Here is a 72,089-nt window from a genome sequence, read left to right on the forward strand (position 1 = left end):
TACACCTGACATGTCAGAATGCTTCCATGCAAAGATGTCCTGATTCTCACCGATGAACTTGATGAGCGCGCTTTCCTATTTCGGATCCATGTTGGCACTAATAATGAACTGCTTGGATGAATTGCCAGGAATGAAGTCAACCGGTTTAGTATCATCTACCGACTTAAAATTCAACTTTGGGCCCTGCTCTGTAGTTGGGTTCTTCAAGGGGGTCATATCTGCCGGGTCAACATTATCTTCATAGAGCTTCTGCTCCTCTGTTGCACAAGCTGACTCAGCATAGGCAGCATCGCCCTCCTCACACTCCAAAGCTATCTTTCTGTTTCCATTCACCGTGATGGTACCCTTAAATTTGGCATAAGCCGGCCGCCCAAACAAGGCGTGATAAGGGCTCTTGATATTGACTACTTCAAAAGTCAATTTTTCAGCCCTGTAATCATACTCATTACCAAAAACCACCTCCAAGGTTATCTTGCCACCTGGATATGCCGACTTACCGGGCACCATCCCATGAAAAATTGTAGAGGATTGCTTAAGATCTTTGTTAGTCAAATTCATACGGTGGAGAGTATCATAATAGAGGATATTGATGATGCTGCCTCCATCCATGAGCACTTTAGTGAACTTGTATTCTCCAGCCTGAGGTTCTACCACCAAAGCTAGCTGAGGGAGTCCTGGATTAGAGGGTGTCCGGATGGTCGGACTATGACCTTTGGCCGGACTCCCGGACTATGAAGATACAAGATTGAAGACTTCATCCCGTGTCCAGATAGGACCTTCCTTGGCGTGGAAGGCAAGCTTAGCGATTCAATATGAAGATCTCCTCCCATTGTAACCGACTCTGTGTAACCCTAGCCCTGTCCGGTGTCTATATAAACCGGAGAGTTTTAGTCCGTAGCACGAACAACAATCATACCATAGGCTAGCTTCTAGGGTTTAGCCTCTCTGATCTCGTGGTAGATCAACTCTTGTACTACCCATATCATCAATATTAATCAAGCAGGAGTAGGGTTTTACCTCCATCGAGAGGGCCCGAACTTGGGTAAAAACATCGTGTCCCTTGTCTCCTGTTACCATCCGCCTAGACGCACAGTTCGGGACCCCCTACCCGAGATCCGCCGGTTTTGACACCGACATTGGTGCTTTCATTGAGAGTTCCACTGTGTCGTCACCTTTAGGCCCGATGGCTTCTTCGATCATCAACCACGACGCGGTCCAGGGTGAGGCTTTTCTCCCCGAACAGATCTTCGTATTCGGCGGCTTCGCACTGCAGGCCAATTCGCTTGGCCATCTGGAGCAGATCGAAAGCTACGCCCCTGGCCATCAGGTCAGATTTGGAAGCTTAAACTACACGGCCGACATCCGCGGGGACTTGATCTTCGACGGATTCGAGCCACGGCCGAGCGCGCCGCACTGTCACGATGGGCATGATCTAGCTCTGCCGCCGGACAGCGCCCGGAGCGCCGCTCAGGTGTCCACTCCGACCCCTAGCTCGGAGCCGACCACGATAGTCGGGGACGGACGGTTGGACGCCGCCCGAGGAGCCTCTATTTCTACAGAGATCGAGGCGAATACCGGCCTAGTCCTCTGTGAGGCCTATGACTCCAAGGTGCCGGACTCCTTTCCGGACTCCGAATCTTCCGCACCCCTTCCGATCGAACCCAATTGGGCTCCGATCATGGAGTTCACCGCCGCGGACGTCTTTCAGTACTCACCCTTTGGCGACATCCTGAATTCACTAAAGTCTCTCTCTTTTTCAGGAGAGTCCTGGCCGGACTATGGTCAGCGAGGTTGGGATGCGGACGACGAAGAAATTCGAAACCCACCCACCACCCACTTTGTAGCCACTGTCGACGATCTAACCGACATGCTCGACTTCGACTCCGAAGACATCGACGGTATGGACGCCGATGAAGGAGACGACCAAGAACCAGCACCTATAGGGCACTGGAAAGCCACCTCGTCATATGACATATACATGGTGGACACCCCTAAAGCAGGGGATGGCGATGAAAAAATGGAGGATGACCCCTCCAAGAAACAACCCAAGCGTCGATGTCAGCGGCGCCGCTCTAAATCCCGCCAAAGCAAAAAACGGCGAGTCCGGCACTAGAGACAACAACACCCTGGACAGTGCCGAAGACAACCCCCTCCAGCAGGATCCAGCGCACGAGGACGGAGAAGCCAGCCCTCATGAGAGAGCGGCAGACAGGGAGGTCGAGGACGACAATTATATGCCTCCCTCCGAAGACGAGGCAAGCCTCGACGACGACGAATTTGTCGTGCCAGAGGATCCCGTCGAACAAGAGCGTTTCAAACGCAGGCTCATGGCCACGGCAAGCAGCCTCAGGAAAAAACAACATCAGCTTAGAGCTGAACAAGACTTGCTAGCCGACAGATGGACTGAAGTCCTGGCGGCCGAAGAGTATAAACTCGAACGCCCCTCCAAGAGCTACCCAAAGCGCAGGCTGCTACCCCAACTAGAGGAGGAAGCAACTAAACCTACATCACCAGCGTATGATGCGCCTGATCGGCCACCCCGTGTGTGGGGACCCCGACTCGCAAGTCGTGATCACCGAATGCACGTGTACAGTGATCCCAGAGATCAGTGCTCACTGAACACACAGAAGCTGAATAACAAGAGTCTTACATCCATACATACCGTCTTACACAAATAGTGACCAACATGGTCAAGTCTTACATCGATAAAGCCTTAAGGGCTGAACATCAAATGAAACATAGCAGCGGAAATCGTCGTCGATAAGTAGAACCCATGCCATCTGCCTTAACCCTACAGGCAATCTGACTGGGAACGTCCTAGTTCGCATGATCGTCTCCAAAGAACTCTTCTTCGAACTCCGGTTCTCCTATGCCTGGTCAATTAAATAACCAGTGGCAAGCCAATGAGTACTTTGAATGTACTCGCAAGCAACCCATGATTTGGTTCAAGGTACAGTAATGCATGACATAGGTAAAGTTTTGCATAAAGCTAGTTTTGAGTGCAGGACATGTTCAACATCCTATAAAGCATGCATCAAGAGAATTCAAGTAACCATAAGATCTGGTCACAGATATCAACATAAATAGAAAGGGGCACCAACCCATTTATCATAAACAGAGAGGGCACCAACCCATCTCAATCGTGTCAAGTCCTCTGACTTGATCCAAGACAACACCATCATCTCACACACACACCGGGTTTGAAAACAAGTGGACGTAGCCCAAGAGCGGTTACCCAACTGTCCTTGACCGTGGACACGGCTATTCGAATAGTTTTACACTCTGCAGAGGTTGCACACTTTACCCACTAGATCCGGGGAACTTCCATGTCATCCACGACCCGCGGTACCTCAAGTACCCGGGGTAAGCACCCGATCACTACCTTTCCCTAGACGACACTAACATGGAGTCCACTCGATTGGTAGTAACCCCCGTGCCGAACATTTCACATCATAAAGTTGTGGAGCCTCGCTCCCATTTTCATCATATACCACAAGCACGGGGTACCAACGGTGTGTCCGGTGCCCTGTGAAAACAGTCATGGCCGCCCTACCTGGCACGACCCCGTCCCAAGAGAGAGCACCAACTCTCCCCCGTCACTAGTAATGCGGGCTCCAAGCTAGTATCGGTCTAGGTACTCAATAATGCCCTTTCCCATATAAGGGTAGAGTGGTCGCGCATGTAAGGTTGGAATAACGGTCGCAACTCCGACCAATCCGTTTTGAAAACAACACACACCTTCCTTGGCACACCACTTCGTCATCAAGTGGTCACCCATCTCATCATCTCCCTCGGGCATAGGTGGCACCCGACGGGGTTTTCGAAAAGACTTTTGAAATCACATTGCCTCCTTCACCATGCACAAACCCACCCCATTTGCGTAGCATCTACATTTGCATCCTATCTACTCCCACCGGCATAACCCTCATAAGAAGGTAGGGCCAGGCACACTGCAAGTATCAACGAGGAAGTAATCGTGGTAACCAACCCACGTGGTTCACCATCTCATCATGATTCCGATGCATCGATAATAAAGAGCTAAAAATGACATGCATACAAAAGGGGTATCATAGTCATGGTCAAAGGGCTGCTTGCCTTGGTTGGCTTGATCTTCAAAGTCTTCAGGCTCTGCTCCTCCTTCTTCCTCAGCTACCTCGTCAAACACGGGATCTAACGTCGCAAGAAAACAACGGGAAAAATAAGACAATAATAAAAACAGAAAAGTCAAAGTGCTCACAAAAATGTCAACTTATTTTTGTAAAATACTAAGAGGAAAGCTAGGAAGGGGACAACTTTTGGTTTTGGTTTTGGAGCAGCAAAATAGGAGTTATGGATTTTCAAAGGCCTATTTAAATGCTAAAAACCACATTTAAATATTTACAGAGAATAAAAGGTGGTTGGATTTGAATGAAAGTTGCACCATTAAATAGGTTGCAATATTCTAGGAATTTAGAAATTGGAATCAATGCATTTGGATTAATATTCTGTCCTGTGGAATTTTTGGAAATAATACAGAAAAGGAAAAAGAGAAACGGCGTTGTGCCACTGGGCCAGAGAGGCCACAGCAGCAGCAGGCCCAGGGGGGGAAACCCAGCCCACGCGGCCGCCACATCGAAGGCGTAAAGGCTGAATACGCCTTCAGCCGACGGCGGATCGGTGCGCGCGTGCGCGCACGTTTTAAACCTGACGGGTGGATCCCACCCGTCAGGGCGTGTGGCTGACGGGCCGGCCCCACGGCGGCCGTCGTCTACCTCCGGCCAGAGGCGACGGCGAGCTCGCCGGCGGCGATACAGGGCACGGGAAGGGGCGCGGAGGCTACCGTTGGACTCAGGAGCGAGTCGCGGTTCTGGTGGTGGTGGAGACGGTCGCCGGGGTGGCCTGCTTCGCCGGCGACGAGGTCCCGCGGCAGAGGTGCTTCGGGCGCCGGTGGTTCCGGCCGCTTCCGGCTGCAAAACGAGGGGGAAAGAGAGGGGAAAGCATCAGTGAGGCGAGGGGAGTCCAGTTCGAGAGAGAAAAGGAGCGGAGGAGGCCTGTACCCGCAGATCGACGGCGACCCGAGGCGGCGGAGCTCGAGCTCGATCTCGAGCTCGGGCGGCTCTGGAGAGAAGTGGGTGGTTCCGGGGGTGGATTGGGTGTGTGGAGGGGCGACAGGAGGAAGAGGAGGGCTCGGGAGCGCCTTATATAGGCTGGCCGCGGTTCACCGTGGGCGTGGCCTACGGGCGCCCGCGGGATCGGCTCTGGAAGCCGTTGGAGAGAGGTTGGAGCTGTCCACGGCGCTCGTGGGGATGGAGTAGGGCGCCAGGGAGGAGGAGAGAGAGCGGGGGAGTGTTCTGGCGCCCGCGCGTGTGAGGCCGGCCATTGGCCGAGCCGGACGGCGTCGGGCACACGCTGCAGGAGGGGAGAGAGAGGGAGAGACAATGGGGACGGCACGGCGGCGTGTCGCAGACGTCAAGACACATCAACTGGCGCGATGGGAAGGCACGAGGCGGTCGGGAGGCGCGGTGTCAACGGTCGGCGCTCTGGCAGGCGCTCCAGAGCGCGACTTTGTCCGGCATCCGCGGGTTTTCCGCGTTGCGCGCGCGTCCTTTTCTGTCTGGAGGCTACAGTGGAAGGGGGCAAAACCTGGAAAGAGCCTGGGATGCTCTGGGGTGCAGAGGGGAGAGAGAGAGGCTGGGAGAGAGAAGGGAAGCTGTTGTCCAGAGAGGACAAACGTGATTCCCTCCTTCCTCCACATTGCTTCCTCGGGTAGAAAAGTGTCTAAGTGACAGAGGGGAGTGAGGAGGGGTTGTGGCAAAAAGATGAACTCAAGGAGATTAGTGAAAGTGGCAAAAATAGGCTTTTTAGTATTTTGCCAGAAGGTGTTTGATGGAGTTTTGGGTAAGCTAATGACTCCCACTGGCCAAGATACTCCAAGGGGTGAAATGTCACATATATTTAGGGCCTTCCACCCATTTTGAGCTTATTTGGACAAAGTTGCCAATGCAACTTTTGCAAACCCTAGAAATGGGCAGAAATGGATTTGTGTAGATCCAGTGGAGTAAATCATTTCTCCTTGATGTGCCACTTGGTGTGGTAGCCTTATTTGGTCACATGATCAGGCTCACCAAAGTTGGGGGCCTGGAGAAAAAGTTGGTAGTGCAAAGTAGTTCAAACTTGATTCTGGTCAGAGAGGGTTTTGAGGCACTTTGACCAAGACTTCCTATTCTCCAACCTGTGCCATTTGGTCCAGATGCATCATTAGACCAATGAAGCATGTCCACCAAGTTTGAGCACATTTGGACATACTTGGCAATGTAAAGTTGATCAAACTTCAGAATGGACAGAGATAGTTTTGAGGGGTTTTGATGGTGTTATCTTGTTCTCCAAGTCATGAGACTTGGCAAGATCATCTAATATGTCATATGTGACATGATGGAATTTTCCTGGAATTTCTGGAGAATATTTCCTTTGTAAATATTTCAAAAGCTTGAAATATCCAGAAAGGGTTTTAGAGGGATTTGACCAATATTTTGAGCATGACCAGGTGTTGAAACTCTTATATATGGACAATATATGTCCTATGAGTTTCCCTAAATTTTGCCAAATATTTTTGAAACAGTAAAGTAATTTTTTCCTATTAAAGACCATTTCTGGCCTTAAGAAAAAGCCTTTAAATAAAATAGAACAGTAACTTTTAAAATTATATTTTTGTGGTTCCTGGGCATCCTATATCTAATAGGAGTCTAATATATTTTTGGAAAGATTTTTACTGCCCTTAATCAAGTACTTGTAGTGCAAACCTCAATTCAGGGGTTTTTGGAAAACTAATTCTAGAAAATACTTTCTGGCCAAATTATTTTTGTAAGAAAACTCCATATAGCACTATTCACATGGCATGGTCATTGGTCAGGAGCTTGGGGGTAAGGAGGTGGAATATAGAGGGCAGAGTAGTTGACTTCAAGAAGCACTTGAAAGAAACACAGAGAGAAAACCAACTCCAAATAAAAGCCAAAAAAAAATGCAAAAAGTTTTTGTTGGTCCAAATTTTCATGCTTTAATAATGAAAATGAAATGTTACAAAATGCACGGTGTGACAGACCTACCCCCCTTACAAGAATCTCGTCCCCGAGATTCCTAAACTAGGCTTAAAAGAGATACGGAAATTCGGATCTAAGGTAGTCTTCACGCTCCCAAGTTGCTTCTGCTTCAGTGTGGTTGCTTCATTGGACCTTGAAGTACTTGATGGTGCGGCTTCGAGTGCGTCGTTCAGCCTCATCCAGAATGCAGATGGGCCGCTCACGATAAGTCAAATCAGGTTGAAGATCAATGGCTTGATGATTGACGTCCTTGTAGAGGTCGGGCTTGTCTGGAACTTGGAGACACTTCCGGAGTTGTGACACGTGGAACACGTTGTGCACATCAGAAAGTTCAGGTGGAAGTTCCAACTGGTAAGCCACCTCCCCTCGTCGCTCAGTGATCTTGAAGGGCCCAATGTATCTCGGAGCGAGCTTTCCCCTGACATGAAAGCGCTGGGCTCCTTTGAGAGGGGTGACCCGGAGATAGACATGGTCTCCAACTCGGAAGTTTATGTCTCTGCGACGTGAGTCCGCATAGCTCTTCTGCCTTGACTTGGCAGACTTCAGACGCTCTCTGACAAGCTGGACTTGCTCTTCTGCTTCACGAAGGATATCAGGCCCAAAGACGAGTCCTTCTCCGGTCTCCGACCAGTTGAGAGGTGTACGGCACTTCCGCCCGTATAACACTTCAAATGGTGCCATCTGAAGGCTGGCCTGATAACTGTTGTTGTAAGAGAACTCGGCGAAAGGGAGGCAATCTTCCCACTTAGCTCCATAAGCTAAGACACAGGCTCGAAGCATGTCTTCGAGTATTTGATTCACTCGCTCGGTCTGACCTCCGGTCTGTGGGTGGAAAGCAGTGCTGAAGGACAACTTGGTCCCCATAGCCTCCTGGAATTTCTTCCAAAACCTTGAGGTGAACTGGGTTCCTCGATCTGACACAATCTCCTTGGGAACACCATGAAGGCTCACGATTCGGTTGATGTAGAGACTGGCTAACTGGTTCCCCTTGTAGGTCGTCTTGACAGGAATGAAGTGGGCCACCTTGGTCAAATGGTCAACGATGACCCATATTGAGTCATGTCCCTTGCTTGACCTGGGTAAACCGGTGATGAAGTCCATCCCGACTCTGTCCCACTTCCATTCAGGCACCTTAAGGGGTTGCAACAATCCAGCGGGTCGCTGATGCTCAGCTTTGACTCTCTGGCATACGTCGCATTTTGCAACATAGGTGGCAATCTCCCTTTTCATCCCGTGCCACCAAAATCTTTCCTTCAGGTCTTGATACATCTTAGTGCCTCCAGGGTGGATGGAATATGGGCTGTCATGAGCTTCTTGCAAGATCAGGTTCTTGAGCTCAACCTTGTTGGGCACGCAGATGCGATTCCCAAACCACACAATTCCTTCCTCATCTTCTGAGAATCCTGAGGCTTTGCCTGCCTTGATCTTCCTCTTGATGCCTTCAATACTCTCATGCCCCTTCTGAGCTTTCTTGATATCATCCATCAAGGTAGGCTTAACTTCGAGGCTGGCCAAGAATCCTGGTGCAACCAGTTCCAACCCGAAGCTTTCAAGTTCTTCATACAAGGCGGGTAGCTTGTGCTTTAGCATAGCATTCAAGGAGCAAGCCTTCCTGCTCAACGCGTCTGCTACCACATTAGCCTTTCCAGGGTGGTATTGAACACTGAGGTCATAATCCTTTATCAACTCTAGCCATCTTCTCTGCCTCATGTTCAATTCCCTCTGAGTGAAAATATACTTCAGACATTTGTGATCCGTGTATACCTCACATCGCTTCCCCAAGAGGTAATGTCGCCAAGTCTTCAGGGCATGAACCACTGCTGCTAGCTCAAGGTCATGAGTAGCGTAGTTCTCTTCGTGAGGTCGTAGCTGCCTTGAAAGGTAGGCCACGACTCTGCCTTCTTGCATCAGAACACCCCCCAGTCCGATTCTTGACGCATCACAATATATCACAAACTCCTTGTGTATATCTGGTGTGGCCAGAACTGGAGCGGTGGTTAGCCTCTTCTTCAGCTCCTGGAAGCTTTCTTCGCACTTCGGCGTCCATTCGAACTTCTTGTCCTTCTTCAAGAGCTGAGTCATGGGTCGGGCAATGCTTGAGAATCCTTCAACGAACTTGCGGTAATATCCCGCGAGTCCGAGGAAGCTTCTGACTTTCTTCACATTGCTCGGGGATTGCCATCCAGTCACGGCTTCTATCTTGGCAGGGTCGACTGACAATCCCTCTTCTGTTAGAACATGTCCCAGAAATCCAACTTCACGCAGCCAGAATTCACACTTGCTGAACTTGGCATACAGTTGGTGCTCTCGAAGCTTGTCTAGGACCATCCTCAAGTGTTGCTCGTGCTCTTCTTCCGACTTCGAGAAGACAAGAATGTCATCAATGAAGACGACGACGAACTTGTCCAAATATTCCATGAAGACCTTATTCATGAGATACATGAAGTAAGCTGGGGCATTGGTCAACCCAAAGGACATGACCGTGCATTCATACAGGCCATATCTGGTTACGAATGCCGTCTTCGGAATATCTTGGGGTCTGATCTTCAGTTGGTAGTACCCAGATCTGAGGTCGATCTTGGAGAACACCTTGGCCCCATTGAGTTGATCAAACAGATCTTCAATCTTGGGAAGTGGTTACTTGTTCTTGATTGTAACCTCGTTGAGGGAGCGGTAGTCAATGCATAAGCGGATGGTACCGTCCTTCTTTGCCACAAACAGAACAGGTGATCCCCAAGGGGAGGCACTAGGGCGGATAAATCCCTTCCTCAACTGCTCTTCCAACTGCTTCTTCAATTCTGCTAACTCCTCCGATCCCATCCTATAAGGCTTCTTATAGATGGGTCCTGCTCCGGGTATGAGCTCGATGATGAACTCAATGTCTCGGTCAGGAGGCATTCCTGGTAGCTCATCAGGAAAAACATCGGGATACTCGCATACTACCGGCACTTGTTCCAATCCAACTTCAGTCAGACAGTTGGCTTGGTTGGCTTGAGCAGAAGAGGGGTTGGAGGCAAATTTGACTTTGACTCCTCGGTCATTGGTCATAGTGACCGTCCGGTTGGCGCAATCAATCAAGCCTTGGTGCTTGCTGAGCCAATCCATTCCCAAGATCACATCCAAGCCTTGTGATTTTAGGATGATAAGGTCTGCTAGGAAGTCTACCCCGTTAATGGTAATCCCGACTCCTTTACATCCTATCTTGGCTCTTATCTTTGCTCCAGGGGTTTGTACCACCATAGGGTTATTCAGGGGTGTAGGGGTCATGCCACTTTTTAATGCAAAACTTTGGGTGACAAAAGAATGCGTGGCTCCAGAATCAAACAAAACAGTTGCGGGTGCTGAATTGACAAGGAACGTACCCAGCACGACGTCCGGGTCTTCCTGGGCTTCTTCCGCGGTGACATGATTCACACGACCCCTGCCATTGTTGGGCAAGTTGCGGGGAGCTTGGTTCCTTGGTGGCATTCCACGGCCTTGTCCCGGGTTCTGCGCATTGGGGCGCGGGGCGTCAGGTTTCTTGTTGGGGCAATTCTTGGAGTAATGCCCTGGCTGTCCACATCCGAAACAAGTGACTTGATTGGGGACGACGCCCTTGCCAGCATTGTTATTGGGGTTGTTGTAAGCTGGCCTGGGGTTGGCATACTGCTGAGGTGGATAGTTGGTGCGAGGTGCAGGAGCTCTTGGCTGCTGATAGGTTGGCTTGACCGGGGCTGGCTGCCACGGGCGAGGCTTCTAGTTGCTGGAGCTACCCTTGCTGATCATCTTGCGCTTACGAGTGTCATCCAAGGCACGTGGCTTGTCCTCAAGCATGAGTGCCTTGTTCACCAGATCAGGAAAGGTTGGGCAGTCACACACAACAAGCGAGTACTGCAGAGTCTGGTTAAGGCCTTCCATGAAGCGCTCCCTTTTGGCAGCATCAGTGCTGACATCCTCAGGGGTATACCTTGAGAGAACACTGAACTTCTGCATGTACTCCTTGACAGTGCTACTACCTTGCTTCAGGGCTCGGAACTCACGCTTCTTGATGGCCATGATTCCAGAAGGGATGTGGGCCTTGCGGAATTCCGTCTTGAAGGTGTCCCAAGTGATGTCTTGCTCAACATGCATAGCCTTGAATCCATCCCACCAAGCTCTGGCAGTCCCCCCGAGACAGTGGGCAGCATACGCCACTTTATCACGGTCCTCAGTGCATCCGACTAGTGCCAGCAGATCCTCAATGGTGCGGACCCAGTCGTCTGCATCCAGGGGTTCAGCAGTCTCGATGAAAGTGGGTGGTGCATGCTTCTTGAATTCCACCAGTGTGGAACGTCCATGGCCGTGCCCCGCCGGCTGGCGGTTGACAGCCTGAGCAATCATCTAGAGGGCTGCAGTGTTGGCTTGGCGCTCCTCTCGAAAGGCTTGGAGAAGCTGAGCCATATCCATGCTTGGAGGAGGTGGTGGTGGTGGAGTCTGTCCTTGGGCTTGGTCCTGGCTGGCTCCGGCCTCAGCAGAACCTCCGGCTTCTTGCGGCTGGGTAGAGGTACCAGTACGTGTTACAACAGGCATCCTGTTGGAGCGGTCAAGGTCTCATGATTGGGAACAACAATGAGGGAAAGCAGTATAGATGGAATGCCTAGTAAGGGGGTGGTGTGACACAATTTAAGTTAAACAAAGGCCAGAAGGGCCAAACTCATGCATTAAAACCAAATGAGGAATGTAGTCGTTTACAAGTTCCCGAAGGGAAAGTACGACTTCATGAAAGCAAGCTGAACGCAAACGCAACATAACATGGTTTCACAAGAACCATTACAAGGACTCGACTTTGCAAAAGGGGTACACGACCTATCCTACCATAGGCTACGAGCTAGCCTATCCTAGTCCTGAACGGAGTCTAAGTGGTGGAATGCTCGGTCGGGTATTCTGGCTCCTCTGGATCTTCCTCCTCATCTTCATCTGTCTTGGTCTCCTCATCGCTCGAGGAAGCGGGGGAGTGAAGGAGCAGAACACGGCGCTGCTTTGCTGGTGGCGTCTTGAAGAGGTTGCGGTACTCCTTTGCCGTCATACGGCGTGGCTGAGGTGGTCCCTCGGCATGTGCGACCTGTGGGGGTCGTCCGCCTCGATACGCTACTGCGGGCTGTCCAGGGGGCGCTCCATCCTTCTTGATCCTGTCTGCCTTCATCTGAACTATGCGGAGGAGCTCCTTGGTCTCGCGGAGTTCCTTCCGAAGCTCCGTCGACTCCGAGGCCAGGTGTTGTGCCAGACTGTCGGCACACAAGCTGAAGTAGGTCTGGAAGCGGAGAGAAAGTCCCTCGCCCAAGGGTGGTGCTGGTGCGCTGCTCTCGTCATCACCTTCCTTACGATAAGGCAGGTAACGAGTGGCTGGCTCTCTCGCCATCTCTGGCAGGAGATCCCGGAGGCGAGTCAGCGCCTTGAGGGCAGCAGTCTCCACGGCGAGAAGCAGTGTCGCCATCTGGGGTCCCTCAAAGAACCAGCTCGTCGGGGCGTCATTCGCCCTCACGACTACCTCCACGTGATACTCCCTCTTGGTGCTGTCGACCCAGTGCTCGTGGTAGGAGAAGGTGGGGACTCGAGTGAACTGGCACTTCCTGAGGCTATCCTCAAGAAGCACAGGAAACCCAGTGGTCAGGAAGTCCTCGGGTACGGCGGCCATCTACAAAAAGTGGAAGGGAAAGGGTCAATAAAGGAATGTGACCTATGTTTGGGATACTAACATAAACATAGGTATATGGGTAACCTGGTGGATAGTCTCGCTCTAACTAACGTCCATGCTAACTAAGGCTTCCTACAGTCAGGATGGCTCTGATACCAGCTCTGTGGGGACCCCGACTCGCAAGTCGTGATCACCGAATGCACGTGTACAGTGATCCCAGAGATCAGTGCTCACTGAACACACAGAAGCTGAATAACAAGAGTCTTACATCCATACATACCGTCTTACACAAATAGTGACCAACATGGTCAAGTCTTACATCGATAAAGCCTTAAGGGCTGAACATCAAATGAAACATAGCAGCGGAAATCGTCGTCGATAAGTAGAACCCATGCCATCTGCCTTAACCCTACAGGCAATCTGACTGGGAACGTCCTAGTTCGCATGATCGTCTCCAAAGAACTCTTCTTCGAACTCCGGTTCTCCTATGCCTGGTCAATTAAATAACCAGTGGCAAGCCAATGAGTACTTTGAATGTACTCGCAAGCAACCCATGATTTGGTTCAAGGTACAGTAATGCATGACATAGGTAAAGTTTTGCATAAAGCTAGTTTTGAGTGCAGGACATGTTCAACATCCTATAAAGCATGCATCAAGAGAATTCAAGTAACCATAAGATCTGGTCACAGATATCAACATAAATAGAAAGGGGCACCAACCCATTTATCATAAACAGAGAGGGCACCAACCCATCTCAATCGTGTCAAGTCCTCTGACTTGATCCAAGACAACACCATCATCTCACACACACACCGGGTTTGAAAACAAGTGGACGTAGCCCAAGAGCGGTTACCCAACTGTCCTTGACCGTGGACACGGCTATTCGAATAGTTTTACACTCTGCAGAGGTTGCACACTTTACCCACTAGATCCGGGGAACTTCCGTGTCATCCACGACCCGCGGTACCTCAAGTACCCGGGGTAAGCACCCGATCACTACCTTTCCCTAGACGACACTAACATGGAGTCCACTCGATTGGTAGTAACCCCCGTGCCGAACATTTCACATCATAAAGTTGTGGAGCCTCGCTCCCATTTTCATCACATACCACAAGCACGGGGTACCAACGGGGTGTCCGGTGCCCTGTGAAAACAGTCATGGCCGCCCTACCTGGCACGACCCCGTCCCAAGAGAGAGCACCAACTCTCCCCCGTCACTAGTAATGCGGGCTCCAAGCTAGTATCGGTCTAGGTACTCAATAATGCCCTTTCCCATATAAGGGTAGAGTGGTCGCGCATGTAAGGTTGGAATAACGGTCGCAACTCCGACCAATCCGTTTTGAAAACAACACACACCTTCCTTGGCACACCACTTCGTCATCAAGTGGTCACCCATCTCATCATCTCCCTCGGGCATAGGTGGCACCCGACGGGGTTTTCGAAAAGACTTTTGAAATCACATTGCCTCCTTCACCATGCACAAACCCACCCCATTTGCGTAGCATCTACATTTGCATCCTATCTACTCCCACCGGCATAACCCTCATAAGAAGGTAGGGCCAGGCACACTGCAAGTATCAACGAGGAAGTAATCGTGGTAACCAACCCACGTGGTTCACCATCTCATCATGATTCCGATGCATCGATAATAAAGAGCTAAAAATGACATGCATACAAAAGGGGTATCATAGTCATGGTCAAAGGGCTGCTTGCCTTGGTTGGCTTGATCTTCAAAGTCTTCAGGCTCTGCTCCTCCTTCTTCCTCAGCTACCTCGTCAAACACGGGATCTAACGTCGCAAGAAAACAACGGGAAAAATAAGACAATAATAAAAACAGAAAAGTCAAAGTGCTCACAAAAATGTCAACTTATTTTTGTAAAATACTAAGAGGAAAGCTAGGAAGGGGACAACTTTTGGTTTTGGTTTTGGAGCAGCAAAATAGGAGTTATGGATTTTCAAAGGCCTATTTAAATGCTAAAAACCACATTTAAATATTTACAGAGAATAAAAGGTGGTTGGATTTGAATGAAAGTTGCACCATTAAATAGGTTGCAATATTCTAGGAATTTAGAAATTGGAATCAATGCATTTGGATTAATATTCTGTCCTGTGGAATTTTTGGAAATAATACAGAAAAGGAAAAAGAGAAACGGCGCTGTGCCACTGGGCCAGAGAGGCCACAGCAGCAGCAGGCCCAGGGGGGGAAACCCAGCCCACGCGGCCGCCACATCGAAGGCGTAAAGGCTGAATACGCCTTCAGCCGACGGCGGATCGGTGCGCGCGTGCGCGCACGTTTTAAACCTGACAGGTGGATCCCACCCGTCAGGGCGTGTGGCTGACGGGCCGGCCCCACGGCGGCCGTCGTCTACCTCCGGCCAGAGGCGACGGCGAGCTCGCCGGCGGCGATACAGGGCACGGGAAGGGGCGCGGAGGCTACCGTTGGACTCAGGAGCGAGTCGCGGTTCTGGTGGTGGTGGAGACGGTCGCCGGGGTGGCCTGTTCGCCGGCGACGAGGTCCCGCGGCGGAGGTGCTTCGGGCGCCGGTGGTTCCGGCCGTTTCCGGCTGCAAAACGAGGGGGAAAGAGAGGGGAAAGCATCAGTGAGGCGAGGGGAGTCCAGTTCGAGAGAGAAAAGGAGCGGAGGAGGCCTGTACCCGCAGATCGACGGCGACCCGAGGCGGCGGAGCTCGAGCTCGATCTCGAGCTCGGGCGGCTCTGGAGAGAAGTGGGTGGTTCCGGGGGTGGATTGGGTGTGTGGAGGGGCGACAGGGAGGAAGAGGAGGGCTCGGGAGCGCCTTATATAGGCTGGCCGCGGTTCACCGTGGGCGTGGCCTACGGGCGCCCGCGGGATCGGCTCTGGAAGCCGTTGGAGAGAGGTTGGAGCTGTCCACGGCACTCGTGGGGATGGAGTAGGGCGCCAGGGAGGAGGAGAGAGAGTGGGGGAGTGTTCTGGCGCCCGCGCGTGTGAGGCCGGCCATTGGCCGAGCCGGACGGCGTCGGGCACGCGCTGCAGGAGGGGAGAGAGAGGGAGAGACAATGGGGACGGCACGGCGGCGTGTCGCAGACGTCAAGACACATCAACTGGCGCGATGGGAAGGCACGAGGCGGTCGGGAGGCGCGGTGTCAACGGTCGGCGCTCTGGCAGGCGCTCCAGAGCGCGACTTTGGCCGGCATCCGCGGGTTTTCCGCGTCGCGCGCGCGTCCTTTTCTGTCTGGAGGCTACAGTGGAAGGGGGCAAAACCTGAAAAGAGCCTGGGATGCTCTGGGGTGCAGAGGGGAGAGAGAGAGGCTGGGAGAGAGAAGGGAAGCTGTTGTCCAGAGAGGACAAACGTGATTCCCTCCTTCCTCCACATTGCTTCCTCGGGTAGAAAAGTGTCTAAGTGACAGAGGGGAGTGAGGAGGGGTTGTGGCAAAAAGATGAACTCAAGGAGATTAGTGAAAGTGGCAAAAATAGGCTTTTTAGTATTTTGCCAGAAGGTGTTTGATGGAGTTTTGGGTAAGCTAATGACTCCCACTGGCCAAGATACTCCAAGGGGTGAAATGTCACATATATTTAGGGCCTTCCACCCATTTTGAGCTTATTTGGACAAAGTTGCCAATGCAACTTTTGCAAACCCTAGAAATGGGCAGAAATGGATTTGTGTAGATCCAGTGGAGTAAATCATTTCTCCTTGATGTGCCACTTGGTGTGGTAGCCTTATTTGGTCACATGATCAGGCTCACCAAAGTTGGGGGCCTGGAGAAAAAGTTGGTAGTGCAAAGTAGTTCAAACTTGATTCTGGTCAGAGAGGGTTTTGAGGCACTTTGACCAAGACTTCCTATTCTCCAACCTGTGCCATTTGGTCCAGATGCATCATTAGACCAATGAAGCATGTCCACCAAGTTTGAGCACATTTGGACATACTTGGCAATGTAAAGTTGATCAAACTTCAGAATGGACAGAGATAGTTTTGAGGGGTTTTGATGGTGTTATCTTGTTCTCCAAGTCATGAGACTTGGCAAGATCATCTAATATGTCATATGTGACATGATGGAATTTTCCTGGAATTTCTGGAGAATATTTCCTTTGTAAATATTTCAAAAGCTTGAAATATCCAGAAAGGGTTTTAGAGGGATTTGACCAATATTTTGAGCATGACCAGGTGTTGAAACTCTTATATATGGACAATATATGTCCTATGAGTTTCCCTAAATTTTGCCAAATATTTTTGAAACAGTAAAGTAATTTTTTCCTATTAAAGACCATTTCTGGCCTTAAGAAAAAGCCTTTAAATAAAATAGAACAGTAACTTTTAAAATTATATTTTTGTGGTTCCTGGGCATCCTATATCTAATAGGAGTCTAATATATTTTTGGAAAGATTTTTACTGCCCTTAATCAAGTACTTGTAGTGCAAACCTCAATTCAGGGGTTTTTGGAAAACTAATTTTAGAAAATACTTTCTGGCCAAATTATTTTTGTAAGAAAACTCCATATAGCACTATTCACATGGCATGGTCATTGGTCAGGAGCTTGGGGGTAAGGAGGTGGAATATAGAGGGCAGAGTAGTTGACTTCAAGAAGCACTTGAAAGAAACACAGAGAGAAAACCAACTCCAAATAAAAGCCAAAAAAAAATGCAAAAAGTTTTTGTTGGTCCAAATTTTCATGCTTTAATAATGAAAATGAAATGTTACAAAATGCACGGTGTGACACCGTGGCTGCGATAGAGAGGCCTTTCAGCCCTCAACTCAAGCCGCACCCCGGCGTCGCTCCAAAAATACCAGAGCACGGGGAAACGCAACAGACTGCGAGACATATTGGAGGATAAGGCAAGGCAAACAAGATCGATCTACGGATCGCGTGGGCGCCCCACGTCACGTGACGATAACCGTCACGCCGGATACGATAAATATGGCCAGGCCGAACACAACAAACAAAGCTCATCGGAGCTACGTCGCGATATGGCCCAGCACAGGGGTGCCGCACACCCACTATGCTTCACAGACGAAGTAATGGATCATCAAATCCCCGAGGGTTTTAAACCCATAAACATCGAATCATTCGATGGCACAACAGATCCCACGGTATGGATCGAGGATTATCTCCTTCATATCCACATGGCCCGTGGTGATGATCTACACGCCATCGAATACCTCCCGCTCAAGCTTAAAGGACCAGCCCGGCATTGGCTTAACAGCCTGCCAGCAGAGTCAATTAGTTGCTGGGAGGACCTGGAATCCGCATTCCTCGACAACTTCCAGGGCACTTATGTGCGACCACCATACGCCGATGACCTAAGCCACATAATCCAGCAACCAGAGGAATCGGCCAGACAATTCTGGACACGGTTCCTAACCAAGAAAAATCAAATAGTCGACTGTCCGGACGCAGAGGCCCTTGCAGCCTTCAGGCACAACATCCGAGACGAATGGCTTGCCCGGCACCTAGGACAGGAAAAGCCGAAATCTATGGCAGCCCTCACGACACTCATGACCCGCTTTTGCGCGGGAGAATACAGCTGGCTAGCTCGTAGCAATAACATAACCAAGAGCCCGGGCAATTCGGATATCAAGGACAACAATGGCAGGTCACGTCGCAACAAGCACAAGCGCCGCATTAATGGCGACAATAATGAGGATACGGCAGTTAATGCCGGATTCAGAGGCTCTAAACCCGGTCAGCGGAAGAAGCCATTGAAAAGAAACCCTCCGGGCCCATCCAGTTTAGACCGGATACTCGATCGCTCGTGCCAGATACACGGCACCGCCGAACAACCAGCCAACCACACCAACAGGGATTGTTGGGTGTTCAAGCAGGCAGGCAAGTTAAGTGCCGAAACCAGAGACAAGGGGTTGCATAGCGATGACGAGGAGGAGCCCCGGCCACCGAACAACAAAGGACAGAAGGGCTTCCTCCCGCAAGTGCGGACGGTGAACATGATATACGCAACCCATATCCCCAAAAGGGAGCGGAAGCGTGCTCTCAAGGACGTCTATGCGTTGGAGCCAGTCGCCCCAAAGTTCAACCCATGGTCCTCCTGCCCGATCACTTTTGATCGAAGGGACCACCCCACTAGCATTTGTCATGGCGGATTCGCCGCATTGGTCCTAGACCCAATCATTGACGGATTTCACCTCACTAGAGTCCTCATGGACGGCAGCAGCAGTCTGAACCTGCTTTATCAGGATACAGTGCGAAAAATGGGTATAGATCCCTCAAGGATTAAACCCACAAATACAACCTTTAAACGCATCATACCAGGTGTAGAAGCCAGCTGTACAGGCTCTGTTACACTCGAAGTGGTCTTCGGATCCCCGGATAATTTCAGAAGTGAAGAGTTAATCTTCGACATAGTCCCATTCCGCAGTGGCCGTCACGCCCTGCTCGGACGAACCACATTCACAAAATTCAATGCGGTGCCACACTACGCATACCTCAAGCTCAAGATGCCAGGCCCTCGCGGAGTCACTACGGTCAATGGAAACACCGAACACTCTCTCCGAACGGAGGAGCACACGGTGGCCCTGGCGGCGGAAGTACAAAGTAGCCTCTCAAGGCAATTCTCGAATCCGAGTGTTAAACGTCCGGACAACGTCAAGCGCGCCCGAAGTAACCTACAACAAAACCGGCTGGCACGTTCCCAACAAGCATAATAGTGCGACCCCAACCCCAGCCCTCGCCAAATGGCGACAGCGGTACAACGTGTACATAATTACGCTCTAGAAATACCATGGGCATAGGGGGAGGGGCACAATCACGGCGCGCCCAGAATGCGGTTCAACTGCACTAGGGGCTCCCTATTATGCTATTTCCTTTTTTATTATATATATACTTTCAGGACCCAACTATTCGGAAGGCCTGTCCGGTAGTACACTCGCCGCACACACGATGCAACAGCCAGGGAGACAACAAGCCACGTCAAATGTCCAGGTGGTCTCTATAACGAGCTAAATACCTATTTTACTTAAAGTCTCGCAGCTTGGCCCTGGAGGGAGACATGTCAAATAATCCCATCTCTTGCTTTTCGCACTATTTGTATTGTTCTGCTTTCACAGCAACCCTTTTTAATAAACAATAGATAGCTCATTGTATTCATTTATTTTTATACAAATATGTTCAGTCATGACATTCTGCAACCGTACACTTTGGTACGGCTAATACACCAGGGGCTTAAGTACCCCATAACACGGTGTGAGAAGACCGAACACTCTTATGAGTGGGGCACCCCGAACTTATAGCATTATATGCATCGGCTCCGAATTATGTCTTGGGTCGATAGTTGGGTTTGCCCGGCTCCCATGTTTTGGTACCTTACGTTCCGCAATGTCGTCTAAGGTAGCGCTGGGAGAACTACTGCGATTGTGCCCCAGTTGAGCTGGGTTAACACCTCAGTAGAGACAGCTAAAACTGACCGTCATGATAGTGCGAGAGACCGGTCGCTCTTCGAGAGGTTTTTTCGAATCCCTAAAGACTTATGCCGCTTAGAGCGAGGAGCCGGATTTATCCGGCCTAGGCGTGGATAGCGCCCCAAACTCGGTCTTCCGAATACTAGGGGCTTCGCTGAAATTTAAAATTATAGAATTCTATGGCTAAGTGAGAGTGATAAAGCATTATAAGTCCGATGGCCTGGTTCATTGTGCTGAGCGCCTCCCTAGATGGACCCAAGAATGGGAACAAGAGCGCTCAGGTTTATCCCGAACACCCCAGCACTCGTGGCATGGGGGTAGAAGCCGACGACTTGCATCTCTCAGATTTCATAAACGGCCGCACAGAAGGTAATATTTTAAATTAAAAAAGCGTTGCTTAGCGCATATGAACAAGTTTTCAGCGCACAGGACAAACACGAGCGAATTTACTCAAAAATTACATCCCCGGTACATTCATTCGCTACAAGACGGACACCCTTCAAGATGCCCTCATAATACATCTCGGGCTTGCGACGCTCCTTCCCCTCTGCTGGCCCATCCTTCACCAGCTTCTCAGCATCTAGCTTGCCCCAGTGCACCTTAGCATGGGTAAAATCCCTACGGGCTCCCTCGATAGACATGGAGCGCTTGATGACTTCAAGCCGTGGACAGGCATCCACCAGCCGCCGCACCAGCCCAAAGTAGCTCAAAGGCAAGACCTCACCAAGCCACAACATGCCTATCAGGCCCTTCATGGCCTATTCGGCTGCCTTATGAAGCTCGACCAGATGCTTCAGCTGGTCGCTCAAGGGCACCGGGTGTCCGGCCTCAGCATACTGGGACCAGAACAATTTCTCCATCGATCTTCCTTCCTTGGCCCGATAGAATGCGGCGGCATCGGATACACTGCGGGGCAGATCTACGAATGCTCCTGGAGAGCTCCGGATTTGGGTAAGTAACAGGTAATTTACTTTCACATGCTTGCTTTGCATAAAGAATGCCTTACCCGCCGCAATCCTTTTCATCGCCTCAATCTCCTGGAGGGCTTTTTGGGCTTCGGCCTTGGCAGATTTGGCGCTTTCAAGTGCCGAGGCAAGCTCAGACTCTCGAGTCTTCGAGTCAAGCTCTAACCTCTCATGTTTTTTCACAAGAGCATCAAGCTCTCGCCGCACCTCCGCCGCCTGCGCCTCTTGCTTCTCTCGCTCTGAGCGCTCCATGGCCACATTATCTGCGGCCTTGGAAAGCGCTTCCTTCAGGGTTACCACCTGAGTTGTGGCCTCTACAACATTCACGTTGGTCCTGTCATTTTTTGCAACCAGGTATTTCTATATACATTTACATACGGTATTACATACCCTCCTTGTCCTCCAGCTGCTTCTTGGCATGGCCGAGCTCGTTCTCGGACTGCTCGAGGTTCTGCTTCAATGTGTCGACCTCCGCAGTCAGTGCGGCAGAGGTCGGCAGCGCAACCTGCATTCCCATATCAACATATATATGTTAGACTCCTGCGTATATCTTTTTGGATCCTCAGCCCGGCTTTTCTTTCGAACACCGAACTGAGCATCAGGGGCTACTGTCTATGCGGTAACATTTTTATATGTTTTACATACCTCGAAGCCTGTTAGCAGGCTGGTACAGGCTTCTGTCAGCCCGCTCTTGGCGGACTGAACCTTTCGAATCACCGCACTCATAACAGTGCGGTGCTTCTCGTCGATGGAGGCGCCGTTAAGCACCTCCAGCAAATTGTCCGGCGTCTCCAGTTGGACGAAGGCCGCCGGCGTCGTAGGCACGCCTTTCTTATGAAGGCGCCGCCTACCGGACTCTGGAACCGTTGTTGGTTCCGGAGCGGTGTCCGGCCCGGGGCCGAACTTAGATCCCTCTGGGGCTTTACCCCCTTTGGGCCCGGAGTCCGGGAGGTTGCCTTGCGGCGCCTCCAGGACCACCTCCTCCTGGTTTAGTCCCTTTTGGGACTCCACCTCGGCGTCGTCCGTAGGGAGAGGGGAGGAGGCCGTCAGAAGTGAAGTGCTATTCACATCCGACGAATCCAGGGAGCCGCTCGATGAATCGCCGAGCTGAGCCTTGGGCGGACTGCATGATTGAATTCAGTGTCAGAAGGTACCATACATTAGAGGAGCGCCATAAGTTATTCTGGTATCCGGATACTTACGATTTTGCTAGGGGCTTGACCTTGGATGGCCATTCCTCCCCGCCGTCTTCGGCATCGGAGGCGTAGTCCGGCAGAAGGGTCCTCCCCTTCTTGGACCCTCCGGCCTCCCCAGTTGGGGCGGCCTTCCTTTTCTTTCCTCCCCCCGCTGGAGGGGAGAGGCTTCTTCTTCTTCCTCCTCCTCGTCCTCAGAGGCGGAGGGTTCTTCGGGGTTGTCGGGCGATGAATCCGACACCACCAGGCGCCGGGAACTCTTTTGGGTCCCCGTGGCCTTCTTCTTGGCCTTCTTCTCTGGCACCACGTGAGGTGCCGGAACCAGCAGCTTCGTCAAGCGTGCGTCTGCTGGGCCTTCGGGCAAAGGGGCCGGATAGTCAAACTATCTGGATGTCCTCGGCCAGTCCTGTCAAAGGAGCAGGAGTTTAGATCCTACATGGAATCAAACTATGAAAATCAAGTGTCCCGAGAAGGACTAAAAGCAAGCTTACTTTGGTGGCTTGGCGCTTGGCGCAGAATCCGCAATCCTCGGTGACGGGTGGGGAGACCTCGGAGCTCTTGAATAGCACCTTCCAAGCGTCCTCGTGCTTTGTGTCGAAAAGCCGGGACAGAGTCTGGTGCTGGGCCGGGTCGAACTCCCACAAGGTGAAGGCCTGTCGTTGACACGGGAGGATCCGGCGGAAGATCATGACCTGGACTACGTTGACAAGCTTAACCTTCTTGTTCACCAGGTCTCGGACGCAGGTTTGGAGTCTGGTCACCTCTTCCGGACTACCCCACAACAGGCCCGTCTCCTTCCAAGATGTGAGACGAGTGGGGATGCTGGATCGGAATTCGGGGCCGCTGCCCACTCAGGGTCACGCGGCTCGGTGATATAGAACCACCCCGACTGCCATCCTTTGATGGTCTCTACGAAGGCGCCTTCGAGCCATGTAACGTTGGCTATCTTGCCCACCATGGCGCCTCCGCACTCCGCTTGACGGCCGCCCACGACCTTCGGCTTGACGCTGAAGATCTTCAGCCATAGGCCAAAGTGAGGCTGGATGCAGAGGAAGGCCTCACATACGACGATGAACGCCGAGATGTTGAGGATGAAGTTCGGGGCCAGATCGTGGAAGTCCAGGCCGTAGTAGAACATGAGCCCCCGGACGAACGGGTGAAGAGGAAAGCCCAGTCCGCGGAGGAAATGGGGGAGAAACACGACCCTCTCATGGGGCCTAGGGGTGGGGACGAGTTGCCCCTCCTCGGGAAGCCGGTGCGCGATGTCGTCAGACAAGTATCCGGCCTTCCTCAACTTTTTGATTTGCCCCACCATGACGGAGGAGGCCATCCATCTACCTCCCGCTCCAGACATGATTGGAGAAAGGTCGAGGTGGGAAGTGCGGACTTGGGCGCTGGAGCTCGAGTGCGCAGGGATGGATAAGCAAAGGAGGAAGAAGGCGTAAATGGAAAGGGTGGACCCTTATCCCCTTATATGGGCGGCCGAGACTATAAGCCCCCACCAGCCTAATAAAACTTGCTTATCTCCCAAGTGCCGCGGTTAATGGCGCGGTTGGGTTACCCACGCCCGTATTGATGAGAATCCCGGAATAAGGGGACATGATCTCTACTTTGACAAGACGTGCCAAGGAAACCGCCTCGCTAAACGCACTGAGGTGGAACAGTAAAATGATTCGAATAAAGGCTTGGCCGGGGCGTGATGTCACGCTGCGGAATATGTCAGCAGATTAGATTTGTTCAGATATTATTCTCTCTACGGTGGTATGTGGAACTTATTTTGCAGAGCCGGACATTATCCTTGTGTTCAACATCTTCTATGAAATATTCGGTGGAGGAACCCGCCTTGCAATGCTGAAGACAATTTGCGTGCCGGACTCGTCGTCATTGAAGCCTGGTTCAGGGGCTACTGAGGGAGTCCTGGATTAGGGGGTGTCCGGATGGCCGGACTATGACCTTTGGCCGGACTCCCGGACTATGAAGATACAAGATTGGAGACTTCGTCCCGTGTCCGGATAGGACCTTCCTTGGCGTGGAAGGCAAGCTTGGCGATTTGATATGAAGATCTCCTCCCATTGTAACCGACTCTATGTAACCATAGCCCTCTCCGGTGTCTATATAAACCGGAGAGTTTTAGTCCGTAGCACGAACAACAATCATACCATAGGCTAGCTTCTAGGGTTTAGCCTCCCTAATCTCGTGGTAGATCAACTCTTGTACTACCCATATCATCAATATTAATCAAGCAGGAGTAGGGTTTTACCTCCATCGAGAGGGCCCGAACCTGGGTAAAAACATCGTGTCCCTTGTCTCCTGTTACCATCCGCCTAGACGCACAGTTCGGGACCCCCTACCCGAGATCCGCCGGTTTTGACACCGACACCAGCTGACCCAGATTATCAACCTGGGGCGGGTGATCTTCGGGGCTCCATACAGTGGGCTGCTCTGACCATTGTAAGTATCGGGGAACCGCCGGTTCAACCACGTTCACCGCCTGCTTGTGAATCTTCTGATCTCATTTGCACAAACTCATGGTAAACACATGATATTGACCACTATTCGGCTATTTCGGATTACTCTGATAACCAGACTGCTGCTGCTACTGCTGATTACCCTGATTAGATTGCTGGTTAAAACCGCCTTAATTGCCTTGACCCTGGAATCCAGAGTTTGAGCCGCCATGTCCAAAGCCGGGTCCATGAGAGTCGGATCCTTCCTGTCCCGCCATGTGGGCCATGGTTACCCTGATAAAAACCAGAATTTCTATACTCCCTCATGATGAAGCAATCTTTCCAGAGATGAGTGGTCGGCTTATCTTGAGTACCGTGCTTTGGGCAAGGCTGATTCATCATTTCCTCAAGGTTAAATTTTGGCCCACCAAACCAGGGTGTGACGACTTTCCCTTATGCTTACCACTATTACTCTAAGTATTGGTGTTAGCCACAAAATGTGACCCGCCGTTAGCTTTCTTGCGCTTACCATTATTACCTTGACCCGCCACATTGTGCTGTTGTCCCTTTGCGTGGCCATTCTTCTTCCCCTTGCCAGTCTTTTCCTCATCAAACTCGGGGTCCTTAGTGCTATCAGAATCAACATATTTGACAAGATCCGCCATGAGCTCCCCCATATCATTGCAATGGTGCTTAAGCTGCCGTAGCTTCTGTTTGAGGGGAAGGAAACGACATTTTTTCTCCAAAATTAGGACAGCTGAGCCGACATTGATGCTGTCTGATGAGTGGATAATGGCCGAGATCCAGCGTACCCAATGGGCAGTTGAATCACCCTCACTCTGGACACAAGTGTATAAGTCAAGAATCGACATGGGTTGTTTGCACGTATCCTTGAAAATCTGAATAAAACGCGCCTTCAATTCATCCCATGATCTGACAGAGTTAGGGGGCAATCCCTTCAACCATGTACGAGCCGGCCCATCCAGCATCATGGTGAAATACTTAGCGCACGTAGCATCATTGACATCCAACATCTCCATGGCCATCTCATAGCTCTCAATCCAAGCCTCTGGGGTTGATCCACTGTGTAATTGGGTACTTTTCGAGGGCCCTTGAAATCCTTGGGTAACCGCTCATTGCATAGAGCCAGTACTAAGCATGGCACACCCACCGTCTTGGAAGTCACCCCAGCTTGTATGGATGTCAAAGGGTGTAACTGAGGCTGCTGAGCCGCGAACTGAGCCGCCAGCTCCACCTCACGGCGAGCCCGTGCTTGATCTACCAACATCTGAGCATGGTTATCAGCCCGTGACGGGTCATGCCCATGGGGCTGGTTACGATGCCGCTCACTGCTCAAAACCACTGGTGACTCCATGTGCCGGCTATAGCTTTGACTCGGACACAGAGTTGAGTGGATTCGATCGCGACTATAAGAGTAAGTCGGCTGCTGTGCCACCGTCAGTTGAAGAAGTTCCACTGCTTTCCGAGCCTCGACCGCCTCAGGACTCTCGCCTGTCACCGGGAGAGCCGCTAATCGTGATGCCGCGGCAATCATGTTGTCCAATGGGTTAGAGAAGTGACCCGGAGGTGTGGGGACTCATTGAGGCAGGGTCAAATTGACACGAGCCAGATCCGCCACATGGGGTTGAGCCGCCACTCCAGTTCTAGGTGCTTCGGGGCCTCAGGTCACGCTGAGCGGGTTACTTGGTCCTGCCCCAGGGGTATTGAAGAGATTTCTTGCATCGAACTCGTGAGGCAGACGACTCTGGTATCTCTTGTTAAAAACAGTGTTTTATGCATTCTGATCCAAGCTTAAAAAAATTTCCTGCTTGAATCCACTGCGATTCTAGCTCCAAGGCAGCTCGCTCTGTTGCCATCCTGGTATTTTCAGCGTTAAGATCCTCCTTAGCTTGAGCTATCTCATCATCCAACTTCGCAACGTCCATGTTATGTTGTGCTTGGTTCGCCGGGGTTACCTCCGCCATCAGCAAAGTTGCCAAGGACTCCAAAAGTTCAGATAAAACTTGAGCCGATGGGTGCACAGGGCCTCCTGCCCCGGCTGTCGCTGCGACTGCTGAACTGGAAAGCATTGCTGTCGTAGTTGAGGAATTCTGCATCAGTTGTGTGCCGTCCATGAAGATCGCAACCCAGTTCGGCGGCTCAATTGGGGTACGAAATACTGTCGCCATCGGAACAGCCCCCAAGCCTACCATCCTGCAACTGATACATGGAATTAGTCTCGCCGGTTGAGGACTCATCACCAGAGTAGATGGCCGTTTCTCCACCGGACATAGATCCTCCCTCAAGATCCACCCCTTTAGTAAAGCCCACAAAAGCATGCTTCAGGGCGGCTTGAACCTTGGCGGGTCACGTGCGCTGAGCCGTCTCGATGATGTCAGTGCAGGTGTTCGGCCGAGGCTCCGACTCACCGATCTTGCCGATGAAGACATGGATTCCGCCCAAGGGGACCTGGTACCCGTATTCGATTGAATCGGCCTTGGGGCCCTAGCTTGCGTGATCATTGTAGATCTTTCCGCGGTGACTCTTGGTCATCCGGCCCATGGCGTATCCCTTGATCCCTGAGAAGCTGCCCTTCAAGAACTCTAAACCACCGTGCTCTGGCCCCATGGTGGGCGCTAACTATCGTGGATTTAACATGGCAGATGCCCTAGCAAAAGGACGTAGGTGTGGAGCCATCGCATCTAGGTTAGCTTAAAGGGGTAAACGGGACAAAGGACACAGATAGTTTTACCCAGGTTCGGCCCCTCTCAACGAGGTAAAAGCCTACTCCTGCTTTCGATTGTATTGCTTGTGTTTCGGTTACCAGGGAGCGAATCCGCTTGACCTAGTGCACGATCAATTGCTTCTTGAGTTAACCCGTCGCCCGGTCACCCCTTTATATACAGGTTGATGCACGGTAGCTTATGGAGTCCCGACCGGCTCACACAAGCATGACCGGCTCGGTTTCTAACTAAACTTGCTTTACAATACAAGTTAAACATATGGCGGTTCATTTTTCTGGGCCTTGAGTCGCCCCCGGGCCTTGGGCCTTCAACCAGCTTGATTCACGAACCTCCAGCTTCATGCTTAAGTCGCCAATGACATGACCCGGCCCCTCCTGGGCGGGTCAAACCTAGGAGTTATATCCCCAACAGCCGTTATGATGTTCGAGTTGTCCTAGGTTTCTAAATAATTTGATGCATTTGCAAATCTTTCCTCCATGTTCCTGATGTCCTTTTGGGTCAGATTAAGCACACTAATCGGTGTGTTGAGGTACTCAATTGGCTCGACATATATGTGAAGTTATTATTACGACACTAGGTATCTTAGAGAACCACCTAGCAACCCAAACTTGTGTTGTGTTCTTAGTGTGATGATTCTGGCCACCATTCTCGAAATCATCTCGTGATGTTATTTAGTTAGCACGTATTCCATTTTTGGGTTCTTGAACCCAAGATTTACTCTACTTACTTCATGTTGATAGTGTATGCTCATTCCTTTAGAATATTAGTAACCTTTGTGATAGTCTTCGAGGTCCGTGGTATATCGTTCTTCCCATACCATGAGCCAATATGGCAGAAGTTCTTTTGAACCAAAAGATCACAACCAGAGTGGTCTTGATGCGTTCGCTATTCTGCATTGTGAATCTGCCAGTCCTTCCTCTTCTACATGGGTTATTCGGAAGAAATAGGTTGAACTTGTTCGACATGCTAATCCATGCATTCACAACTCAGAAAATTATGTGTTCCTTTGAGTTGTTTCCTTTGTAGCTGTACTTTGACCCTCATCTATCAGTTGATAGTCAGGAGTAGTTGTGTATTCATGTTCATCGATGCCCTTTTACTCTTGTGGTCCGTCAAGCCATTATATTCTGGAATGACTAGGAGAAACAAACTCCAGCACCTCATCCATTTCTTGGATTGGGTCAAATAAGTTGTATTCCGCAGATGAAAATGCAAATCCAGCTTCTAATCTATTCTACCCTAGAGTATTATCGTCTTTGTGTCAAGAAAGTCATGGGAATTGCACAACCTCTTATGAATTCTTGATGCAGTGATACTTCTCGCCATCATCATTCATTCCTCGGTCTCCATCTTGTTTTAACAGGAATACCGACAAGTGAACACGTGATGTGTGAAATCAATACTCCTAGCACCTTGTTGCACAGTAGTTAATGGACAATAATATCATTCTACCCTGTTGGTTATCGAATTACCATTCTAAGATCGATCGTGCTACCTAGTCCATTTTTCCTGGTGCACATGTCAATCAATGAGTTAGGATGGTGTCAATCCCTCGCCCCTTTGATCACATCATCTTGCCTCAAAAGCAAGATTGTTCTCGAGCTTAGAAACATATCAGTGGTTCGTGATTTTTCAGATATCATCTAATAAGTATTACCAGGTTGTCCCCTGACCGTTATGTTGAGTTAGTGATCAAGTTGGTTTTCTTATAAACCACCCCTTCTCCAAGAATCCGTGTTGGATATCCCTGAGCTAGTTGGTTAAGCTAAATAACAACTTGGAGAGTTGGAAGATAACAGCTTTGCCTAACTTAGTTCATTCCAAAGGGATATCTTTTGTGTATATGTGTTGAAAAAAGATGATATCTTCATCGATTGATCCTCGTGATCAGCTGTTGGATCTATTGTCTTATCCAATTTTTGATTTCAGCATGAGCTATCGTCATATCAAAATGAGAACCAACAATTTTTGTAATGTTGTTCTACACGTGGTCTTTTCCTCAAGCATACATCATTATATCCTTTGGTCTAAAAAATGCTATCTCCTTGTTCACATAATTATGGAATTCCATTTATATGGAAATCCTAACGACTTGTTGTTGAGCCCATCAACATCATTTTATCTCCTCCATGATTCATGTTGAACATCAAGCTAGTGTTGGAAACTTTTGTAAGCATTATCCTTCATGTCCCATTCATGAAGTATATGTTTGGTGTAAGAAGTGACTTCCTATAAATCATGTGCATTTGATGCAAGTTGCCGCCGTGAATTCGAGGAAGTTTGTTTTGCTTCCTCTAGAGTCATCCCAAGTCAGTCATGCATGTGTGAAGTATTCTATGGTTTGTTCAAGGAGAAGTTCTTTCTTAAGAGCTATACTTACGCAAGGATTTCGTTATCCTCGATGATGGTTCCCAACCCGAACTCGGCAGTGTTTTGTCGTAGGACTTGTATGTGGTCATGCCTATCTTGGATAGTGTGTTCACGCGTGCCTTGCGAACTAGCTCATGTTTTATAGCTTGCTACCGTAGTTCATTTCCCGAGAATCTCGCAGCGTCATCTCTTCGATTTGTGTTGCAACCTTTCTCTTTAACCTGTTACCAATCAAATCTGAATCTCAGGCAGGCTTGATGGTTGGAACTGCTCCCAAGAATTATAATATTGGTCTCTCTTTAACCCTGTAAAGTGGATGCTAAGGCCAACACACCTAGCCAGAAGACCCACTACTACAATATCTTGTATCGGAAACATTAGCCACTTCCCAATGAGGATTTCCCATGACTTATTATGGAAGTTATTCTTTATGGATTTTGAGTTTTAGAAGTCCGGCCTTCACTTGATGGCCATATTGATGCTTTTAAGCATGACCGTGGTAGCTAGAACATCAAGGAGAACATTAGTACCAGAGTGCTAAATATCTCTAGGTCGATCATCCATATTTTGTTTCCTTGGTGTTGCTAAGGTGAAATCTGAGAAGGTGTTACCTTCCTTTGCATCTGCATCCTCCATCGCTATTCGTCATGGTAGTACGAAGTGTCACCAAGATCTTTGGCACATATGTTGGCAAAACCTGATGAATATGGAAATGCTCAAGTTCTTGAAAGCACGCTCAGTCACTAGGTTATATCCTCAGTGTCAATTGGAATGTGCCTTCCGTTTGCTAAATTGATCTATAACCTTAGTTTCCATTTCATTCTGAGTATGCCATTCCTTCGAACTCCTTCAAACGACCGTTTATGAATTATCTTAGCCCGATGTGAAGAGTTTCAATGATCCATGTACTAAAGTAATTATTTTTGCCACTTAAGGGAATAACTCTACGAGTCACCTCCCCATGGTGCCCATTATGGAATTATGTCAATCTATCTCCTCGCTAGTTTGACATTTATTCACCATCTTCTTAAGCGTGGATTTTTTGTCTACCAAATTGAACCTTTGTCATATGTTTCTTCCCATCCCTCTCGATGTGTGTTTTGTGTCTCAACTCAAGAGAAGTTTTTATGTCTCATTCCATGAGTTGATCCTGAGTTGATTGATATTCGAGAAGATCGTTTCCTGTAGAGTTTATTTCTTTTGTTATCATGTTGGATGAAAATCTCGAAAGCAAAGACGTCAAGATCAATATGATGCAATGAATCAACATCTTCTAGAAGGGCAATTGGATCATGAAGAATGTGTTAGTTTGGTGTCCCCTCTGTCCTCTTACCCTACGTCTTGAATCTCAAGATGAGATTCTTGTTTAGTGGGGGTGTATCGTCACATCCCTAGCTTTACCTTGCACTAGGCTAGCACTTGTTTGTCGCATCACATTTAAATTATTTTGAAACTTGAAATGGGGATGATACACCCTAGCACCAAATCAAATTCAACTAGGATCAAAATAAAAATATTTTCAATGAGCCCAAAATGGCCTTAAAATGTTCTTGATTTTTGGGAAATGCTAGAAACATCAACCAGAGGTGATGCACATTCTTCCTAGCCATATTGGAATTTGAATTAACACTTATTGTATTTGAATTGGGGCTTTAAAATGCTATAAATATTTTGACAGCTCCAATAATTCTAAAAATTATAGAGGGTCTCTGGAATAATCCATATTGCACCCTCTATTTTTTTCCAGGATTTATATAAGTGTTTTAGTAATTAAAACTAAACCAATACAAACTTGCAAAATAGAAAGGAAGAGAGAAACCTTACCTGTTCAGCCCAACACTATAGCAGGCCCAACCCACCAAGGGCTTCCTCGTCTTCTTCCTCTGGCCAGTAGGCAGAGCGAGGTCGTGAAGACAGGGCATGCATCGGCCTCCACCTCCTGCCTGCCTACCTACCTCCTCCCAAACTCACCTGGACAATGCCACGCAGCCCCCAGTCACCCCGAGCCGCTTGAGGGAGTCCTAGATAAGGGGGTATCCGGACAGCCGGACTATATACTTTGGCCGGACTGTTGGACTATGAAGATACAAGATTGAAGACTTCATCCCGTGTCCGGACGGGACTCTCCTTTGCGTGGAAGGCAAGCTTGGCGATTTGGATGATAGATCTCCTTCTCTGTAACTGACTCTGTGTAACCCTAGCCCCCTCCGGTGTCTATATAAACCGGAGGGTTTAGTCCGTAGGACAAGAACAATAATCATAACCATAGTCTAGCTGCTAGGGTTTAGCCTCTACGATCTCGTGGTAGATCAACTCTTGTAATACTCATATCATCAAGATCAATCAAGCAGGAAGTAGGGTATTACCTCCATCGAGAGGGCCCGAACCTGGGTAAACATCGTGTCCCCAGTCTCCTGTTACCATTAGCCTTAGACGCACAGTTCGGGACCCCCTACCCGAGATCCGCCGGTTTTGACACCGACATTGGTGCTTTCATTGAGAGTTCCACTATGTCGTCGCGATAAGGCTTGATGGCTCGTCTTGTTGTCAAGGACAACATCACCTCTGGGGGATCCCTAGCCCTAGGCCAAACTCTCCGGCTGGGCGGCTTCATCATAACCGCCCGATCGGCTGTCGCGCCGACGATGACTTCTCAAGTCATCAAAAATAGCCTCCACGTTGATTCGGAACTCGCCGAACAGATGGACCCAATGGAGCTCTCCTCCCTTAATGAGCTCTTGGATCGCATCACCACCCTGGGCGTCGCTACGGACTACGACCGGATCGGGCTTAAACCCGACCAAAGGGAGATTTACTCTCCGCCGGTCACCCATGAGATAGCGGTAGTGGAAGAGCATCATACGAATTCTCTCTCTATTTTGAGGACGAACTATGTCCGGATTTCCGAGCTCTCTGAGCCGGACACCCGCTCGCGGGAGTACATGACCCAAACCCTGAATTCAGAATCGGGCGACGGGCCGAAGAAATTGGGCAACATCCCGGAGCCCGAGCCGTTAAGCTCGGAAGCTTCTTTGCCCCTGGGTCTCAGATTGGGTCAGGATTCAGATTCAAAACCACCCACCCACCCAGACTTATTCAATCTTTCGCATATCAGACAAGAGCCCCAAGAGACAGTACATCATTACTGGGCCAGATTCCTCCTTGTGATAAACAGGGTCAAGGACTGTCGCGAGGAAGACGCAATCTCCCTCTTTTCCAAAAATTGCACGGACAAAGGGATCCTCAACGCTATAAGTCGCCGTGACATAGTACACTTCGCTGACTTAGCGGCAATAGTGCAAAAATACTGCGCGATGGAAACTGCCTAGAAAACCCAAACAAACTTCTGGGATAATCCAACTCTCATTAAACCCTTCGTCCGAACTAAAAGGGCAACTCTTGTAAGTTACCCGATTCAATTACCAAAAAACCAAAGCCCGATGCAAGGCGTGGAACCGTATTGGAGGAATGGCTCAATGGGCCATGCAAAATTCATAGCACACCAGATACCACGCCAACACATAGCCTTAGAGCATGTTGGATACTACGGCATGTAGCAAAGAGCGGCGAGGATCTCCTCATAAACCATACAACAGAGCAACATCCTGCTGGAAATAACAATACGGTATTGACAGTCTTCGAGACTTTTGCCTCAAATAATAGGCGCAAGCAATCTCAACGCAGTCTCGCCGAAGTTTGCCACGTGGCAACAATAAATCCATGGAACGACACAACCATAACTTTCAATGCCAGTGATGAACCTCAATTCCGAACAATCCGGGCACCAGCCGCCTTGGTCCTTAGTCCAACCGTGGACGGTTTCCGGCTCACTAAAGTGCTCATGGATGGCAGAAGCGGATTAAACCTCATCTACGAGGAAACCCTCAACAAGATGGAAATTGACAAAAGCCGCATCAAGCGAAGCAGCACGACCTTCAGGGGAATCATCCCTAGTCGGGAGGCATGGTGTGCGGGAAAAATTACACTGGATGTGGTATTCGGCACGCCGGAGAATTACAGGTCCGAAGAAATCACGTTCCAAGTGGCCCCGTTTAGCAGCGGATACCATGCCCTCTTAGGGCGGGACACATTCACGAGCTTTCAAGCTATACCCCATTACGGGTACATGAAGCTCAAAATGCCCGGACCCAATGGAATCATCACTCTAGCTACTGACCCAGACATCGCACTCCGAGCCGAAAATAAAACTACCGCACTAGCTCTGGAGGCATTATCCAAATCCCTCGCGGCCGAAGAACTAACAACACTGCGCGCCACAATGGACAGAAACAACATGATACTTGACAAGCGACCCAAGTCCACCTCTTTCAAGCCTGCAGACGAGATAGTCAAATTCCAGGTCCACAAGACAGACCCCACAAAGACAGCTGCCATTGGGACACAGTTGAACCCCACAATGGACGCTGCACTGCGAGATTTCCTATGTGAGAATTGGGACATTTTCGCGTGGCATCCTTCAGACATGCCAGACATCCCACACAGGCTGGCCGAGCACAGCCTCAATATACTGAAAGGATACAAGCCAGTCAAGCAGACCCTTAGGCGTTTCTCAGAGCCTAAGCGGCAAGCCATGGGAGAAGAGCTAGCCAAGCTACTCGAGGCCGGATTCATCAGAGATATAAAACATCTGTATTGGCTAGCAAACCTAGTAATGATACCAAAGAAGGACAAATCCTGGCGCCTATGTGTCGATTTCAAGGACCTCAATAAGGCTTGCCCTAAGTATCCCTTCCCCCTCCCTTGCATTGACCAAATCATTGGCGCCACCGCAGGATACGACTCACTGTGTTTCCTCGACGCATACTCCGGATACCATTAGATAAAGATGGCGGAATCCGACCAAGCCGCAACGGCCTTCATAACACCATATGGCCCCTTCTGTTTCAACACTATGCCTTTCGGGCTCAAAAACATCGGCGCAACTTATCAACACATGATTGAGACATGCCTGGAGAAGCAAATCGGCAAAACAGTGGAGGCATACGTCGACGACGTGGTCATCAAAACAAGACACATTGAAACTCTAATAGATGACTTGAGACTAATGTTCAACAACCTCCGAACATAAGACATCAAGCTCAACCCGGAAAAATGTGTCTTCGGCGTACCCTCGAGGAAATTGCTCGGCTTCATTGTTTCCAATAGAGGAATCGAAGCAAATCCGGCAAAAATCCGAGCTTTGTCACAATTGGCTATCCCAACAGACCTCAAGCAGATCCAGAAACTAACTGGATGCGTGGCTGCCTTAAGCCGCTTTATCTCCCGATTAGGAGAAAAGTCACTACCTCTTTATCGCCTTCTTCGGCGCACCGAACACTTCGAGTGGACGGATGCGGCCACGACCAGACTGGAAGAAATAAAGTCCCTATTGGCTAGTAATCCAGTCCTGACCGTGCCAAATACTGGCGAACCAATGCTATTATACATAGCTGCGACACACCAGGTTGTAAGTGAAGTGCTCGTCGTCGAACGAGAAGCAGACGGACACAAGTTCCCGCTCCAAAAGCCAGTATATTATGTGTCCACTGTCCTCACCCCATGCAAATCCCGATACCCACACTATCAAAAGATAGCATACGCGGTCTTCATGGCATCCCGGAAGCTACGACACTACTTTCAAGAGTGTTCGATTAAGGTGGCCTCCGAAGTACCACTCATTGACATAATAAATAACCGCGACGCTACGGGCCGGATTGCCAAATGGGCTATTGAGCTCCTTCCGTTCGACATTACATACAAACCACGGCGAGCCATCAAGTCGCAAGTACTGGCTAACTTTGTCACTGAATGGACAGAAGTCGAACTCCCTAAAGAGTACGACACCTACTCAATTTGGATCATGCACTTCGACGGCTCTAAAATGCTGGCCGGACTGGGAGCAGGTGTTGTCCTTACATACCCCACCGAAGACACGGTCCAATACGTGCTCCAAATATTATACACAGATTCCAACAATGCGGCCGAATATGAGGCTCTGTTGCATGGTCTTCGGATGTGAGTCTCCATGGGCATCCAACGCCTAGAAGTGCGCCGGGACTCGAACCTCGCAATATCACAAGTAAATAGAGACTTCGATGCCAAGGATCTGAAAATGGCAGCCTACCGTAATGCCGTCCTCAAAATATCAGCTCGGTTCGAGGGGCTCGAATTCCACCATGTGGTCCGAGAAAACAATCAAGCGGCGGATATCCTTGCCCGCATCGGCGCTAAATGCGACCCCGTCCCACCTAATATCTTTTTGGAAAGGCTGTTCAAGCCATCCGTGGTATGGGAAGGGGAGTCCGGCAATACCAGCCCGGCTCCAAACACAACTCCAGATTTCGAATCATCCGATGTAATCGGAGGCTCTGCCCCCGAAACAACACCCTCGGCCCACGAAATCATGGTTGTCATCGCCCCGTGGACAGAGCCCTTCTTTGCCTACCTAAATAGGCAAGAGCTCCCTGAGGACCAAAATGAGGCACGTTGTATTGTGCGATGTTCTAAGGCCTACAAAGTCCATGAAGGAGAGATCTACAAGAAAAGCACTACCGGAGTGCTCCAAAGATGCATCTCCGAAGAGGAAGGGCGGCAACTCTTAGCCGAAATCCATTCCGGACTCAGCGGGCACCACGCTGCAGCTCGAGCACTTGTAAGCAAGGCCTTTCGTACAGGTTTTTACTGGCAGACAGCCCGGGCATATGCACAGGACCTTGTCCAATATTGCATTGGTTGCCAACTCTTCGCCAATCAGAGCCATATGCCCCCTACCGCTCTCCAAACAATCCCCATAACTTGTCCCTTCGCGGTCTGGGGGCTGGACATGGTCGGACCTCTTAAAGGGGGAAGCCATAAGAAAAAATACTTATTGGTCATGGTGGACAAGTTCACCAAATGGATAGAGGCCAAACCAGTTAAAACGGACGAATCTGGACCAGTGATAGACTTCATATCAGGGGTTGTACACCGTTATGGTGTCCCCCACAGCATCATCACTGACAATGGCTCAAATTTCACAGCCGATGAGGTGAAAACTTGGTGCGGCAACATGAGCATCAAGCTCGATTACGCCTCTGTCTATCACCCCCAAACAAACGGTCAAGTCAAACGTGCAAATGGTCTCATCATGAGAGGCATCAAACCCAGACTAGTGCGATCCTTGAAGGAATCAGACACGCATTGGGTCGAGGAGCTCAACTCCGTACTCTGGGGGCTGCGGACCATGCCAAATTGTACCACCGGATACACACCATTTTTTATGGTGTACGGCGCAGAAGTAGTGCTACCCTGCGACATAATCCATGACTCACCTCGCATGCGCATGTACAAAGAGAAGGAAGCAGAACTAGATCGGTAGGACAACTTAGATGCTCTGGAGGAGGAGCGTGACGTCGCAAAAGCCCATTCCGCATTCTATCAGCAACAGGCTCGAAGGTATCAAAGCAGAGAAGTACGGGCCAAAACGTATAACGTTGGCAAACTAGTTCTACACCTCCCGGAGAAGAAGAAGGAAAAGCTCAAACCCAAGTGGGAGGGTCCCTTCATCATTGATAAAGTTCTCACCAAAGGAGCATACCGTCTGTGCAATGCTTCTGATAACAGACTCGAGCTGAACCCATCGAACGTGGCCAGACTCCGAAGATTCTACGCCTAGTGCCGAACTCAGTGTTTGTCTCCTTACCTCCGCTTCTTCAATTATGTTCTCTTTCTTCCTTTCTCACCCTGTTTTCCTTATCACATACAGCCTTAAAAATTGTAGGGATGCTTTGATCGCTCTGGCCGCACTATGCGTGCACACTATACCTGGGGGCTTCCTATATGGAAGTTAAATATAACTACTTTAATGGCTTCCTGCTAGCCACATATGCGTTTTCTTTCCATATGTGCCTTTTCTTCACCATTATATGGACCGATATGACTTAAGTTTTGGCCGTGCTGGGTTGCCTGGCTCTTGTGTTTACGCCCTACGTTCCCGTTAATTCGGCTAGGGCATAAGGGGAGCACCTCTGTGATTGTTACTGCCGGTTCAGCAGGATGTGTACCTCAAACTGGGTGAAGTCGAAAGCTAGCGTTCTTAAGTGAATATTCGGCCGGCGAACAAAAGATGTTTTCGTTTATTACAACGTGAATCCCCAAATGTTTTGTTTCGTGCGCTTCTGTTCGTAGTTCAGACATGCACATCGATGCATGCACAGCCAGGGAAAGGAGCCCCTAACGGAACTATTCTCTTTGGAAGATGTTTCTTACTATCCATATAATATAACATAACTAGTTGGGTACTTGTCTGTTCAAGCACTTATGACCCCTACGCCTAGTTTCCATGCATACCCCGGGTTTTCATAACTGTGCGGGTATTCAGATACACTTCAGACTGTCGGGTCGGGGGGCTGAAGCGAAAAGGTCCGCCACGACAAATGATTTTCACTCCGGCTAGGGACTACATAGGTCCATTTAATTACATAGTCACTTGGACTAGCTATATTCTTCCTCTATACCATCCAATAGGCTGTCTAGCCTACAATCCCATTGGGAATACTTTGTGGCTAACGCTACTTGGTCATATACCAGACTTACGGGTATCTCTTGCCCATCTGACCCCACCGGTCCGACTTCGGCCATATGGTTCGGGTCAGCCTTGGTGTATCGCATCTTCACCATGGCCCAAGCTTCCCTCGCACCTTGTCGGCAAGCTGATATCTTCCATAATAGGAAGCGCTGCCGTGCTCCTTTGAGCATCTCCACAAGCTCGCTCATGCCTCCTGGCAAGGAGGAAGACGGCCAGAAGTCCTGGGCAATACCCTAGATCACCTGCCGAGCTCGCTCGTGCAGTTGTGAAAGATCTTGCAGCAAATCACCTACGGATCCGCGCATCTCCTCTCCACGACGGCCCGTCAGCATACCTACATACATAACTCTGTTAATTCACTTCCTCGCCGAACTGTTCCGCAGCTCATTTAAAGCACTTACTATAAACGCCGCGTCGAAGCCTCATGTTCTCCTTTACGGAGTCAGCAAGCTGAGCCCAAACATCTGCTAGTTCGACACTCAGTCGGATATTGGCATCTTGGAGATTATTTTCTCTTGAATAACCTGTGTCAGCACGCGCTCACCCGCCTTCAGCTGACTTCGCAGATGTGGCTCACTATCTTTCGCGACCTTCGGATTCTCCCCGGGATTGCCTGCAGAATCTTTTGTTAGATTCGTCAACTACACCGAATATATAACTGGTGTGCGTCCTTATAAATTCCTTTATCAAGGTCAGTATTACCAGAAGAGGCCTTTTGGGATTCCTCCGCTCCGGCAACTGCGGCCTTTAGCTAGGTCTTGCATTCCTCCAGCTCCCGAGATAAATGGGTATTCTTCTCTACAAGAACCTATACATACAATGATCCTCAAATCAGCTGTGCCAACTGTTTCAAGTCTCAGGGGCTACTACTACACATACTTATCAAATTTTTTTACTCGTATATCCTTCGCATACTGGTCCATCGCTCTTGCAAGTCCATCTTGAGTGGCGCGAATATATGCGTCTCTGGAGATGAAGGCATTGAAAGCCTCCTCAGAGAAAATACCATTGCGGAGTACGGCCCGTCTGCACCGGTGATTCATGGCGCTCTCCACTTTGGAGTTTGTAGCGGAAAGCCTGTCCGCATCCTCTATGGGAGGGCAATTCGGCATTGCCCCCACACCAGCCTCCACCCGTGAGTCCGGTTCAGGAATCCGGCTGCTTGAGGCGTGGTCGGCAGGGTCTCCGGATATAGTCCGGCGGCTGCTTTTTCTGCCAGGACATAATGAAAACTGTCACATTTCGGAAAAAATGATCACGGAGCAAGTTTAATTTTTACCCCTGCCCCAGCGTCTCAATCCTAACCGCCTTCCTCTTAAGCTTGCCCGGCCCAGGTGCCCTTTGCTGATAAGCCCCCGCGGGCTCGGCACGGCATCCTGATGGCCGTTTCTGTAAAAATACAACATGTGCGCGTAAGGCATGACATAATTCGGAAGTTAGGGCTCCGACTTTACTTACATTCGACACTGGGAGCAGCCCGGGATAATCGGCAAGGATGGCCACCAAGGCGCCGTCACGGCTTGCTTGATAGAATGTCTCGTCAACAAGCTCCATGGATATATCTGGATCTTCTTCAAGTCCGGGGTCGAGAGCCTGGCCAGGATCCTCTGGCTGCGGAGGTGGGCTGTTGAACTCTTCCACGACCCTTCTTAGTTCCTGCTTTGAAAATAGCAGGATGAATGATTGGTGAAAGGACACAAGAATGAATAGAGTCGAGTGAAGAGTGACAACTTACCTAGCTTGGGGGGTTGTACATGGAAAATCCATCCCGCGGCTTAATGCGGAGGAACTCCTCTTCTTCCCCTTTGTATAAATCAAACAATATTCTCGCCAGAGCGGTGGCGGAGTCCGGACCTTTACGACCGCAGCGGGTGGCGTCGTCTTCTCCGTTGAAGTGCCACATGGGTTTCCCCCGATATTGAAGTGGCCACACCCCCCGCATTATGCATATTGACATGACTTCTATTATTGTCAGTCCTGATTGGGCCAGTATTTCCATCCTGCCTATCACATAGAGGACTTCTCTGTCGTCTTCCTCCTGGGGGCTCCGAGGGCACCGACTTTGGTGTTTCTTTAGCGGGGCGTTGTTGAACTCAGGAAGGCCTGGCCGGACTGGGTCCGGAAGGGGAACATCATCTTCATAAAACCACTCCAAAGGCTAGTGTTCGGATGCCTTCTTTGGAGTGCCGGACAGGTATCCGGCCTGGGCGACACACCATATTTCGGCTCCGCCCACTTGATATATAGATCCCTCGTGATTGCGAGGGACGAGGCAGAATAGCCTCTTCGATAAACTGAAATGAGCTTTGCAGCCCAGGAATAGCTCGCAGAAGGCGACGAACCCTGTGATATGCAGTATGGAGGCAGGAGTGAAGTTATGCAGCTGGAGGCCGTAGAACTCCAAGAGCCCGCGGAGGAATGGATGGATTAGAAACCCGAGTCCTCTCAGCAAATATGTGACAAGGCATATCCGCTTCCCTCTAGATGGGTTTGTAAAATTCTCCGCTTGCTCCCCGCCGTTATAGGTGGTTAGTCTGGCTCGGACGGGGACCATGTATGCAGGTGGAAGAAACCCTTGGGTCTGCAACTCTACTAAATGGCTATGGGGGACAAAACACTTTTTCCAGTCACCCGACGCAGAGCCACGGGAGCAAGAAGATGAGCTGCGGCGACCGGCCATGATGGAATGGATTTTTCCGGACGCACTCTGTTGAATGCTTGCTTGGGAGAAGATGGTAAGATTTGGATCTGAGGATCCCTGTCTCTTCAAATAGACGGTTCGCTTATAGGGTCAGGGTGGCTAATGTAAAAATGCATCGGCTCCATGTATTCGCTCGACACGTGGAGATGGCCATTATTGAAGCACAAAGGCTGAGGAGTACAACATTGATGGGAGGCCAGACACTGTTTGCTATGACAGGTACTCTGGATTTGGACAAGAAACCGCCTTGCAATGTCGAAGACAATCTGCATGCCGGACTCATCGTCGTTGAAGCCTGGTTCGGGGGCTACTGAGGGAGTCCTGGATAAGGGGGTATCCGGACAGCCGGACTATATACTTTGGCCGGACTGTTGGACTATGAAGATACAAGATTGAAGACTTCGTCCCGTGTCCGGATGGGACTCTCCTTTGCGTGGAAGGCAAGCTTGGCGATTCGGATGATAGATCTCCTTTTCTGTAACCGACTCTATGTAACCCTAGCCCCCCTCCGATGTCTATATAAACCGGAGGGTTTAGTCCATAGGACAAGAACAATAATCATAACCATAGGCTAGCTTCTAGGGTTTAGCCTCTACGATCTCGTGGTATATCAACTCTTGTAATACTCATATCATCAAGATCAATCAAGCAGGAAGTAGGGTATTACCTCCATCGAGAGGGCCCGAACCTGGGTAAACATCGTGTCCCCAGTCTCCTGTTACCATTAGCCTTAGACGCATAGTTCGGGACCCCCTACCCGAGATCCGCCGGTTTTGACACCGACACCGCTCCCCTCTCTCCTGTGTTTCTTCTCCCCTCTAGCTCCCTCCTCCGAGCTTGCCCGAGAGTAGCCTTCGTTCACTATTGTCACGCCCAGAGCTACCGCCTCGCCCTTTGTCCGTGTCCAGAAGCTGCAACGCCCACCTCTGCATCTTCTCACCGATGAGAATGAGGCCTGGAGCACCATAACGCCGCATCTGCATCATCCTCCTCCTCGGATGCCGGCGATCGCCGTCGTGGTTCTATTGCCTTCGAGTCATCCGTGAGCATGCTAAGCTGCTCAACGATCTCCCTGTGAGCTTTGCCACCGATCCCCCTATGCCTATCCTCGATTTTGAGCCCTAACCGCTGATCAAGTCGAGACCGAGATGCGCTGCCGCCGAGCTAGATATCAGACCCAATCGGGTGACCATTTGGTCATGCTTCGATCCCCATCTATTTCCCCCATGCCGTAGAGCCTTGCTGCCGCTTTAATCCGGCCGTTTGCAAGCCGTAGCCACTAATGCATAAGTACCCACTGGTATGCGTCGGTGCTATACAAACAGTTTTAAAGCCCTTTCCTCGACGGCATTTGGAACTGTCGCCTAGTGAGTGTGGGCGATTAGGGGGTCCTTCCTACACGATCCAGAAACCGTCGGGGATATGCCCTCCTGGCACAGACGCTCGGCAAAATGAGGTCATGTGCGACCGGCGAGCGAGCAAATACAGTTATACTTACAGTAGTGCTAAAAAATATAATTATATAGGCGAAATCATTTCCGGTCATAAGTACATTCCACACAATCAGTCCCCACGAAATGTTTCCATTCGTATATACATCCCACACAGTCGCTGCAAGGAAAACATTTCGGTTCGTAGGTACATCACACACAATTTTCCCCGTTAAATCGTTTGTGATGGCATTCCCATTGCACACAATATTAAAAAAATTATCATTTGCGTTATTGAATGCATCACACATGGTGCGTAGAAGAAACTGTGTGGCAAAGGTTGTCCATCACACACAGTTTTTATGCGGTAAACGTTTGCGCAAGGTGGCCTAGCACAAACAGTTTTGAAGAGAATGTCGTGTGTGATTATTCATCGATCCAACACGGTTTATTCCTAGAAACTGTGTGCGTTGCCTTAGGTCATCACCCACAGTATTTTCTCAATATCCGTTTGCAATAGCAAAAACCAATTAGCAGGCTAATTCTCCATTAGCAGGCTAATTGCCCTATTATTAATAATCCCTTTATTAATCTAATTTACATTCATATTAAACACATAATATATTTCATTCCCATATTAAGGAAGCAGGATTTCATAATTGAAATACATCAGAGTACAACATGATATAGCTTCAGCACTCAGCTACCCCATTACACAACTACACCAACACCAAGTTTCACATGCAACATCTAGAACCTTTCAAAATTAGCATCATAGACGGTACATAGATAGATGCATCACATCGGGAAAGCTGCTGAAGCGGAAGGCGAATATTGAGCCTTCATTGATGTTGAAGGTCTTTGCAACTTTAGGCCAGTGCCTGTGGATGATTGACCGTCCATCCTTCGTCCTCTTTAGGAACACTTCAATATTGAACCGTGGGTGTTGTATGAATACCTTCTTCGCCTCCTGTCCATACATGTGGTTTGAGAGGTAATCATCAGTGAATTGTTTTGGAAAGGCCTGAAAACAAGAATGTGCATAAATATCTTCTCTATATTGGAAATGGGGCAAAGGAATAGAAAAGGCAAGATATAATAGTTAGTACCATCCTATAGTGAACTGATGTCTTCTTCATTGTGCAGACAACGATCTTGTTGTTTTTTGTCGCTAATTTCTTTATCCTAACAATCTTTCTGAGTTTCTTGACTTGACTAATATTCATGGACAACTCATTTCCCCATATGCAAAAAGGGTCGAACAGTGGGTCAAAACCTCTGACAGCAGGACCTACATGTGCAAGACCAAATTGTTTAAAACCTAAGTATTAGAATGGTTCCTACAATTGCACAATAATGTGCTAATAGACAAAGGACCGGGCATGTGAAAACCTCAATTGTAAACCTCAGTGCTTCCCATTGCTTCCCTGCAACACATATAAGTTAGTTAGTGATCAGGTTAAGTGAGGGTCCGCAAGCTATTAGTAAAATATGTTGATGAAAAATAAGCACATTGCAGATTCATCAGATTAATTCAAGCCACATGGAAAACCCATTTATCCAAACCAAGCATCATTAAGAACTAGGAAATATAGCAATTGTATGTGTTTCCCATGTATTAAGTGCAGCCAAATTCGATTATTGCTCACATGCACAACAATACAAAATTCTACCCACGACAATTGTACATTGCATTGCAGAATTGAACCAAGCAGTTAACTAAAAACCACAATAAATGAACCAAACATTAACTAAGCACCACATTGCACAATATAACATACTCCTAATAGAAGATCAGACAGTTAACATACCAAGCATGCTTAAGAACTTGGAAATATAGCAACTGTATTTGTTTCTCATGTATGTAGTATAGCCAAATTCAATTTATTTCTCACATGGTATACAATAACAGAATGCACCCACAACAATTGAACATCGCATTGCAGAATGGAACCAAACAATTAACTAAACACCACAACAAATGAACCAATCATTAACTGAGCACCACATTGCACAATGTATAACATACTAGAAGATCAAACAATTAACCAAACCAAGTAGGCTTGACAACTTGGAAATATAGCAATTGGATTTGTTTCTCATGTATTTTGTAAACAAAAATTTGATTTATTTCCCACATGGAAGACAATACAAAATTGCACCCTGAAGAATTGAACATCACATTTGCAGAATTGAACCAAACAATTAACTAAACACGACAACTGGTTAACCAAACAGTTAATAAGTGAGCACCACATTGCACGACATATAGTACATATAAACTAGAGCAACAGATTGCATGGTAAAAGTAGATAGCACAATTCACTAGAATTTGTTAAGGAAAGGCAGGAGCGGCACACGCAATGGGTAAACTGAGCATGCTTAACCGACATAGCTAGCAAATGGCAAGGTGCTCTTCCAAGATCTAGGGGTCGGCACGAAGGGTAGCCATCGCGACCTCATCCGCCCATGCGGCCACGATTTGCTTCTCTGCTGCCAAATGTTCCTTGAGATCCTGGCTATACTGCGTGCACCATGGCTTAGGACGGTGCTTATTTGGTGGAGGGGTCGGTGATTTGGGTGGAAGGTGTCATGCTCGTGCCGGTGGTCGGGGCATGTGGGATGTGGAAGGAGGAGGAGGATGGGGGTCGAGTGTGGATTACCTGCCTGGATAGGCGAGGCCGAGCAGCGTGAAGGAGGGTCGCCGGTGAGGGGGGTGGCGCTGCAAGCAAGGAGTAAAGGTTTCAACTTGGAAAGGAAGTCGGAAACAGGGGAAATGTGGCTTTTGGTAAGGGGGAGGGGGCGGGGACGTAGATATTTCCGTGGAAGCCGAAAATTTGGAATCGCTTAGCGAAAAAATTGGCGCGCAAAGTGTCATCAGACACGATCCCTTATTCAGAACTGTGTACAATATGTGAACATCACAAAGAATTCAGATAGCTTGGACTATCCACGTCCCCATCTTTCACGGTGACGATTGAACAGTGAAATGATATTTGGGGAGCGAGCTAGTGTGCTTGGCACGCCAGCTGTGGATTGTAGCTGACGAACCTTCTCACGTAAGGCATAGGCATACTATACACCATCGGTGCTCCAGGATATTTTGTACTGCATCTCACACTATTGGTGATAATAAACTGTGTGGGATCTACTTGATTGTTCATCTTGTTTTGAATTACATAATGGCATCACGACTGCAAAGGATGGTGTTTGAATTGCTAAAACTTCTATCATTAGTGAACATGCAACTATAGGTGTGTCGTCAAAAAAATTGGAATTATTCAGGGTTTGTTTCGACATTTTTATACGGTAAATTGGTTTTCTAGGCATTTCAGGTGCACAATTCAAAATTAAACCACATGCACATGGTCCGGTGCACCAAAATGGGTTGTAAAATGATATATGTGTCCATGGGTTGATGCTTACATCCCATTCAAGAAATGGGGATGAATTTCAAACACCACGGCACCGTGGCTCTCCGGCAAACGTTGAGGTGCTTGCTTTTGTAATTCTAGTAAATACAAAACTCATTTGAAATTCATGAACCTTGGCATGCTATCATGGAACGGCATCAAGATGTTGGGGTAAAAAAATATTGTCCCATTTGGGCCAGGTTATGGTATAAGCTTCTCACAAACCAAAGATTCCCTCACAACAAGCATGATGGTTTCGGTAGGGAACGTGCCACCTTGGGGGACGAAACGATATTTGTTGCATCTTCTCACTTTCAAAATTTTTCTCGTGTCAACATAGAACAACATGAGTGTTTGAAATTTTTTGGGATATTTTGGGGTTCACGTGGACATTTTTATACATTAACTGAGTTTTCTATGCATTCATGTGCATAATTCAAATTTGAACTAAATGCACATGCTCTAGTGCATATAAACGGGTTGAAAAATCAAATGTGCGTCCTTGGTTGCAACCTTAGGTCCCAAGCAAGAAATGGTAATGAATGTCAAACACCTTTGCCACCGTCACTCGGTCGCTAACATTAAGATGCATGGTTTTAAAATTCTAGTAAATTGAAAAATTGTGTAAAATTCATGAAACTTCACATGCTATCATGGAACGGCAGCAACATGCAGTGGTAAAAATATTGTCCCATTTGGGGCAGGTTGGGGTACAAGCTTCTCACAAACCAGAGCTTCTCGCAACAAGCCTCATGGTTACGGTAGGGAACGTTTCACATTTCTGGACGAAACGATATCCGTTGCCTCTTCTTGATTTCAATTTTTTCTCTAGTGTCAACATAGAACAACAGGAGAGTTGTGTTGAATTTTGGAATTTTTCGGGGTTCGTTTGGACATTTTTATGCATTAATTAACCTTTTAATGCATTTATGCGCATAATTCAAATTTGAACTACATGCACATGCTCTAATGCATATAAATTGGTTGAAAATTCAAATATGTCTCCTTGGTTGCATTCTTAGGTCCCATGCAAGAAATGGGAATGAATGTCAAACACCATGCCACCGTCACTCAGCCACAAACATTGAGATACCTGATTTTTAAATTCTAGTAAATCCAAAAATCGTCTGTAATTCATGAAACATGGCATGCTCTCATGGAGTAGCATCAACATGTCGTCGTAATTTTTTTGTCCCATTTGGGGCAGGTTTGGGTATAAGCTTCTCACAAACCAGAGCTTCTCACAACAAGCATGATGGTTTCGGTAGGGAATGTTTCACCTTTCTGGACGAAATGATAGCCGTTGCCTTTTCTTGATTTAATTTTTTTCTCTAGTGTCAACATAGAACAACATGAGTGTTGTGTTAAATTTTGGAATTTTTGGGGTTCGTTAGCACATTTCTTATGCATTAATTGAGTTTTCAATGCATTTATGTGCATAATTCAAATTTGAACTACATGCACATGCTCTAATGCATATAAATTGGTTGAAAATTTAAATATGTGTCCTTGATTGTATGCTTAGATCCCATGCAAGAAATGGGAATGAATGTCAAACACCCTACCATCGTCACTCGGCCGCAAACATCGAGATACCTGGTTTTTAAATTCTAGTAAATCCAAAACTCGTCTGAAATTCATGAAACCTGGCATGCTATCATGGAATGGCACCCGAATGCCATGGTAAATTTTTTGTCCCATTTGGGGCAGGTTTGGGTATAAGTTTCTCACGAACTAGAGCTTCTCACAACAAGCTTGATGGTTCCGGTAGGGAACGTGCCACCTTTCGGGGAGAAACGATAACCGGTGCCTGTTATTGCTTTCAAAAATTTTCTAGTGTAAACATAGAACAACAAGAGTGTTGTGTTCAATTTTGGAATTTTTCAGGGTTCGTTTGGACATTTTTATATATTAACTGGATTTTCTAGGCATTTTATGTGCATAATTCAAATTTGAACTACATGCACAAGCTCCAATGCATATAAATTGGTTGAAAAAGCAAACCTGTGTCCTTGGGTGCATGCTTAGGTCCCATGCAAGAAATGGGAATGAATTTCAAACACCAGCACTATCGACTGCCGGCAAAACATTGAGACACTTTGTTTTTAAATTCTAGTAAATCTAAAACTCGTCTGAAATTCATGAAACTTGGCATGCTATCATGGAATGGCACCCGATATGCCGTGGTAATTTTCGTGTCCATTTTGAGAGAAGGCGCACTCGAATAACAGTCAACAAAGACATTTTGAAACAACTAGTTGCCACTCTAACATTGCAAACATTTTAGATAGAACACACATATGTACACTGACAGCTTCCCCAGTAAGCCAAGGGAAAATGCTGAGCAGGATTTGTGCAGCTCTTCATCGCAAACATTTTAGATAGAACACCTATATGCAAAGTGAGAGCTATGGTCTTCCGCAGTAAGCCAAGGGAAAATTCGTTGCGCAGGATTTGCGCATATCTTCAACGCAAACGGTTCAGATTGAATAAGGTATGCAAAGCGAGACTTCGGTGCTAAGCCAAGAGAAAATTTGGCAAGCAGGATTTCTACCTTCCTTCAACGCAAACAGTTTTTTCGGATGACCCGTGCGCAACCACGTACAGACAATTTGGTAAGATCTGCATCTGTCATATTGGGTATATTGCCATTTGTCAAACTGGAAAGATTGACATTTGTTGATCTAGTAACATTGCCATTTGTCAATCCTTGTAACACTGCAATTTTTCAAAATATGCAGCTAAAATCACTAGCACTATCTAATTTTTGCAACTAAAATTCAGGAATTAAGCATAGATTTCATTCATAGATTAAGCAGTCGTGCTTAATTTATACAAACAGTTCAACTTTACAGCTGAACCGACCAAACTTTTCCCCAATTTCTCCAACCGCGTACTGAAATAGCTAGTTCAACTATATATACTAGCTAATTTTAAGTACGTTGTACAGTTCCACCACATCTATAGTCAGATGAACTGAACAAAATAGCCCCTAAATACTACTACGGAGGGGCTTTTTACTACTTCCGGCAGCCTCTCCTCTTCCGAGCATGCTCAGTAAGAGGAAGAGGAGGAGGAGGCTACCGACGAGCTGGACAACTGCAATACGGTGCCTACTGCTACTGCACCTTCAGTGACGGTCACCTCGAACACCCTCTGTCGCTCCAGACAACCCCTCTCGAAGCGGTGGTTCTCCTCGTCGATCTCTTGATTGCTCGCCTCTGCGTCGGTGTGTCCCACGGCCATGGCGGCGGTAAGGCTCTTTGCGTGCTTGACGAGGCGCTCCTCCTCCTCCCGCAGGAACTCGATGTAGCATGCAAGGTCACTGCCGCACGTGTGGGCCTCCACCTCCGCCTCCTTCTTGCGGGCAACATGGCGGAGCGGGTGATGATCTTGGTATTTGACGGTGGGCTAGAGGCCATGGCGGACGATGATGGGGTGGCGGCCACGACCACCACCTCCCACCTTCGGGCCGCGGTGGCGGAGCGGGCGATGGCCATGGTGGCCAGCAGTGGGGTGATGGCCATGGCGGCGGAGCGGGTGATGCCCCTGGCTTTCGAGGGATCTGTGGCAGCAACAGTTGCTGAGGGGCACCAGCGGCCGAGCGCGTGGTGCGTGTTCCGCGTACACCCAACTAGGACGCCGCGCGCACTACACTACACCGGGGACTGTGTCGCCGCCGTGGTGTAGCCTCCCAGCTGGAGCTGTGCTCTGATGACGGTGGAGTGTGTGAGCGATGACGACGGTCCGGTGCCATTGTCAATTTTGGGAGAAGCATACGAGATAAGCTACATGGAGGGAGGGGAAAATGTGACGCGGGACTCGCCGGCCGTGAGGGTTTATATAGTAGGCTGATAAGCATTGGGATTTTGGGGGATTTCACCGAGTCGGGCAGGAAGCTTGCACGGGAACCTGCGCAGTTGCGTGGGAATGGGCCCAGCACCGTTTGGCCAAAAGAACGCCCATGCGCGTTGCTCAAGCTTGCGCTCGAACCGTCTCAGGCAGCGGGGTGACAAGACGAGCAAGAGAAGGACGAAAGGACACGTACACATACGTTTAATGAAAAAACGTTTGCGATTTAATTAACTACTATACGCCCATCCTGGTTTATAAGTAGTATTTAATTAATAAAATACGAATGCATGTCGCCAAAGATTATATCGTCGGATTCGTATTTGAACATAGTTTCTAGTTATATAATTTTTGTAACATGCATTATCATTTTATTGGTTAAGTTTGAGGTTATATACCAGCAAGCGTTTGCCCACAACACACATGGGGCCGGCCTCTGCTCGCGTCCCTCAACAAGCTCTGCTCGCCGTTAGGCGCCACGGTGCGTTGTGCTCGCGTCCGTCGGTGCGCTCGGGTTGTGGACAGCTTTTCCTTGCGTGTTCAACTGCTATATGAGGTTCGCAGCCAAGAGCGTGTACACATGCTACGAGATGCACAGGCGGATCGTTGACATGAGGAAGTGCTTCGTTACCCAAATCGACAAGCCCGGATCAAGCCACAACCAGAGCAAGCATCACAAGAAGTAGATGATGATCAGATGATCGTTTATGCTAGTTAATCATGCATGTAATATATAGTTTACTTTATTGGTGTGTGGAAGTGTCATGGCCACCTATGTAATTGGATGTTTAATTTGGTTAATCATGCATGTAATATATATGTTGTTGTTTTGTATGCAATCCTATCGCACAACACACATGTCTTATTAGCAGCAATCGTCTAGGTTATTATCGGTCTTCGCACACATTTCTGATTACAAACCTATTTGTCGCGTATCACACACATCTTGTTATATTGAACCGTTTATGTTCTCTTGTCTCAACACAAACAGTTCATCCGAGTGAGTCACATGTTGTATATCGCACACACCTTGATCTGGCCGGCCGTTTCTTTTATGCTGCCTAATCACAAACAGTTCATCCTAGTGAATCGTATGTTGTGTATCGCACACGCCTTCATATGGCTGCCTGTTTCTTTTGTTACTCCTCATAGCAAACAATTAATTGAACTAAATTGTATGCATTGCATCACACATGCAACTAAAATCTGAACCATGTTGGATGCATCCGTCATCGCAAACGCTTTGGACAATTTTGACGGTTCTCTGACACCACCGTTTGCGATTATTGCATCGCACATAGTTTCTCGAAGGGTCTCTGATCGTAGTGTCGTGTTAGAAGCATCCTGCACTAGTGACCCAAGCTCCAGCCTCTGCGGTTGCGCTCACCGCCGTTGACTCCGGCCACCCAGGCCCGGGCACTGCCGCCATTTGACGTGTCGTTGCATGAGCTCTCTAGAGAGCCCATCGGCGCATCGATCCGGGCCCCGTACGCAATTCCCGAGCCACACCGCCATCGCGGCACCTCACCAACGAGTTAATCTCTGCTAAACACCACTTAAAACTAACCTAATGACCACCACTAGTCACTGACATGCAGGCCCCGCCCCTTACTAATTTTAGGTTAGTTGTTTAAACTAACACTAATCACAGTGTTAGCGAAATGGGTCACTGACTAGTGGACCCCACTAGTCAGGTTTGACTCCGGATGCCGTGTTGACCTACTGACATCATATTGTTGTCATGCTGACGAAGTAAATCCTTTTCTGAATTTAATGCAATTAGCCTGGAAATTCCAGAAAATGCTATAAACTTCAGAAAATCATAGAAATTCAACCATAACTCAGATGAAAATAAATCATATATGAAAAATGATCAGAAAAATATGAAGAATCTATTTATGCCATGTTTATGCATGTTTGAGCAAGTTAACATCACCAACTAGGACAATTCATGGTTATGGAATATATGGTAATTAGTTTTGGAGTTGGAATTTGCTATATGTTTGAATTCCACTTTAGTTAATATGACTAACTATTGCATTAGGTTAATTCAGTACCTTAACATGTCATGATCACACATCATGTTTTTTGCATTGAATTGATTGTGTTCCTTCTTGTTTGTCGGTGTTTGTTCCCTCTCGGTATATGTTACCTGACATTGAGAACGATGTCACTGAAGAAGATACAATGTGTCATGGATTTAACACGGCAGATGCCTTTGTGAAAGGACTTAGGTGTGGAGCCATCGCAACATAGGTTAGCATGAAGGGGTTGAACAAGACAAAGGACACAAGGTTTACCCAGGTTCGGTCCCTCGCAACAAGGTAAAAGCCTACGTCCTGCTTCTAGTTGTATTGATTGAGTATCGATTACAAGGGAGCGATCACGCTTGACCTAGCTATCGATCAATTGTTTCTTGAGTTAACCCGCCACCGGGTCTCACCTTTATATACACAATTTGATGCCCTGAGGCTTACAAGAGTCCGAGCCGGATCACACAACGTGACCAACTAGGTTTCTAAGTCGCCTTGCCTTACTAGGCAAGTCACTATATGGCGGCTCACACGTCCGGGTCTTGGGCCTCCACCAGGCCCGCCTCTTAAGCCGCCGTCTTCACACTTCGTCTTCTTGGGCCTACTTGGGCCTTCTTTGCTGAGTCGTTGGTGTAACCTAGCCCCTCCTGGGTGGGTCACACCTCATGGTTATATCCCCAACATTAGGCCCTAGATTGATTTGAACTTGTTCATGTCAATCTTCACTTCTTTAGTTGGCGAATCATCTTTCCAAAGATTAACCTTGAAAAAATTGTTGTAATCCGCCGTGAAGTCAGGCGAAATAAATCCAGAAAAAACTCATGACATCATAATGAATCTTTTTCGCATTAAATGGTTGTCTGAGATTCAAGGCGCCTCTAGTGTTGAGATTATCATGACGTCTCCTTGATTTCTGCGCCTACCATTTTACTATTAACCTTTTCCCTTATAAATAGGCATGGAGGGGTTCCTTTTTCACTTTTACCCCCACATCTCTCTCTCTTCTCCTTCCTCACGTCGACTGCCGCTGCAAGAGCTCCGCCGCCCCCGTCGACCTTCACCAGCTGCTCCGTCCTGGCCGTTACATCAACTTGATCGTGATGAGAGATCACGACACCCACTCGCTACTTATTAGCATCACTAGGTAATCATATTTTCTCACTTCCAATCTGCATTAGGTCACCCTAGTTCATCGGTGTTCATCGTGTTTGTCCAAGTTCATCATAGTTTTCTCCCATCTGTGCTTAGTTCAACCTAAAGACAATGCTGAAGCCGTGCGGTAGCAATTTTAGCTCTTATTTTGCATCTCATGTAGATCCCCTTTCTTCAGAATCCATATATGGCTCGCTTACTTTCTTCACTACCGTACTTTAGGTTTTGGAATTGTTCTTCATTTCTTGAACTGCCGTAGATCCAAAATTTTAGGCACAATCTGTGAAACTTGTTTGACCAACACTTGGTAAAATTATGTCAAAAAACTTCATCAGACTCAGCTCTGTTGACTGGGCGATTCAACTTAACAACCCGCCAGCCTCTGGTCGGCTCAATCATAAACCTGTAACCCGCCAATATGCTGCCGATTCATGCCTCTGTACTTAATCCAATATACTGCTCATATCTTGATAACAACTCCATACCATAGTTAAAGAAATTATTAGTCGTAGTTGACCCATACTGCAACCATTAAATAATTTTACCATTGTAACATTAACTCAACACGTTGTATTTCTAGGTCGTAGTTTTCAGCCACCCAAAATGACTATCGTCAATTGGGAACACTCTCTGGTTACCAAAGACATCCTCGATGATTATGTAAGCCAGAGCTTATTGGCGACTCAACAAGAAATTGGATGGCGAGTCAACAATGGGAAAATAATCCCTACTCCTGCTGAAGATGAGATTGTAGTCTTTACTGATCACATACTCAGAGGGTTTACTCCACCTGGGTCTAAATTCTTTCGAGACCTCCTTCACTATTTCAATTTCACCCTCAAGATATAGAGCCGAGCTCGGTGTCCAATATTTGCCACTTCCAAATCTTCTGTAAAGTCTATATTCACACAACACCCACAGTTCCCCTCTTCAAGGAGTTCTTTTTATATAAACCGCCAGACTGAATGCAAAAATGGCCCAAGTCAAGAATTGGGTGGAATCTTTATTCAAAGACTGAGAGACAACAACTTTCCCTCGACTTACCCAGTCACCCCAAGGGATGGGTAACCACTTGGTTTTATTGCAAAAACACGGCTCCAGCCACAAAAAACCCTTTGCCTGGGTTTAGAGTTGAGTGTCTTCCACTGAATTTTGACCCGCCAAGTAAGATTATTCTAGAAGAGCATGTCGTGGCCCTCCCATTCCTTTCCAGGGCTAAAGCCTTGTTGGCTCATGGGTTACTTGGAGTTGACTTGACCCGGTGTTGGGTCTCTTGGAAGATACTTCCCTTAAGCCGCCGCCCCGGCTTAATGTATGAATACTCTAGTGAACCAAATGACCCTCAATGGTTCACGACAGACAACTTTACTGTGTAAGAAATCTTTAAAACTATGAGGACTCTACTTGAGGAGTCTCAGGAGAACTGTAATAAAGTTGGCATGCCACCATTCTTCAAACAGAATCTAGCTCCACCTGTAAGTGTTTATCTTTATTTGAGTCAATACAAGTTATCTCTGCATTATGCTTTGTTCGAACCCCCCTTTTTTTTATTCAGGCTGACTCCGCCTTTTGGACGAAGAAGTTGCAAGCCGCCGCCTCTGTTAAAAGGCCTAAGACCAAAGCCCCTGCCCAAAACTGCCGTAAAAACAAACGGCAGAAGATCTTCTCAAGCTAGAGGACTAGGAGGTAGAACTCGACTCCCTTGGTTGTCTTTTTGTGCAACTTATTGACACCGATTCTTCTCAGGATGATGCAAAAACAATTCAAGCTGGCGCAATAGAGGTAATCCCTGTCTCCTCCGATTTAGAACCCTTGCCAAGACGGAAAACTCGGCGGGTCATCCAGAAGGTGAAATTTTCTCATACTCTTGCTCACTTGGACCCCAATTTTCTTTTGAACAAACAACAACATGATTCAAGACATGTGACCCAGAGCGACAGTACTCAAGACCTTGTGGCCGGCTTATCTCATATGCCTGCTCCTCGCAAACGTCAAAATGAGGTGCCTCATGAGCCAGACTCTTCTTATCCATTAGGCGGCTTTATATGTTATCCTCTTAATCCCTTCAACTCAATTTATCATGGAACACCTTCATCATCTAGTGAATCCACTGGAACCCAAATGCCAGTCTTCAAAGTTGCCCATGGGTAAGTATATCACCTTGTTTGTAAATAATTTGTAACAATACATATTCATGATCTCTTGTATCCTTGCCGTAGGGGCTTAGCCAAGGTGGGCAAAAAACAGAAAGTGAGCGGGTCTTCAAAGGATCCCTGGGTTGGTGAACCAGAAACGCAGACAACTGAGGCCCCTGAAGCTTTGGTTCAAAATCCTGAAAGCCCTATCAATAACCCGCCACCATAGATTGACCCGATAATTCTCGAATCAATTCATGTTGAAATCAACCTGGCTGCCAGTCATGACCCGCCGAGCTCCAAGCCACCAAGCCCTGCCAAATTAACTAAAGAAAGTCCTGAGAAGACTATTGAAGATGTCCTTATTACTGGCTCGGGCTATACAGAGCCAGGAAAACCCACCGTCTTGGCCAAACATAATGCCAAAGAAGAACCGCCAGCCTCAGATAAGAGCAAGCTAAAACTGAATCTGCAGAACTATGCAGATTTTAGCGTAGGCGAGCTGCACGTAGGTTACCTAAGTCGCATGCACACAAGTCGTGACATGGAGGCTGACCTGGTCAATCTGATGAGGCTGAAATATGAGGTACAAATTAGACCCCTTTCCTCTTGTTTACCTGCATATACTCGTGTAGCCCCTAAGGGCCGATTTATCCTAACAAGGATGAACTGAGTCTTTAAATGCCTTTAATAATGTCAAGCACGCAGCCCCTAAGGGCCAGCTTAAACTGACAAGATAAGCCGAGTCACCAATAACCTTGAGCAAAACCAAACATGTATCCCCCAAGGGCCAGCTTAATCTGACAAGATAGGCCGGGTATTCATAGGAATTGAAAATGACCTACATTAGCCCCCAAGTACTGAGTATATTGCTTGCAATGTGGTCTGGGACTTATATATCAGTTATGATATGGATGTTGCTCATGGTGTAATGCCCATTTCTTCAACACTATATTTCAGGAAGAGCTGATCATGAAAGAATCACAACTAGGTGATTTGAGGAAAAACATCAAACTGCAACAGGCTGAAACTGCCAAAGCCGAATCAAAGCTAAATATTTCATTGGAAGATCTTGAAAAGGCTAAGGCGGGGTTTGACACCAAAAGAAGCGCCTGGGAGGCTGATAAGGCTGCCCTGCAGCAAAGAGCAAAAAATGCTGAAGATGCGCTTAAGCCGGTGACTGAAGAGCTAGTCGGCTTAAAGCAACACATTATTCAGATGTCAACTGCCATCTTTGGTAAGATTCATATGTAACTCATCATCTGTTTTAGTATTTCTTTAACTCGTCTGGCGACTTATAATATGTAATGTTTTTAACCCGCCTGGGGACTCTTATGCCTCAATTGAACATGTTCTAGAAGCGCCAGCCTTGGTGAAAGTATGCTGCTGAAATTAAAGGCAGTGTACTCCTTGACCGAGCAGTTATATACGGGAACTCTGCACAGTCTTGCTGCCCTGTCAGGTGGGAAAAAACCTCCAACACTTATCAAGACCGTGCTAGAGCAGTTCTCAATAGCACCGGCTCAAATCGAAGAGTGCCGATTATCAGCCGCCTGAGCTGGAGCCATTGTCGCTCTAGGTCGAGCCAAAGCATGGCAAGCAGAACTTGACCCGGAAGAGATAGCCACCGGATGCCCCGGATTTAAAGATGACGGGTGATATGTCTCCAATGTACCTATAATTTTTGATTGTTCCATGTTGTTATATTATCATTCTTGGATGTTTTATAATCATTTTATAGTCATTTTATATCATTTTTGGGTACTAACCTATTGACATAGTGCCCAGTGCTACTTGATGTTTTCTGCATGTTTTTTACATCACAAGAAATCAATATCAAACGGAGTCCAAACCCAGCAAAACTCCTGGAGGATTCTTTTGGGCCAGAAGACATCTAGTGGGCCAAGGAAGCATCTCGGGGGTGGCTCGAGGGGAGCAACATCCACTTGGGCATGCCAGGAGGCCCAGACGCACCCTGGTTGGTTGTGCCCACCTCGGGTGCCCCCTGAACCGCCTCTTTGCTCTATAAATACCACAATATTCCAGAAACCCTAGGGGAATCGATGAAAATCAATTCCAGTCGCTGCAGAGTCCAGAATCACCAGATCCAATCTAGACACCGTCATGGAGGGGTCCACCACTTCCATTGGTGCCTCTCCGATGATGCGTGAGTAGTTCTTTGTAGACCTATGGGTCCATAGTTAGTAGCTAGATGGCTTCCTCTCTCTCTCTCTCTCTCTCTCTTTTTTTTGTTATCAATACAATGGTCTCTTGGAGATCCATATGATGTAAGTATTTTTGCGGTGTGTTTGTTGGGATCCGATGAACTTTGAGTTTATGATTAGATCTAAGTTTTTATCCATGAAAGTTATTTCAGTCTTCTTTGATCTCTTATATGCATGATTGCTTATAGCCTCGTATTTCTTCTTCGATATTTGGGTTTTGTTTGGCTAACTTGATCTATTTATCTTGCAATGGGAAGAGGTGCTCTGTAGTGAGTTCGACATTACGGTGCTTAATCCTAGTGACAGAAGGGGAACCAACCCGTATGTATTGTTGCTACTAAGGATAACAAGATGGGATCTATATCTTTGCAATAGATAAACGAATCTTGTCTACATCATGTCATCATTCTTATTGCATTACTCCATTTTTCCATGAACTTAATACACTAGATGCATGCTGGATAGCGGTCGATGTGTGGAGTAATAGTAGTAGATGCAGGAAGGAGTCGGTCTACTAATCTTGGACGTGATGCCTATATAATGATCATCGCCTAGATATCGTCATGATTATTTGAAGTTCTATCAATTGCCCAACAGTAATTGTTTTCCCACTGTTTGCTATTTTTCTCGAGAGAAGCCACTAGTGAAACCTTCGGCCCACCAGTTTATTTTCATCATATTTGCCTTTGCGATCTATTTTCCTTTGCATTTATTTTCAGATCTATTAAAGCAAAAATACAAAAATACCTTGCTGCAATTTATTTGTTCTGCGATCAATTTATCCTATCTACAACTTTTACCTCACGTTATTTGCCTATCTTGAGGCGCCGTACCCGAAAGGGATTGACAACCCCTTTAACACATAGGGTTGCGAGTATTTGTTATTTGTGTGCATGTGTTGTTTACGTGGTGTGAGGAGGTTCTCCCACTGGTTCGATAACCTTGGTCTCATCACTGAGGGAAATACCTACCGTCGCTATACTGCATCATCCCTTCCTCTTTGGGGAAATACCGACGTAGTTCTAGCACACATCAAAAGGAATTTCTGGCACCATTGCCGGGGAGGATCTTCAACATCAACCAGGTTCCTAATCACAAATCTCATCTCCTCGCAATTTACATTATTTGACATTTGCCTCTCGTTTTCCTCTCCCCCACTTCACAAAAATTTGCCGTTTTATTAGCCCTCTTTTTCGTTTGCCTTTTTTCTCGTCAGATCTATTCGTGTTCTTGCTTCACTATGGCTAGTTTGAATGCTCCTCCTTTGTTACCATACTCTCAAGTTTTATACTTCAAACAAAAACAAGGAGAAAATTTGAAAGATGCTTGGTACAGGCTTATGGAGTCTTACCGTGTTTGCAACCTAAAGGGAGATGCAAAAATTTTGATTGGAAATTTTTACGTAGGATTGGCTTTGCATCATAGACAACTCTTGGATTTTTCCGCGAAAGGGAATGTTATTGAGCTTGATGTCAATGCTGCCTATGAAATTTTAGAAGGAATTTTGGGGGTTCCACCACAAAAGAAAGGGTTTTCTTTCACCCAGAGGGTGTCCAAATTTTGGACAAACTCGGTGATTTGCATAAACATATGGTGGAATTATAAAAATATAATGAACCTCTCAAACATCTCAATGGTAGTATCAGTCGTATGAACACTTTGATTTCTCTTTGCAATAAACGGTTGGATATTTTAAATCTCAAGATGGTTTCTTTTCCGGAAAATTTAGGGAAGCACAAAGAGCCTCCCGGGTTTGAAAATACCCTTACTAAAGTGGCAAATATAACGGAAGGTAACACTTAGATCTTACGCATTATGCCTAGCTAGGGGCATAAAACGATAGCGCTTGTTGGGAGGCAACCCAATGAATAACATTTATTTTTGCCTTTTGCTTTCTGTTATTTTGTGTTAGCACAATTATGCTACTGTTATGATTGTTTTTTTAGTGGTTTAATTAGTGTTTGTGCCAAGCAAGGCCTTTGGGAAGACTTGGGTGAAAGTTGATTTGATCTTGCTGAAAAACAGAAACTTTTGCGCTCACGAGATTATTTTTCGTTATTAACAGAAGAGTGCTTTTGAGTTGATTCTTTTTGAATAAGATTAATACACAAATTCCTCATGTCCGCCAATTTATTTCAGAATTGTTTGAGTTACATAAGTATTCTAATATTCAGATTTCTACAGACTGTTCTGTTTTTGATAGATTCTGTTTTCTTTGCGTTGTGTGCTTGTTTTGATGATTCTATGGTTTTCTTTAATGAGTTTTTGCCATAGAAAAGTTGGAATACAGTTATATAATGCAAAAACAAATTAAGGATAGTTTTTCTACATTACTTATAGTAGTGGTTTGCTTTCTTATACTAACGGATCTCACGAAGGTTTTGTTTGAGTTTTGTGTGATTGAAGTTTTCAAGTTTTGGGTTATCTTATGATTGATGAAGGAATAAGGATTAGAAAAATGCTAAGCTTGGGGATGCCCGAGGAACCCCAAGATAATATTCAAAGAAGTATCAAGAAACTAAGCTTGGGGATGCCCCCGAGTGGCATCCCCGCTTTCTTCTAACAACCATCGGTATTTTACTTGAAACTATATTTTTATTTGTCACATAATATGAGTTTTGCTTGGAGCGTCCTGTATGATATGAGTCTTTGCTTGTTTTGCTTTGTGTCTTAAGTGTTGAATCCTTGATGGACACACCCTTTTGAGAAGCCAAAAATTATGCTATGCTTGCTCCTATGCTTCACTTAAATTTTTAGAGCTGTGGATTTGCTCTAGTACTTCACTTATATCTTTTTGAGCATGGTGTGCTTTGTTATTTTTGAACAAATGCTCTCATGCTTCACTTAGATTTATTTGGGAGTTAGTAAAATTTTAAGAAATTATCTCTTGCTTCACTTAGATTATTTTGAGAGAAAAAAATTATGCTCATGATCTTCACTTATATTTGTTAGAGCTTACCAAAGCAACATATGAAATTAGTTCCAAAGTGATAGATATCCAAGGAGGATATAATAAAAACTTTCATGAAGATCATTGGACAAAATAAACTTGATTCTTAGTAATGGTTTTGAGATATGATGATATGATATGTGAGTTATGTTGATGAGTAATTGTGCTTTAGTAAGAATATTGTTGTTAAGGTTTGTGATTCCCTGTGAAAGCACGAATGTCAATAGTTATGCAATGAAATTTATATACTACTTATGGTGCATTATTCGGTGTTACTTATGCTAAATGATTGGGTATGAGATTTTTCACTTTTTGGTTGGTCGCTTCTCAATATTTTTGCTAGCCTTCATTTTGCACTAAGTATGATCACTACTTATGCATCCAAAACCCTTTAAACCAGTTTTGCCATATGAGTCCACTATACCTACCTATATGCGTTATTTCCATGCCGTTCTAAGCAAATTTGCATGTGTCATCTCTAATTTTCAAAATAAATTTCTCTTCTGTGTGCTCTACCGCTCGCGAAGCGATGAAGGGTAGCCAATATTTTCCATGCTAGATGTGTTATTATCATGATGAGTGTTTATTCACTTGTCATTGCACGAGAGTATGGAAAAGGTATTAGGGATCCCAGTCCCGAAATGAAAAATGAATTTACTTTATGTTGTCAAATAATAAATTCCTTGGAAAGTGTTGGTATGGAGGGCACCCGTGGATATGGTTAGCCATGGAAAGTGAAAGTAATGGTGGAAAAGGAATAAACTTTATTTTTTGTTTGGGGACCGCCTATGATGTATCTAGCATGGAAAGTGTTGGTATGCTCCAAGTCATTTTTGTTGGTGGGAAAAGTATGCCTCTCAAAAAACATTTTTATCTCTCAATTTAAGCTTTGAGCTCTGGCACCTCTACAAATCCCTACTTCTATCTGGGAAGGGCCTTTCTTTTACTTATGCAATTTTTTTTTGAATTTCAGTCTCCATCTTCTCTTATAAAGCACCAACTAAGGGGCACTATGGTCGTATTTGAGCATTGGGTGTAGCTAATATTTGAGTGTGTTTCATGAATGTATCAATGATTGAGCATGATGGGCTAGGGATAACTTGCTTTAGTGTTGATATTTTGAAAGACATGGTTGCTTGTTGGTATGCTTGAGTATTAAAGTCCTCATGTAAAAACTAGGCTATTGCTTTGGATCATATAAAAGTCCATATGTCCATGTTGTCGGGTGGTTGGTGCGACATATGCCAAAGGATGGATAATCATTGTGGGAGCTAATAAGACGTCGCCAGTGCCTGGGAACGGGATAAGGCGTAAACATGCACGCAGACGCCTCTTACATAGGTTCGGGGCTCTCCTAGGAGATAACACCCCTAGTCCTGCTCTGCTGGGTCTCCGCATGATCACTAGATCAACAAGGGTTACAAGGTTGCTCCTTGAGTTGTTCGGCTAGAGGAGGAAGAAGGGCAAGACTAGCTCTACTCCTCTCTCTACGTGGGTGTATAATCTCTAAGGGCTCAACCCTTTGCATGGGTGCCCTGGGGGGTTTATATAGGACAACCCCTAGGGGTACAATGGTAATCGGGCTGGGTGTAGGCCCAGGCCGTCAGTGTCTATGTTTGCCGACTCCTCTGCCGGCCGCTGGGGCCCGCCGCCTGGTGGGTCCCGCCGGCTGCCGGGCTCTCGGCCGACAGGTTGGGCCCACCGCCTGTGGGCCCTGTCGGCTGCTCGTTACTGTAGCCCTGCCTCTGATGACGAGGGCTTGGTCGGGGTGGGCATGACTATAGTACCGCCTCCTGGTGGGCACTCACTTTAGCCACACCTCGTCTTATCTGGTTAATGGTGCACAGACTTCTAGGGAGGGGGAGGGCTGGCTGTTGGGAGTTGGCCTCCTCTACGCCGACTGGTCCGTGCATGCCGCCTTCTGATATCTCACAAGCAGGTAGGGCCCGCCGTCTGCGGGCCGTATCGACAGCCCGTCATGGGAGCATGGCTGCTCTGCCATGGGTGATGTCATGGTCAGCGTGGCAATAGTGCCGCGCCGGGCTAGGGATGGCCGCCCGGTACGCTACACTGTGGCCACGCCCGTTCCGGGATTCGGGGGTGGTAGGCTGCACTATAGCCATGCCCTGTCCCGTCGCCGTTATGTGGGTGCGAACTTTGAGGGTGCAAGGGTGGGCCGCCTATTAGGAGTCGGCCACTCTGGTGGCCGTCTGCTAGGAGGCGGCCCACTCTGGGGCCGCTCTTTGGGCCTCGCCGCCTTCCCGCGGCCAGCCACTTGGACCAGCCGGCCCTGAGAAGGTGGCCCCTTGCCTTTGATACTTGAGGGGCGCAGCCGACCCCGATGTCTTGAAACGTCATGGGGAGCGGATGAGGCTAGCCGTGGTCATTTACTCCAACAGTAGTCCCCGAAGCTGGTGGGGCATCGCGATGGAAAAGGCGAGAGGCCTCAGCAGCTTCCCACTCTGAAGAGCCGGCTACCAGGAGTCGGCCATGACCAGGCATGTCGTCTTGACGATTTCAAAACATGAAAGCGGGAGCCAGGTGGCATGCTCGCCGGGCATCGAGCCGGCTGCTCGCGGTCCGCGTGCCACGCGGTGCCAGCCGGCTGGAGCTAGCCTGCCAGCCCACGCGTGCGATGGGACATCGCCGCAGGCTAGGGCCCGCCACTATCGCACCTTGTCCCACGCGCGGATCCGCTGTGGCCGAGGCGGATGGTTGGCGTTCTGGGCGCGGTAAATGCACGCCGTTATGGCGCGATAAACGCGGGGTCGTGGGGTCGTGGGCGCAGTTAATGCCACGATCCCCACACCCCGCCCCCTCGGCTCCGCTGCCCAGGGCTATAAGTAGGCGAAGGAGGGGAGCGGCATACGCACGCGCGCCCTCCTCCTCCCTCGCCCTCTTCTTCTTCCTCTCTCTCCGCTGCCGCTACTGCTCATCACTGTCGTCTCCAGCCACACGCTGCGTCGCTGCTCCGCCCCGGGTTCGTGCACTCGCCACCGCCCCTCTCCTCCATCAAGCTCCAAGTTCCTATGGCGCGCTACGGAGCGTGGGACGGATCCAACGTCCATGAGGATCACCTTGCTTTCCTCTGCCAGACGCGGCGGCTGCCCGACGTGGGCTTCGTGGAGGTACGCTTTCCGCCCAAGAGGGAGATTTTGCCGGCGCCGGGGGAAGGCGAACGCGTCATCTTCTGGTCGCACTGCCTCTGCGGCTTCGGCCTGCCGGCAAGCGGTTCCTCCGCCCCTTCCTCTAGTTCTACAGACTCCAACCACACCACCTCACACCAAACATGGTGGTGCTACTGTCGGCCTTCGTCACCCTCTGCGAAGGCTACCTTGGCATCCTCCCCACCCTCGAGCTCTAGGGAGAGTTCTTCTACACCAAACTCGGCACCTACGCTAAAGGGAAGGTGGCGCAGTGCGGCGCCTTCATCGTGGTGCAGCATCCGGCTGCCGACAACCCCTTCCCGTCCATCAGCTTGACGCGGTCGGTCAAGCTGTGGCAGCAATCTTATTTCTATGTCAAGAACGTCCACCCGGCGGACGACTTCGTCAACCTATCGGCTTATGTAGCCGACCCGCCGGCTGAACCCTGCGCCAACTGGCGTACCGACCAAAGACGTTGTTGGCTGCCTCCGCCACCACCGTCGCACGGCTCAAGGTGATGATGAAGATGGAAGGCCTCATGGGGTCGGACCTGCTAACCGCCTTCGTGGCGCGCCAGGTGCTTCCCCTTCAAGGCCGGCCTCACATGATCAGCCAAATGAGCGGGCACCGAGACATGTGCCAGATGTGCACCAAGGAGATGCCACACGCGGAGGTGGCTCATCTGGTGAACTACATCTTGAACTGCAAGCTCCCGGGGGAGGAGTGGCAGTTCGGCAAGGAGCCGTACTCACGCGCGCACCCGCCACCTGCGGTAAGTCTTCAACTCCTTCTCTTTTCTTTTAGTAGTCAGGTACTCTTTTGCCGCCTGACCAGTCGGCCATCCAGTCAGCAGCCAGCGCCGCGGAGCAGGACCACAAATATCTCCTCGACCGGTCGGGAGTGACGTGGACAACCCCGACTTGGGGGCGGCCGCCCTGGAAGAAGATGACGCCACGAGCGGTGGTGGTGGAGCAGGCGGCTCCGGAGGTGGACGCGGCCTCAACGATTGGCCAGATGACGACGACAAAGAGAACATGCCGCGCCGCCAGCCGGCCACCAACCCGGCGGGTGCAAGCTCATCAGCCGCACCGGCAGCTCCAGGCGACGCATTGAAGCATCGGGCCACACTGTCGATGTACGACAGCCGGCCAAAGAAGCCCAAGGGCTCGGCGGCAACGACCAAGCGGCAGGAGGCCGCCACGAAGGCGAACCGCTTTCGGAAGGTTGTGAAGCAGCCCCTGACGGTGTCTGCGTAAGTATTCGACTCCTTCCCGCGTCCCTTCTTTTTTTCTTGCAAACGCCATTCTGAACTCTTTTCTGCTCTGCTTGATAAGGGCCCGACTCTTTCTTGAGAGGTGTGGCACTGCCTCCGTGGTTGGAGCGGCTGAGGGCTCCGCTAACACCTGCCGAGTGGACCCGCGCGCCGAGCTCCAGGCGGCGACAGAGAGGAACATGCAGGAGGCGCGTGAGGAGCGGGAGGAGGCGGCGGCGGCCAAGGCGGCGCAGGAGGAGGCAGACGAGGTCGCAAAGGCGCAAGCCGACGCCGCAGCCAAGGCCGAGGCGGAACAGGCCGCACGCAGCCAAACCCCGCAACTCATCATCCCCCTCTGCGTCATGCCACCCGCACTTGAGGTCTCGGCGCCGCCTGAGGGAGCTGGCGGCGACCAGCCGACCATGCAGAGGGAGGGGGCGACGGCATCGCCTTGGGGGCGGAGGTGCCTCCGCCGACGCCGACCGTCGAGGGCCAAGGCGGCCAACCTACTGCACCACCGGTTCTACCGGCTGGCAGTGAACTGGTGGCGGGGGCGGACCCCGAGGTCCGCTCCCAGACACGCCGGCGTGCGGCGAAGGCGGCTTTTGCGCCACGAACACAGGAGGCTGGGGCCGCAAGCTCGTCGGCCCTGGAGGTGGAAGCCACCAGCATCGGCTCACCGGAGTGGACGCCTGAGGGCGAGATGGTCGTGCTGAACGTGGTAGCGCAGGACGTTCGGGCTCGGCTCCAGGCTCAGGCCGCCGCCCTCCATCACTACAAGCAGGTGTTCCTAGGGACGTGGACGGCCATCCGGGTATACTTTTGGTCTTTGATTCTTGTATTCTTCCGTGGGGGCGCGTCAGCGCACCCACTGGGTGTAGTCCCCGAGTTTCGGGCCGGCTGCTGAGCAGGCGGCCTAGAACTTTCAAGCAGGCTCAGGCGCTGACTTGCTTTCTTTCCTGTTTGTCTTTGTTGCAGGATTATCACAATCTCCACGCGGCCGCCCTCAACTCCCAGGTCCGGGAGCTGGCTCAGAATACAGTTGACTTGTCGGAGAGCCGAAGTAAGCACTCCACCTTCTCTCTCCTACTGGGGCGCGTCAGTGCACCCACTGGGTGTAGTCCCCGAGATCCAGGCCGATTGCTGAGCAGTCGGGCTGGATCTCTCTTGGTACTTATTTCTTTCTTGCTTCCTGACCGTCCTTCTTTTCTATCTTTGCAGAGGCCAACGCCCCCTTGCAGCAACAGTTGGGCGAGGCCCAAACCACGCTGCGTGCCAAGGAGGAGGAGTGCAGCAAGGTGGCCCAGGAGCGCGACCGCCTGGCCAAGAAGCTGGCCGACCAGGAGGAGCTTCACAAGGCGGTCCTGTAGGCGGCAAAGGACAATGAGGCCGCTCTCCAAGTTGAGTTCGAGACTCAGTGCTCGAACTGGGCCGACGCGAAGATTGTGTTGAACGACGGCTACGGCCGGATCGAGGACATGGTTGACGGTGAGTTGCTTTCGTCTTTCCTTCGACCGCCGACTGTTGTATGCTCCGGCTTCTGACTTCATATTTGTTTTTTCAACTTGTGCAGAGTACTTCCCTGGCTACGCTATCGTCGCCAGCCAAGCCATTGAAGCTCACCGCAAAGAGCGGAGGCGGGATGGTGCGGAGATCGCGCTGAACGCTCGTCGGTCGCTCGACGAGTAGCTCCTTGCCATCCAGGCTCGTCTCCAGCCAGCTCATCGGATGCTCCGCCGGCTGCAGCGTGTCGGGGCCTTGGTGATCTCCGCCCTCTGGCCCGGCGTCCAAGCTCCATGCACCCCCAGTCGGACTACCGACTAGCTGGACGTGATAGTCGGCCGCTTCGAGGTGTGGAAGGCCTCCTCGACCCGGGCTGGCGCAAGGCGGGCCTTGGAGTTTGTCAGGGCATGGTACCTTGGGCTAGATCTAGCCCAATTGGACACGTTCCGGTAGGAGGCCAACAAAGATCTGGTGGCGCTGAGGCCTGCTCTTATTCATCGCGCCGCGGCAATCACTGACTACACCGACACCAGCATCTTCGTTCCCGAGCTGAACGAAGAGGGTGCCGAGCTACCGCTGGACTTGTTCGGGCTGAACCCGGAAGAAGGGGAGGACTCGGTGGAGAAGATCGCCTCCAGCGACGAGGGTGAAGACGAGAAGAGAGAGGATGGTGAAGACGCCGCGTTGGAGTACGGAGCGGACGACCAGCCTCCACTCGACCGTGCCTCCAGCACCAAGCCGCGCGTGAGCGCGCCGACTGCTGCAGGGGATGACTCAGCCGAGACTCTCCAGCCAACCACTCCACTAGCCGGCGCCACAACCTGCCAGACTCGCCTGCTGTGCCCTTGGCCTAGGCGGCCATCTTATCTTTAATTTTTCCTGCCTAGTATTCTTTTGAACAATACTTGTTAATTTGCGCAGTTCCACCCATTGGGGGTGTATTCAAACTTTGTTGAATTCCGACTTGAAAGCCTTATTTTATGAAAATATTATTATGCACGTGCTATGCTTGCACTCAACTCTCACTTGTCTTGCCTTTTTATCCTTTCTGGCTTTTTCCTTTGCCACCCTCCCTTGGCTATCGCCTTGCCAACCAGGTGGCCGCTCTACGGACCGTGACTGGGTCAAGTTCTTAGCCGTCTGGGAGGACAAGTACTTCGGCCGCCTAGGACGTAACAAGGGAAGTGGGAAGCCGGCCGGCCGGCTGCTCAACAGCCGGTCGGCAATGTAGGAAGCCGGCCTATCTTATGTAAGTGCTTTTGGTCCTTAGCAATTTTTCATGTGGGCATCGTTTCCTGCCTTTGACTCTTGCCAGCCGGACAACCGCTCTGTGAGCTGCGGCTTGTGGCAAGAGAGGGCTTAGATGTCGGCACATTACTTGTCTGACTGCAGGTATCACTGACATAATACAAGGCGGCAAGCCCCCGGGCTGACTGGTCGATCCCGGTGCCATGCGAAAAAATGAAGTAACACATTCATAGGCATAAAACTTATCATATAGATAAAAAGGGTAGTCCCTGAGTGCTCCTCGGGGGACCCGATGTCTTGTACTTAATACAAAAGGTAGCGTGGTACATACTGCATAAACTGTAAAATCATCGAATGAGATTCACGTTCCATGGGCGTTCTGATTCCTTGCCGGAGTTGTCCCTCTTGTGCGCTCTGGGCTTCTGTGCATCGATCAGGTAGTAGGAGTCATTGCCCAAGGCCTTGCTGATGATGAAGGGGCCTTCCCAAGGGGATGAGAGCTTATGCTGGCCGGCTGTTCGCTGGATCAGCCGGAGCACAAGGTCGCCCTCTTGGAAGGATCTTGGCTTGACCTTCCGACTATGGTGGCTGCGGAGGCTCTGCTGGTAGATGGCGGACCGGCTGAGTGCCAACAACTGACCCTCTTCCAGCAGATCGACATCGTCTTCTCGTGCTTCCTTCGCCTCCGCCTCCGTGTACATGGTGACGCGAGGTGAGTCGAACTCGATGTCAGTTGGGATGACAGCTTCAGCACCATACACAGGGAAGAAGGGAGTGAAGCCGGTTGACTTGTTTGGAGTGGTACGCGGGCTCCAGAGGACGGCCGACAACTCATCGATCCAGCAGCCGGCCGAGCGCTCTAGTGGCTCGACCAGTCGGGGCTTGATGCCAGAGAGGATGATGCCGTTTGCTCGCTTGACTTGGCCGTTTGACTGCGGATGGGCAACATATGCTAAGTCTAGTCGGATGCCCTGCATCGTGCAAAAACGAGCCAATGCTCCTTTGGCAAAATTCGTGCCATTGTCAATGATGATGCTATGTGGTATGTCGTACCAGACGGTGATATCTGCGATGAAGGTCACGGTAGTCGGCCCATTCAACTTCTTGAATTGCTTCGCTTCAATCCACTTGGTGAACTTGTCCACAATGACAAGCAGATGAGTCATGCCGCTGTGTGCCGTCTTGAATGGGCCCACCATGTCCAGCCCCTAGATGGCAAAGGGCCAGGTGAGGGGGATGGTCTTGAGTGTAGAAGCCGATAGATGTTGCTTGGAGCTAAAAATTTGGCACCCCTTGTAGTGTTTTACCAAGTCTTTGGCATCTTCCAAAGCAGTTGGCCAGAAGAAACCATGGCGGGAAGCTTTGGCAACAAGTGTCTTGAGGCCGCGTGGTGGCCGCACTTGCCTTGATGGATATCTTTGAGGATCGCATGCCTTTCTCCGACTCTACGCCATGCTGGAAGACTCGAGTCACGCTGCGCCTGACGAGCTCTCTATCTACTATTGTGTAGGCTCCTACTCGGCGCTGAACTTACTGGGCCGAGATCTCATCAGCCGGCAGCTCTCTGTTCACCAGAAAGTTGAGGATGGACTGCGCCCATGATGGAGCTACGACTTCTTCTACAGTCAGCACGGCCACTGCAACCAGGGTGGTTGGGTTGGGAGGTGGTGGGATGGAGTCGGCCACTGCCTGCTATGTTGTTGAAGTCCCTGGGCCGGGCTTTGAAGTCCCCGGGCCGGGTGCGGCTGCAGCAGTCCCCGAGCCGCCTGCCGAAGTCCCCGAGCCGACTGCTGAGGTCCCCAAGCCGGATCCGACTATTTTGGGGTCAGCCGACATGAAGATGGAATCTGATTCCGGTGAAGGCTTGATAGACGGCTTGAGGGGCGCTGGAGGGAGACGTCGGCTGGTATGGCTTGCCGTGGGGAGTCGATTTGTGCCAGGGCATCTGCTTGCTCATTGTCGGCCCGTGGCACATTTAAGGAACTCGCACCCTTCGAAGTATCCGCTGAGTTGCTAGACAAGGAAGCGGTAGCTTGCCATGTTTGCATCTTTGGCGTCCCAGTCGTCGGACGACCGCTGGACCACCAAATCGGAGTCGCTGTAGCAGAGGATCCAACGGATCCCGAGTTCTTTGGCCAGCTAGAGCCCATGTACGAGCGCCTCATACTCGGCCACATTGTTGGAGGCGGCAAAGTGAATTTGCAATGTGTATCTGAGCTTGTTGCCTTTGGGAGAGGTGAGGATGATGCCAGCTCCCAAACTGGTATGCATCTTGGAGCCATCAAAGTGCATCCGCTAGTGGGTGGAGTCCAGCGTTGGCGGCAGGTACTGGGTCTCGTCCCAGTCGACAAGGAAGTTGGCCAGTACATGGTGGTGCGAGGCTGGTAGAACATGGTGTATGGAGCCATCTCGATGGCCCACTTGGTTACTCGGCCTGAAGCATCCCGGTTGCCCATAATCTCGGCAAGTGGGGCAGTGCAAACAACCATGATGGGGTGCTCTTGAAAGTATGGCTTGAGCTTCTTTGCGGCAAAGTACATGCTGTAGCACATTTTCTTATGGTGGGGATAGTTCTGCTTTGAGGCTGACAGCACCTCGCTGAGATAGTACACCGGCCTCTGGACTAGCTATGCCTTGTCGTCTTCTGGGCGCTATACCATGATGACTATGCTGACCACCCGGCTGGTTGCGGTGATGTAAAGGAGCATGTGCTCTTTGTCAGTCGGAGCCGCCAGGACAGGGGGCATGGTCAACATCTTCTTCAGCTGGTGAAAAGCTTCGTTCGCCTGGTCATTCCACTCGAAGTGAGTGGTTTTGTTCATGAGCTGGTACAGGGGAAGAGCCTTTTCTCCCAGTCGACTGATGAAGCGGCTGAGGGATGCTAAGCACCTGGTGAACTTCTGGATGTCCCACAGCCGGGTGTGTATCTCCATCCTCTCAATAGCTTTGATCTTCATAGGGTTACACTCGATGCCGCGTTCAAAGGCTAGGAAGCCAAGGAGCTGGTTGGCTGGTACTCCAAAGACACATTTCTCGGGGTTGAGCTTGATCTGAAAGCGGCACAGATTGTCAAATGTTTCCTTAAGGTCTTCCAACAAGGTGCCGCGCTTCTCCGTCTTCACCACAATATTGTCTACATAGACGTGGGCATTTCTGCCGAGCTGTTTGAGGAGGCACTTCTGCATGCAACGCTGAAAAGTGGCACCGGCATTTCTCAAGCCGAATGTCATGGTCAGGTAGTAGAAGGCTCCGAATGGTGTGATAAAGGCGGTCTTCAGGTGGTCGGCCGGGTCTAACTTGATATGTTGGTACCCTGAGTAGGCATCCAAGAAACTCAACAGCTCACATCTGGCTGTGGAGTCTATCACTTGATCAATTCGCGGCAAAGCAAACGGATCTTTGGGGCAGGCTTCGTTGAGGCTGGTGTAATCAATGCACATGCGCCACTTGTTGTTCTTCTTCAGTACAAGGACTGGGTTGGCTAGCCACTCTGGAAAGAACCCTTCGATAATGAAGCCGGTTGCTAGGAGCCGGGTTATCTCTTCACCAACAATTCTTCTATTCTCCTCCGACAATCGATGGAGGGGTTGCTTGATTGGTTTTGCATCTGCTCTGACATGTAGCTTGTGCTCGGAGAAATCCATAGAAACACCCAGCATGTCCTTGGGGGACCATGCAAAGATATCCCGATTCTCATGGAGGAAATCGACGAGCTCGCTTTCCTATTTGCTGTCAAGGTTGGTTCCCATAAGAGCGAACCTCTCCGGGTGGTCCGGGTCCAATGGTATCTTCTTGGTTTCTTTGGCCTCGCTGGAAGGAGCCCTGGGTCTCCAACTCCTTGGGGTCTCCAACAGGTCCGGCTGCTTGCCAGCCATGGCCACTACCCTATCAAGGAGCTCTGCAGCAATCACAAGGGACTCGGCTAGCCGGCTGCTTGCTGCTGCACAAGCGGACGACTTCTTGTAGTCTCTGACTATGGTGATGATGCCCTTGGTTCCCAGCATCTTCATCTTGAGGTAGGCATAATGAGGCACAACCATGAACTTGGCCAGAGTAGGTCGGCCAAGCAATGCATGATAGGGGCTCTCTAGGTCCACTACTTCAAACCAAATTGCTTCGCGGTGGAAGTGATCTTTGTCTCCGAAGAGGACATCTATCTTGATCTTGCCGATTGGGGAGCAGGAGAGACCCAACACAATGCCATGGAAGACGGTCCAGCTGGGTAGGAGCTGCTTCGTCTTGATGTTCAACTTCTCCATAGTATCGCGGTAAAGGATGTTGATGCTGCTACCGCCATCTATCAGGACTCGGAAGAAACGAGCAGCTCGCCTTTTGGTTGATAAAGTGGCATCTAACACCAGGGCATAGGAACCTAGAGAAGGCATCACCTCCGGGTGGTCAGCTCGGCTCCAGCTGATGGGCTTCTCAGACCAGTGCATGAGCTCTAGTGCCTTGGAGGCGACAACGTTGACCTCTTGGTGCTGCTGGCGCCGGCTGCACCTGTCATCAGCCTGGCTTGTGAAGACAATGTAGGATCTGTGCTCTTCGGGAAATTTGTCTTGGATGGCTCCGACTGCTGGACGGGCTGCCGGCTACTAAGGAGCTGGAGGCGGCTAGCCAGTAGGTGGAGGAGGCAGCAGTCCCTCGC

This window comes from Triticum dicoccoides, chromosome 3B (assembly GCF_002162155.2).
Source record: "Triticum dicoccoides isolate Atlit2015 ecotype Zavitan chromosome 3B, WEW_v2.0, whole genome shotgun sequence".
NCBI classification, from domain to species: domain Eukaryota; kingdom Viridiplantae; phylum Streptophyta; class Magnoliopsida; order Poales; family Poaceae; genus Triticum; species Triticum dicoccoides.